The sequence below is a fragment of the Peromyscus californicus genome, unplaced genomic scaffold (genome assembly GCF_007827085.1).
Source record: "Peromyscus californicus insignis strain IS unplaced genomic scaffold, ASM782708v3 Scaffold_5__1_contigs__length_169319896, whole genome shotgun sequence".
NCBI lineage: Eukaryota > Metazoa > Chordata > Mammalia > Rodentia > Cricetidae > Peromyscus > Peromyscus californicus.
In genome coordinates, this window is record NW_026294573.1 from 75,654,739 (window position 1) to 75,726,827 (window position 72,089).

A 72,089-nucleotide genomic window follows, 5' to 3' on the forward strand; every position below is an offset into this window, starting at 1 on the left:
ACATCCTGCATAAACATCCTACACAAACATCCTGTTAGCTTGCCCCACCCTATACAGATAGCAGCTTCTTGCTCCCCCCAACCTGCAGGAACTATATAAACCATCCTGGAGAAAAATAAAGTGGCACCTTGATCAGAATCTTGACTTGGTGTATTTCCTTTGTGTCTCCTGTCCCTATCATTCCATCCTTAGGGTGGTCGATAACCCATTGAAGCCCTGCTGGCCGGGGCACCACTGCTTGTTCCTGACTTCAAGTTTGTTTTGTTTTGTTTTCTGTGTATGGGTATTTTGCCTGAATATATGTGTGTTCACCATTTGTGTACCCACTATCTATTAAAGCCAGAAGATCCAATCTACATTTCTGGGATAAATGCCTTAATCCCCCTTTTTACAAAATATTGTTAGGATTATTTTTGCTAAATGGTGGTTAAATTTTTGGCATTTGTTTCTAAAAGATATTGGCCTGAAATTTATACTGTCTTCTGCATTTTTATTGAGGGGCAGGCAGTAGTAATGGCACTAGGTATCAAAATGATGATGGCCTTATAGAGTAAGATGAAAAATCAGTCCTCTTCATAATTTTTCCATAAAAGGCTGTATATAAAAGCAAAACTTCTTCTTCATGCACTTGGTAAAGATCTCTATTAAAGTCATCAGAGCTGTTTATTACTCATGTGGTGCTTATAACAAGGAATGATCCTTAACAGAATTATGCTGGCCATAATTTTCCTGTTTACTTGAAAAAATTTTGGTAGGTTATGTCTTTCAGAAAAATTTCTACTCAGACTTGTTTCCCCCTATTACTGTAGAAAACCTCTGAAGACTTATTTGTCATGAGCATAGTACTCTGACTTTTGGGAACAGTAACTATGAAGTTCTTTCCTGAGCTTTGAGGATATTTCTTCCAGTCTTGTTCATGGGATTATTCACGTGGCTTTCATTAGTTTCTTCATGCATATGTGCTGCCTGGAATTCAGCTGAAGGCTCTGCCTCAGTTCATTAAGACTTCCCACTTACATAGTTACCTAATCTGTGCTCTTTACCCTGAAATCTCATTCTCCACAATGAGATTGAGAGATTTAGTCCATAGGACTCACCTTGTTTCTCTTCCCTCAAAGTGTTTTTACTCCTTGAGATTTAAAGACTTGAAATATTTGACTTTGGAACTTTCATTTTTTTTAATCTTTCCACCTGAAGGAGTAAATAGGATTTCTTTTGCTTCATCATGTTTAGAAGTATATGTTCAAGGCTAAATACATTTAGTACAGAAGTGTCATTTGTATTACTTCAATAGAAAAATACTCTCTCAAGCCTGGCAGTGGTGGCACATAACTTGAATCCCAGCACTCAGGAGGTAGAGCCAAGAGAATCTCTGTGAGTTTGAGACCAGCCTGGTCTACAGAGCGAGATCCAGGAAAGATGCAAAACTACACAAAGAAACCCTGTCTGGAAAAAAACCAAAAAAAGAAAAAAGCTGTGATGAAGAGTCACAACCTGGTAAATGATGCCTTCTTTACTGTTAGTATCAAAGTTTTTATTCTGAAAATGACCTGGCAGGCACTGTGAGTCAATTTCTATTACAAAAATCAAATCAAATGATTAATGCAGAGACTAAAGTCTAACTGAAATTGAGCAAGGATTCTCACAGTTTTATAATCTAATGCTTAAGGAAGGATAACTTAGGAATGAATCAAAGACTTTTGGTTGATGTCCTCATATTTAAAGAACTTACACTTGCACAGTTAGTTCAAGATGTTTCTTCCAATTATATGGCCTCTTTTAATGTCTGTGACAGCATAAAGCATTATGAGGTATGCTGTGATCACTTTGTTCAAGAATTGCCAAACATAACATGACAACATCATGGATGAGAGTGTTTTGACATTTCTAATATCAATGGTACAAAGCAATACTAACACATATCAACAATATTTACAGGCTAATGTACTAAATGTCATGATGCAAACAGTTGGCTACTTATTTATTCATCAAATAAAAGCGTTTTGATTTTTTAAACCTTTATTGTGAAGTGTGTGTGTTGACACATTGAGTGTGTGGTGCATGTGGAGGACAGAACACAACTTAGTAGAATCAGTTCTTCCCTTTCAGTTTTATGTGGGTTCCAGGGATCGAACTCATATGGTCAGGCTTGTGCAACAATTGCTTTTACCCACTGAGCTATCTTGCTGGATCAACAAAAATGTTTTAATTGACTCCTATATCCACATACAAGGCACTGGAATATTTAAAAATGTCTCTTATTTTCATTAGAATAGTTTATCCACACTATTCCAAAAAGCAACAGCAGAAATCTTCAATACTTACCTGACATTCAGTAAATGTCTTTGCCATGAAGCAAAGTCCTTAATCACCCGAATTAGAAACAAGCACCTATTGATTTTGTATTTTATTACATTTACTTTCATATCATCCTTCAGTTTTGTCCAAATCTTCTAAAGAATTGAGCCCTTGACTCCATTTTCTCAATCAAAAACTTAAAAACTTGGCCATGAATTATGTAAACTATAGAGAAAAGTAAGATATAACTGCCATCACCAGTTTGATTATGGTATACTTAGTAAAATAAGATATCTAATTACCTTTACAAGTTATTTTTTATAGTTTTATACATGTAGAAATGTGTGAACTTAAGCAAAAGGTTTTCTAAGCATTCTGGGCATGGTTTCATTAAACCACATATAATTTAACATGATGCCAAGAATGATGTAGGGGTCAATGAACATGTATTGAATGAAAATTTTCTGATTTCAATGTTAGGCCTACAAAAATTGTCCTTCCCCCCTTATCTCTGTTATCTTCTCAATGATATAATAAAAAATGTTGACAAAAGTTTAAAGGAGGAAATGTTTATTGTGGCTTGCAGAAAAAAATATGGCAGCAGACAGGGAAGACAGGGCTCCAATAGAGGATGGTAGGTTACACGGTATCCACATTCAGGATGCAAAACATGAACTGAAAATCCTGCCAGGCTGTAGAGCCTCAAGGACCAAGCCCAAGTGAACCACTCCCTCCAGTGGTATTCCTTCCACATCCTTGCTCAACAGTATTATCATCTGGGGACCAAGTGTTCAAACATGTGATTCCATGAGCTTGCAGTTCACTTTCCAAATACAGCATCCCTGCATTTCTTAACGCTGCCCCCTATGACTTTCTACTGCATTTGCATTTTCAAATTTTGGTGGTTCATAGCTGGCAGACATGAACTAAAATCTTAACAAAAATGTGAGGCAGTGATGTGGAATGAAAGCACATCAAGTTTCAAGTCAGAGAATCTATTCGTGACTGGCTCCTCTTACTCCTAGTAGGATGAACCAAATTATTTACTCAACATGGCTTCTCATCTTTTTCTGCAAAATGGAAAATAATAGCCACATTTGTAGCAAGGCACAAATGAATGTGCATGAAATCATTTGATAACTTCAAAGGCAGATCTGAAGATGCAGCTTTGGTGTAGAGCACTTGTCTCACATAGGTGAAGCCCTGGGTTCAATCTTCAGCAAATCGTTAAATAAGTCAAAACAATCAAAAAACAAACAAAATAAAAATGTGAAGCCTTTAAACATGATTTTACAAGGTGTTTGATCAGTAATAGAGTACCATGTGGGGTCCAACATATTAAGAATGTTCTTTCATGCCTCACCTTGCTAACCTGACCTATGCTGATAACTTATCTATTTAGAAAAGTAACATTTTGTTATTGAACGTTGATCTCTCTAGCTACAACCTGAGAAGACAGCTTTCCTTTCATGTAGAAATGCATAGAGAATTTAACATTTTGATCCTAAAATCAGTGTGAAATACTCTAAAATGTTTGTAATGAAAGGAATATGTCACTATACCATTGCCATTTGCAGCAGCTCACAATTATGGAAGGTTTTCCTGGACCAGGGAGTGTACAAAGCATGTTATAGACATCATTTCAGGACAGTACATGGCCAGAAATTTCATCTTGCAGTCAGAAGATGCCATAGTGAGCTGGGTTATACCACAATGAGTAGATCAAGGAAGACAGGTTCTGAAGTCTGGATTCAAATCAAGGCATCAACCTCTAATCTAAGTAATTCTAACACCTGAATCCTCATATTTTTATTTTTGTAAAATGGGACAAGTGTGGTTTTCAGCTTCATAATGTTTTTATGAGATTTAATTTGCTAATATGCATAAAGCATATTCAGTTTATGGATGAATGGTAGATTGGGTTTTGTTTTCTTGTATTTTGTTCTGTTTTAGTTTCTCCATTATGCTAGCTAAAATTCTGAGCATATTTCCCAACCTTTGTAGACTTTGACCTCCTTATTAAAATGGGGATGATAATGTCTAGTGCCATTCCAGTATTGTATTAAATCAGATAAAGTATAAACTGGAAAACATTACAGGCATTTCATTCATATTGCCATTTCATTTTCTTTCACTTTCTGTTTATTTTTCACTCAAATATCAGTAAATTACTAAGACATGCTCTGAAAGAATATGCTGGAATAAATTACAATTCCAGGAAAACTGTGCATTTTATCACTAAGAGCAGTTATCTCCCTTGGGCTGTTCATGCTTTACATCAGCAGCTTCCCTGGAGTCATCAGACTTGACAGCATGGGGCTATGTGGATTAGTGTCAGCAATCTTGAAGGTGCAGTGGACTGCAAGACACCTGGGGCCCATCTTCTCGTCCTCTCACTCACTAGACAGCAAAGAACAGCATTCCCAGATGTTCAGCCGTGCAATACCCACCAGGCCTTAAAAGATTACAAAAGGGATCAATATAAGTTCCTTCCTCGTGACAGTTAATAAGGAGCAAGGGAATAGAGAGGCATATCCTGTTGAAGTAAGTGGGCATTATGGGAAGACCTGAAATAATTAAACTATTTTTGGCTGAGAGATCCTAAAGCCTATGTTCACTGAAATACCCTTGAACATCTTCTCTTTTTCCTCACCTGTGTATACCTTAGATGTTCCTAAGTTTAAAAGTGTTCAAGGAATTACAAAGTATCATTCCTTGAGGATGAACCCAAACTACTTATTCCAAACTACCATGTTAAATACTCTGATCAATGGGAATATGTTGCTTAGTATGCATACTTAGTATTCCACATACAACTCCTTAAATTTACCCAATGCAAACATTAGTATTTCAGACTTAAGGGTACTTGATTTCACAAGATCTTATTCTACTCACAAACGTATTAAATGATGCTTTTAGTTTTTGGTTATGGTTGAAATGAGATGCTAAAAGGTGTTGCAATTTGTGCACCAAAGTATTGTGACTAGCCAAAGAGTGTCAGTTACTTTACACGGCATAGAAATGCCAGACTAAAAAACTGCAACCATAAGTTGAATGAGACTCAGTTGGCAATGATTGTAAGAATTTTCTTTTTCTTTTTCTTCCAATTGTTTGTTTGTTTTTTCTCTGATTTCTTTTTTAGTAAGAAATTTTTTTCATTCATTTTACACACCAAAGATCCCCCTCTTCCCTCCCCGCCAGCCTCCCCCTACTAACTCACCCCCATCCTCCCCCCACAAGAAGGCAAGGCCTCCCATGGGGAGGCACATCCAGTAGAGGCAAGTCCAAGCCCTTCCCTCTGCCTCAAGACTCCACAAGGTGTCTCATCATAGGTAGTGGGCTCCAAAAAGCCCACTCATGCACCAGGGATGGATTCTTATCCTATCACCAGGGGTCCCCCAAGCAGATCATGCTACACAATTGTCTCCCCATGTAGAGTTCCTAGTCCAGTCCCATGCAGGCTCCACAGCCATTGATCCAAATTTCATGAGTTCCTACTAGTTTGGTTTGGTCATCTCTGCAGGTTTCCCCATCATGGTCCTGATGCACTTGTTCATAGCATCCCTCTTCTTTCTCTTTGACTGGACTCCTGGAGCTCTATCTGGTATTTGGCTGTGGATCTCTGCATCTGCTTCCATCAGTCATTGGAGAAAAGCTCTGCAATGACAGTTAGGGTATTGACTTGTCTTATCACTGGGGTAAGCTAGTTCAGTTCAGGCACCTTCTCCGCTATTTCTAGTAGTCCAAGCTGGGGTCATACTTGGGGATTCCTGGGAACTTCCCTAGCACCAGGTTTCTCTCTATCCCCATGATATCTCCCTCCATCATGGTATCTCTTTCATTGCTTTCCCACTCCATCCTTGTTCCAGCTTGACCATCCCATTCCCTTATGTTCTCATCCCCTACCCCATACCCTCCATTGCCCACCCCTCATCCCCAGTTTACTTATGGAGATCTCATATATTTCCCCTTCCCAGGGCGATCCATGCATCCCTCTTTAGGTCTTCCTTGTTAGCTAGCTTCTCTGGAGTTGTGGGTTGTTGTCTGGTAATCCTTTGCTTTACATCTAGTATCCATTTGTGAGTGAGTATATACCATATTTGTCCTTCTGAGTCTGGGTTACCTCACTCAGGATGATATTTTTCTAATTCCCTCCATTTGCCTGCAAATTTCATGATGTCTTTGTTTTTCTCTGCTGAGTAGTACTCTATTGTGTATATGTACCATATTTTCTTAAGCCATTCTTCAGTTGAGGGGTATCTAGGTCATTTCCAGGTTCTGACTATTATGAACACTGCTGCCGTGAACATAGTTGAGCAAGTGTCCTTGTGGTATGATTGAGCATTCCTTGGGTATATGCCCAAGAGTGGTATCATTGGGTCTTGAGGAAGATTGATTCCCAATTTTCTGAGGAACTGCCACACTGATTTCCAAAGTGGCTGTACAAGTTTGCACTCCCATCAACAGTGGAGGAGTGTTCCTCCTGCTCCACATCCTCTCCCACATAAGCTTTCTACAGTGCTTTTGATCTTAGTCATTCTGACAGATGTAAAATGATATCACAGAGTCATTTTGATTTGTATCTCCCTGATGACTAAGGATGCTGAGCAATTCCTTAAATGTCTTTCAGCCATTTGAGATTCTTCCTTTGAGAATTCTCTGTTTAGCTCTGTAGCCCATTTTTTAATTGGATTGTTCACTATTTTGATGTCTAGTTTCTTGAGTTCTTTATATATTTTGGAGATCAGCCCTCTGTCAAATGTGGAGTTGGTGAAAATCTTTTCCCATTCTGTAGGCTGTCGTTTTGTCTTATTTACCATGTCCTTTGCCTTACAGAAGCTTCTCAGTTTCAGGAGGTCCCATTTGTTAATTATTGTTCTCAGTGTCTGTGCTAATGGCAATATATTTAGGAAGTGGTCTCCTGTGCCAATGTGTTCAAGACTACTTCCTACTTTCTCTTCTATCAGGTTCAGAGTAAGTGGTTTTATATTGAGGTCTTTGATCTACTTGGACTTGAGTTTTGTGCATGGTGATAGATATGGATCTACTTGCAATCCTCTACATGTTGATGTTCAGTTATGCCACCACAATTTGTTGAAGATGCTTTCTTTTTTCCATTGTCCAGTTTTGGCTTCTTTGTCAAAAATCAGGTGTTTGTAGGTGTGTGTATTAATGTCAGGGTCTTCAGTTACATTCCATTGGTCCACATGTCAGTTTTTATGCCAATACCAAGATGTTTTTATTACTATAGATCTATAGTGGAGCTTGATTGTAAGAATTTTCAATATACAAAGATGTTTCAATGGTTCTGATTGCATAAATCATCAATTCATAATAACATTGTCACAAGATTAATGTATCTAGAATGGCTATTTAATTTCAAAACATTTTACCAGTGTTAATTCATTATACTTCTTTCACTTGCCTTAGGATAAGGGGTTCAGTGTCATTTACATATTATTCAGTGGTCCACCATTTCTTTTCTTTTAAACCCCCAAATACTCCTTGTGGTGGTATTGTGTTCCCCAAAATATATCGTGTACCCTAATAAATTTATCTGTGGTCAGAGAACAAAACAGCCACTAGACAGACATAGAGGCCAGAAAATGGTGGCACACATACCTTTAATCCTAGCATTCCAGAGGCGGAGGTCCATCTAGATCTCTGTGAGTTTAAAGCCACACTGGAAACAGCCAGGCATGGAGACTCATGCCTTTAATCCCAGGAAGTGAGCCTTTAATCCCAGGAAGTGATGGCAGAAAGCAGAAAGGTATATAAGGTGTGAGGATCAGGAACTAGAGCAGGTTAACCTTTTAGGCTTCTAGCAACAGTTCAGCTGAGATCCATTTGGATGAGGACTCAGAGGCTTCCAGTCTGAGGGAACAGGATCAGCTGAGGAATTGGCGAGGTGAGGTGGCTGTGGCTTGTTCTGCTTCTCTGATCTTCCAGCATTCACCCCAATACCTGGCTCCGGGTTTGTTCTTGTTAATAAGACTTTTAAGATTTGTGCTACAACTCCTCCTTCCAAATTCAACTCATTAGCTTCCATTCAACTGGGAGTGACATCCGCTTGTTTCCCAATATACTCTGAATTTTCTTGTAGTGTCTATTTCTCTAGATACTGGATGTGCTTATGGATATGCTTAGTTTCCTAGTAAGATGTTGTGAATGAGAATTCCTGGAAAGAAGCTGTATCTGCAATGATTGATGTAAACTATGTCTACAAATGCTGACTGGATGATTAGAGCTTTTGTGATATGGAGAGTATGGGATGTTGCAGATCAAGGGCCTAATTATCTTGGGCTACCACTAGCCCACAATAGATAGCCATTGCTGGCCCACCTCTGTGTTTGAACTGAGACTAACAGATAACAAACCCTTTGGAATATATTAACTTGAGAAACCCTAGTTTCCAGCAACAGAAGAGCCATTGACACTAACAGCATCAGAGACTTATAGATGCACTTTCTCTACTTGGCTATAACTTACTTTTCTGATATTTCTACCAATGTATTTGAAAAGTATAATGATTTATGACTTTGTTGTTGTTGTTTCTGTGATGCTATGAAAACTTCATGAAACCACTTCTACATTTGAACATGGGATTTGGGGGTAACCTGAGTCTGTGTTCCCCAGCCATGATCATTAATGTTTGGCTCCAGAATAAACTATCATCTATTCTCCCTTTTGAAGTGGGAGCTGTGCTTGTGCCTCAACAACGTTAGAGGATTAGAAAGAAAATGTAATCATGCACATTGTGTAATAGCGACCCTACTGCTACACGCTGACATCCAGTTAGACCAGCACCATTTGTTGAAGATGCTTCCTTTTTTCCATTGTATATTTCTGGCTTCTTTATCAAAAATCAGGGGTCCAAAAATGTGTGGAATTATGTCTGGGTCTTTGATTTAATTATATTGGTCTGTCTCTTTTTATGCCAATACTGTGTGCAATGAAAACTCCACGGAATCTATAAGAGTGACCCTAGCAAAGACTCTTAGTATTGGGGGACATGGAGCCTGAAACAGCCATCCTATGTAACCAGGTAAGACCTCAAATGGAGGGATTGTGACACCAACCTAGCTGCAAAACCTTCAGCCTACAATTTGTCCTACCTTCAGAGTGTTCTGGGACCATAGCATAGCAGAATTGTCATCAAAGAGACCAGAGAGACTTCATCCAGCAACTGATGAGAGCGGTTGCTGAGTCCCACAACTAAACATTAGGGAAAACTTGAGAAGTACTGCAGATGAGGAAGGGATCAGTGGAAACAGAGGATTCAGGGACGCTGTAAGAATCAACTGACCAGGTCACGTGGGGGCTCACAGAAATCAAGGAGCTCATAGGCCTCTGAATATATGTTATGGCTGAGTAGCTTGGCATTCTTGTGGGATTCCTAAGAGTGGGAACTGGGGCTGGGGGCAGTGGGCAGATGCTATCTCTCACTCTTTTGCCTACTGGTGGGACAGTTTTCCTTCTACTGAGTTGCCTTATTCAGCCTAGATGTGATGGTATGTGCCTGGTCTTATTATAGCTTGTTATGCTGTGTTTGGTTGCTGTCCCTGGAAGGCCTGCTCTTTTCTGAGTGAAGGCAGAGAGGGAGTGGGTCTGGGGGAGAAGGGAAGGGAGGGGAGAGACGGGGAGGGGATGGAGGGGAAAGTGCAGTTGGGATGTAATATGTGAGAGAAGAATAAAAAAAATGTGGTTATCTACAGCAAGCCAGATTTGTGTCCTTCTTGAAGATGAGCAGGGCATTCCCTCCTGCAGTTTTCAGGGTGATCCTTTTTCTCTGGGCCATCTGTGGTAAGTGGCATGCAGTGCTTTTCCCTAGTGAGAAGGAAGTCAATAGGCTGTATTTTACTGTGACAGCTCAGCCATTTGACTTGAGCCTTATTACACTTGATGGCTACTTTTAGGAATGCCATTTTCAATTGTTTATTTTTCATGCTTCTTGTCAGTTCAAACTACAGAAAGCAAAAGGAGAACCCTGAATTTACTAATGTGTACACAGAATATGGAAAGCACTTTATCAAGCATGGGTTGAAGACTATGTATCAGTAAGGAAGTGAACCGATATTTACTGCATGCCAATTAGGTAAAAAAGCATCCTGACAAACAGTATGAGCATGCTTGTAAAATGAATATAAATGAGCATACACTAAGAGCTCATGCATGAGCATCATCTCCAGAGAATAAGGAACATGTATGAGAATTATATAAATTACTTTTAAAAGGAGACTGTAAAGGATGCCCACATTATACAACAAGGGCACAGGATAAGGATGTCACTCCTTTCAAGAAGACAATACTGGTGTGCTTGTCAAGCACTGGTTGACTTTGTCATCAGAGGTACTCCTAATCATTTATGCAAAGAAATCTGTATTGAGTAGGTATTTTAGTTATTTATATTTCTATAGTTGTGCTATGACATCAAAACCAAGTAAAATTTTATAAGAAATGGCTTATTGAGGGCTTATTATTTCAGAGGTAAGTCCGTGACTATCATGTCAAGGAGCATGGCAGCAGACAGGCAGGCATACCACTGAAGAAGTAGCTGAGAGTTCACATTTTAAGATAACAACCACAAGACAGAGAGAGCTAACTTGGAATGGCATGTGGTTTTGAAACCTAAAGTCTTACCCGCAGTGACACACCTCCTCCAACAAGGCCATACCTCCAAATCTGTCCCCAACAGTTCTATCAACTTTGGACCAAGCATCCTAATACATGAGCCTATGGAGGTTATTCTCATTTACACTACCAAATTCCATTCTCTGGCACTCATCAGCTTATGGCTACCTTATTTCAAAAAAAATTTAGTTTCGGAATCCCCATAGTTTTTCACAATCCCAGTTTCAAAGTCAGAAGTCTCTTTTGAGACTCAGAACAATTTCTTACTTGCAATCTCCTATAAAATATAAGAACAAATTACACACTTCCAACATACAGTGGCAGAGAATATACATCACTATTCCAAAAGGGAGGAATTGGGGGCATAGGGAGGAAATAATGAACCAAAGTAAAACTGAAACCTAGTATGGCAAACCACAAATCTTGTAGGTCTGATACCAAAGGGCTTGCATGAGTCTGTTCTTCCAAATTTGCTGACCGAGACATACTTCTCTCTCTTGGGTTTGTTCTACACCCTGTATTCAGCTCTCTTTCATTGGTATCATACAGTTCTGGCATATCTAACACCTTGGGTTCTCTAACACAATCCAGGCTTTACTTCCATAGCTTCATGTAAGTGGCCTCTCCAGGTACATTCCCCTACCATGCACCTGGTCTAAGTGGCTTAGTTAGAATTTCTATTGCTATGAAGAGAAACCATTACCATGGTAACTCTTATAAATCAGGAAACATTTAATTGGGGCTGGCTTACAGTTCAGAGGTTTAGTCCATTATTGTCATAGTGGGAAGCATGGCAGCATGCAGACAGACATGGTGCTGGAGAGGTAACTGAGATTTTTACATCCAGATCAGCAGGCAGCAGGAAGAAAATAAGACACTGGGTCTATCTTGAGCATTTGAGAGCTCAAACCCCAGCTCCAGTGACACACTTCCTCCAACAAAGCCAAATTTACCCCAACAAAGCCACACCTACTAACAATGCCTCTCCGTATGGGTCTATTGGGGACATTTTTCATTCAAACTACCACAGGGGCTCTCCTTACTTACAGAAGAAGATTCTACAGCTCCATACTAATGCATTCTCCATGACTCTTAAGCCATAATCACATGGCTGATGCTGCCAAGTTCAGTTGTCAGCTTGGAATGGAACTTGGCCCCCATATTGAGTTACATTTGCATGCATTTTCTTTGTTGCTTCATTTTAGGAAAAGACAATTACTTAGATTTTCCTTCTAACATTTTACAAGTTAGAAGCTTACTTGTAAGGGTGAGAACTTTCCCTTAGGATACTACTCTGTTTATTCCATTTCACATCAGATCTTGCATTATCTATTTCAGCACAAGCCTTGGTTTCAACATTAAATTTCCTGGTGCTCTGTTTTCTTTTCAAACTCTACATTTGGTATTTCTTTTTGTCCCATGTGGTGGTTTGAATGAGAATAGCCAAGATAGGCTCATATATTTGAATGTTTGATACCCAGTTGTTGGACTGTTTAGGAAGGATTAGGATGTGTAGATTTGTTGGAGAAGGTATATCACTGGGTGTGGGTTTTGGGGTTTTAAACACCTATGACAGGACCAATGTTGCTTTTTCTGCCTGTGGATCAGGATGTGATTTCTCAGCTCCATGTAATCCTACAGTACTATGACTGCCTGCCTGCCACCACATTCCCTGCCATGGTGACCATGGACTATTCTCTAAAACTATAAGCAAGACCTGAATTAAATGCTTTATTTTATAAATTGCTTTGGTCATGGTGTCTCTTCATAGTAATAGAACAGTAACAAAGGTACCTCATTTGATCTTTCTTATTTTTCTTATATTTATAATTGCTCTCCATCAGTAGAACTTTCAGTTAAAATAGGCTATATTTTTATAAAATATGCAATATTAAATTAATAAATAGCTTTGCATTTCCAAATACAAAAAAATAAACTCATTTCATTCTATGTATATGTCTAAAAGAAGGTCGAGAGGAGTGTCTGATCATTCTAATTAGCAGGAAATGAGATAAAATGATACCATATTGCAAGAAGCATATATGAGATCACCAGTGTTATGGTGACCGCATGAGTCTGGGTTGGGCAGAAGACATATCAGAGGAAGGGCTTCAGTTCAAGTGATAATAAAGAAAATGCAGATTTTGAAGTTGAAGACAGTTCAAGATGAAAAGCTAGATCACAAAATCCAGTTCTGCTCCATGAACGAAGAGAAAATATCAACAGGAAAAATCAAGGAGCCATATGCATAGAAAGCAATCGGTCTCTTGGTAGCATAGTATCAAAGGACTGAATCATGAAGCCTCTTCAAAGTTAGTCATGTCACCCACTGATGAGATAATGAGGTTATGTGAATTCACATACCACTCTCTGCATCCTAGAGATACTTCTAGTTGGCATAGAACTAAAGTCTAACCCTATTCTAATAAATCTGTCTATCTGGTTGCTATAGAAAAAGTATTTTTGAAGATACTTGATTTTAAAAAGAATCAAAAGGAGATAAAGATACAGTAAAAAAAGAGGAAAGAATGAACTAAATTAGAAAAGTAAATGGCTTATTCAAATTAGTCTTCAGAAAAATATTATCAGAAAGCACATAATTCATCATCAAAAATTTCCCTCTTAATTTTAAAAAAATTAGAAAGCAATGAAGCATAATTTCAAAACATAAGTAAGAGAATTTAGGAATGAGATTATTAGACAGCATAAGAAGGTAAAATATCAATTGTCAACTGGAATAGAAGTGAAGGAAGTTCTAGCAATAGGTTACATTTTTTAGAGTTGTTGGTCAACAAGATTCAAAAGACCTCAAATATTACAAGATATTGCCCATGCTCTTGGTTATCCTCCACAATTTGATGATGGCTGTCCCCACCCCACCCCCACTACTGTAGACACCGTATACCTGAATCATAGAATATGGATTAATCAATCTGGTACTGACCTTGAAGATTTAATTTCACTGGCAAGCTTACATAATTTGGAAGGTGCTATGGATGCTATCATAAAAAAAAGTAATCATCAGTCTTACTGAGCTATTAACCCTGTGATCTATAATAATGACTGACAAGGTATACCTACTTGCAATAGTGGCAAAATGTCACAGAAGTAACCAACCACTTTCTGATTGAATTTAGGGCCTGTTCTACAAAATGAACCTATACTTGTCATAATTAATGAGCCAATAATCTATGGCTAGATGGGTCATAGACCCTGGGAGAAAACCTACTATTATTATTCCATTAAATGAATATAGTAATGAGCAAAATTCTCATGACTTATTTTTAGACCCACAGACTCATGGAACTCTCAACACACATCAGAGAAGTTTTTTTTGCAGTAGACAATGATGAACACAGATACCCACAATTGATCAAGATGCAGAGAATAAGAGAATGCAGAACGCTTAGCCCTAATCGGAACATATATATGCCATGCCTCTCCTCTAAAGGCTCAGAGATTCTTTGAGGAAAAGGAATGAAAAAAAAAATCAAAAGAAGAGTTGGAGGATGACTACAAGAGAAAAAAATGTCTTCTGTGCAGGAGTGAAGCAGCACAATAAACTTATAGTGATTGTGACAGCATTCAAAAGATCTGTGCAAGCTCAAGCCAGAGTAAATACTAGCATAGACCAGGGAGTTGGGAACACAATCCCATCCGTAGCTGAAAAGCTAGTGGCAATTGTTAGTTACTGGAAAATGGAAAGATAGTTTTCTTTAAGAGTGTAACGCTTGATAAGTCAGCCATGCTCCAGTTGAAGGCCAAACATCCAAAAATATGTGAGTAGCACAAATGGGCTTTGAGAGGAGAAAACAAAGGATACAAAAGTGGATGCATAGGAAATGGAAGAAATGGGGGTGAATCTTGGTAAAATTGAAAGAGGGAGAGTGAATATGATCAAAATACATTGTAAAAAATTTTCAAAGAACTAAATATACATATATGTATATACGTATCTATGTATGTACATATGCACATATAGATATTTCTTTTTTTGTTTTTGTTTTGTTTTCATAAGAAACAAGCTGATGTAGCCAGTTTAATATTTATCAAAATAGACTTCAGACCAAAAATAAGCAAAAGAGATCAGGATGGACACTACATACTCATCAAGGGAAAATCTAGCAAGGTGATATTTCAATTCTTTTTTAATTAATTTTTTTTTATTCTTTGGGAATTTCACATCATGCACCCCAATACCCCTTATTTCTCTGTATCTGCCCTTCATCCTTCTAGAGTCTCCCTGCAAAGGAATACTTAAAAAGAAACATAATAACAATAATAATGATGATGATGATAAATAAATATAAATAAGAATATTAATTAAAAATGAACAAAAAAGCAAAACAAAATCAAACAAACAAAAAATACTTTACCCCTTCCTCTTCCTCATCTCTCCGTTGCTTCTTCATTCATCTTAGTGGCATGGGAGCTGCTGTGTATCATTCAATATACCCTTTTGTCCAGACAGCTTTACTTACAAATGTTCATTGTGTGATATGTCGTTGGGCAGGTTCAGGGCCTCTGGTTTCTGTTACACCATCAATATTAGACCTTCACCAAAACCCTTTTTTGATATCCTGCTGTTACCCCCATCATGGAGAGCCTGTGGCTATGGTTCCGTAACACCAGTCCCTTCATGCACTCCAGCAGGTCATGGATGAGGTAGAGTTAAGGAGTGCCTACTCAAAGAAAGCCTTGGATGTGTGTTTGACTGGTAGTTGAGTCCATCAGCTGGGACCAACCCGCTCAGATGACTGAGAGAGCCACCGCTCCCACGCTTATGATGAGGGTCCAACTTTTTCGAGTGTGTGTATGTGGGGCTGGCTCTCATATGAGTGGCAGGGCCAGCTCTCCTGTAATTGGGGTAATTGGGATCTGCTATCTCAGGGCCAGCAAGGGGATTGTGCATCTCAGGGCCACTGGAGTCAGATCTGTGGTGAAAAGGGGTGGCTCTCTCCAGGCTAGTGAGTGGCAGGACCAGTTCAGCACAGCCCTCATACTTCAACACATGGTTCACATGGGCCCCTGTGATAACGGGGGCAATGGACCTCAACACAGACCCTAGCTGCAGTAAGACCCAGACAGGGTCATTGGCCACAGCTCAAACCTGGACATCACCATGGCCACAGGGACAGCACAGGTCACCCTGATCTCTATGGCCCTGGCAACAGTATGACTCTCAGACACTGATCTCCCCTCAGGTGCCAGCCCAGAAGCTGGGTACTTTTGTGGCCTTTGGTGGCAACACAGGCTGTGGACATCAATGCCGATCCCAGCTGTGGTAGTGCCACAGACTCAGACATGCTCCTCTACAGCAGCCCAGGACTGGATGTCACCAATGCTCTGGGAAAAATATATATAATTTCTAAAAGCAATAAGAGAAAAAATGAAGTCACCACATGTATAAGGATAGAAAGAGGATTATGATGAGAACCAACATATACATAAATGCATTAAGAAACACAAAAAAGTTTAAAATGGATTAGTTAAACTGAAGAATGTATATCAGTGAATTATGTTTGGAGAAAAAAACATTGAAAAGGCTTACTTTGGCAACACTACAAGAAGAAACAGCATCCTCATGAGACTATTGTTCCTCTGCATTCATTCCAGGCTCCTAAGTCACAGGAGAGAGGCCCCATCATGTTACACATCTCTGTTATTTCTCTTCAAAGTTGCTGAAGTTACAGGCCACAACCTGGGCTATTGCCCACACCAACATCTATGGGAGTAATGAAGGTTATCTCAAGCATATTCATTAACAATGGAGAAAAAAAAAACATTTGCTTTAGAGTAATATGAATAGCTACTTCTTAAAGTAAAAGGGTAGACATACCTTCATAAACCTATGAGTTGACTCTGTCTGAACAGGTTCACTTATCATTGGAATCACAAGCAGATCCTTACAAGAAGCTGCTACTGAATGGGACAAGAATGCAAGAATGGGACAGGGAAAATCCTTTAGAGAGATGAAAGCCCAAATGAATAGGAGAGAAGTGTCATCTGTGGTGTCTTCTAAACCTCAACCATGAAAGTTAAAAATCCATTTTTCATTTCATCTTCTGTCTTAGATGTGGTTGATATATTACCACAGACACACATGCAGAAACTTCAGATGAGGTATTTTAGAAGAATTTTTCACATACTTCTACGGAAGAAAATTTCCTTTGTCCTCCCAGATCCAATCCCCCAGTTTCATCCCCAGCAATGCAACAGAAACCCATGAAAGTCTTCCCTATCTAGCTGTTTTATCTCCTGTAGAATGCATAGATCTTCCTCTTCTAACCATCACCACACATTGCTTATCCCAGTCCCAAATCCAAACAGGAACCCCAGCTAACCCAAGGGCCACTCCCATCAGGGAAACATGTAGACTGATACACACCTGTTTTTCTGCTCCTCCAGATTCAACCTGCCCCCAGTCTCATCTCCAGTTCAATAGCAGAAAATCTGTTGTGGTCTATATTTCCTCTCTGATAACAGACCACAAAGAACTTCTTCAACTTTCCTTCCTCAATTCTTCCCATTATCTTAGCCCCCAATATTAGCAGGCACACCCTGGGATCACACAAACTTATCATGCCGGGGAATTAGGTCAACAGACAATTTCCTACCAGGCAGCACACAGCTACCACACTCCTGGAAAGTACAGGAAAGAAGCAGAAACTAAGGAACAAAGCACTCATTCAACAGAGACAAAACCAGATATGTCACCCAGGCCTGTAATTATTCCAATCCCAGATATCTAGATGTCAGTTTAAAAAGACAATCAATCACAGCCCAAACAATACGTCTCCAGTGATGCCCAGCAATCCTATCACAGCAGACACTGAATATTCTAACATAGCTGAAAGCCAAGAGAAAGACCTAAAAACAGCCTGTTTGAAGATGATAGAGCTCCAGAAAGAAAACCAGGAAAACACAGTGTGAGAAAATGAATAAATTTCTTAAAGAAACCCGGGAAAACACAGTGTGAAGAAATGAATACATTCCTTAAGGAAACCTAAGAAAACACAAACAAACAATGTGAGAGAATGAAGAAAATCCCTTAAAGATACTAAGAAAAACACAAACAAACAGTCTAAGAAAATGAATGAATCCCATGTTTGTCTTTCTGAGTCTGGGTTACCTCACTCAGGATGATTTTTTCTAGATCCATCCATTTGTCTGCAAACCTCATGATGTCATTGTTTTTCTCTGCTGAGTAGTATTCCATTGTGTATATGGACCACATTTTGTTTATCCATTCTTCAGCTGAAGGGTATCTAGGTTGTTCCCATGTTCTGGCTATTACAAACAATGCTGATATGAACATAGCTGAACAAGTGCTCTTGTGGTGTGGTTGAGCATTCCTTGGGTATATGCCCAAGAGTGGTATAGCTGGATCTTGGGGGAGATGGATTCCCAATTTTCTAAGAAAGCGCCATATTGATTTCCAAAATGGTTGTACAAGCTTGTATTCCCACCAGTAGTGGAGGAGAGTTCCCCTAGCTCCACATCCTCTCCAGCATAAGGTGTCTTCAGTGTTCTTGATCTTAGCCATTCTGACAGGCGTAAGGTGGTATCTCAGAGTTGTTTTGATTTGCATTTCCCTGATGATTAGGGATGTTGAGCAATTCCTTAAATGTCTTTCAGTCATTTGAGTTTCCTCTGTTGAGAATTCTCTCTTTAGTTCTATAGCCCATTTCTTAATTGGACTGTTGGGCATTTTGATGTCTAATTTCTTGAATTCCTTATATATTCTGGATATCAGCCCTCTGTCAGATGTGGGGTTGGTGAAGATCTTTTCCCATTCTGTAGGCTGTCACTGTACTCACTCATAGGAGGATACTAGATGTGGAACAATGATGACTGGACTGATACTCACATCACCAGGGAGGCTACCTGGAAAACAGGACCCCAAGAAAGACACGGGGATCGCCCAATGACGGAGAAATGGAAGAGATCTACATGAACAGCCTGGACATGAGTGGGGGTAATGAAGGGCGAGGGTTGAGGGAAAGAGAGCTTGGGGGAGCAGGAGATCCCAGCTGGATCAACAACAGAGAGGGAGAACAAGGAATAGGAGACCATGGTAAATGAAGACCACATGAGAATAGGAAGAAGCAAAGTGCTAGAGAGGCCCACAGAAATCCACAAAGATACCCCCACAACAGACTGCTGTCAATGGTTGAGATACAGCCTGAACTGACCTACTCTGGTGATGGGATGGCCAAACACCCTAATTGTCGTGCTAGAAACCCCATCCAACTACTGAGGTATCTGGATGCAGAGATCCATGGCTAGGCCCCGGGTGGAGCTCTGGGAGTCCAATTAGCGAGAATGAGGAGGGTTTATATGAGCGAGAATTGTTGAGACCAAGGTTGGATAAAGCACAGGGACAAATAGCCAAACGAATGGAAACACATGAACTATGAACCAATGGCTGAGGGGTCACCAACTGGATCAGGCCCTCTGAATGGGTGAGACAGTTGATTGGCTTGATCTGTTTGGGAGGCATCCAGGCAGTGGGACCGGGTCCTGGGCTCATTGCATGAGTTGGCTGTTTGAAACCTGGGGCCTATGCAGGATTTCTTGGCTCGGCTTGGGAGGAGGGGACTGGACCTACCTGGACTGTGTCTACCAGGTTGATTTCAGTCCGAGGGGGAGGCTTTGCCCTGGAGGTGGTGGGAATGGGGGGTGTGCTGGGGGGAAGGTGAGGGGGCCCAGAGGGGGGAGAACAAGGGAATCCGTGGCTGATATGTAGAACTGAATTGTATTGCAAAATAAAAACAAAAATTTGAAAAAAAGAGTAAATCCCTTAAAGAAACCCAGGAAAACAAAAACAAACAGTGCAAGGCAATGAATAACTGTTTGAGACTTGAAAATGTAAGTATAATCAATGAAGAAAAGTCAAACTAAGGGAATGCTAGAAATGAAAAATTTGGGAATTTGAACAGAAACTACCAACTTTCACTAACAGAATACAAGAGATAGAAGAAAGAATCCCAGGCATTAAAGATATAATAAAGAAAAATGTCAATACAACATTCAAAGAAAATGTGAAATCTAGGAATTTCCTGACACAAAACATCCTAGAAATCTTGGAGACCATGAAAAGCCAAAAATCTAAAAATCATAGGAATAGAGAAAGAAAAGGATCTGAGTTCAAAGGCCCAAAAGATATTTTCAACAAAACCATAGAAGAAAATTGTCCTAATCTAAAGAAGGACATGCCTAGAAAGGTACATGAAGCTTACAGAACATTAAATATATTGGACCACAAATGAAAGTTCCTTAGTCACATAATAACATAATAGTATACATAAGTGACCCCAAAAATTCTACCAGGGAACTCCTACAATTGATAAACATCTTCAGTAATGTGGCAGGATACAAGATATACTCAAAAAAAAATCATTAACCCTCCTATATACAAATGATAAATGGGCCTAGAAAGAAATCAGAAAGACATTCCCCTTTACAATAGCCACAAATAATATAAAATACCTTGGAGTAACTCTAACCAAACAAGTGAAAGACCTGTATGACAAGAACTTTAAATTCTTGAAGAAAGAGATTGTAGAAGATATCAGAAAATGGAAAGATCTCCCATGCTTATAGATAGGTAGAACCAACATAATAAAAGTGGCAATCTTACCAAAAGCAATCTACAGATTCAATGCAATCCCCCATCAAAATCCCAACACAATTTATCACAGATCTTGAAAGAAGAATATTCAACTTCATATGGAAAAACAAAAAACCTAGGATAGCCAAAACAATCTTGTACAATAAAGCAACTTCTAGAGGCATCACCATCCCTGACTTCAAGCTCTACTATAGAACTACGGTAATAAAAACAGCTTGGCATTGGCATAAAAATTGACATGTGGACCAATGGAATAAAACTAAAGACCTTGACATTAATACACATACCTATGAATACCTGATTTTTGACAAAGAAGACAAAACTGGACAATGGAAAAAAGAAAGCATCTTCAACAAATGGTGCTGGCATAACTGGACCTCAACATACAAAAGACTGCAAATAGATCCATTTCTATTGCCATGCACAAAACTCAAAGTCAAAGTGGATCAAAGACTTCAATGTAAATCCAGCTACACCAAACCTGATAGAAGAGAAAGTAGGAAGTACTCTTGAACACATTGGCGCAGGAGACCACTTCCTAAATATAGCACCAGTAGCACAGACACTGAGAGCAACAATCAGTAAATGGGACCTCCTGAAACTGAGAAGCTTCTGTAAGGCAAATAACACAGTAAATGGGACAAAACGACAGCCAACAGAATGGGAAAAGATTTTCGCCAACTCCACATTTGTCAGAGGACTGATCTCTAAAATATATAAAGAACTCAAGGAACTAGACATCAAAATAGTGAACAATCTAATTAAAAATGGGCTACAGAGCTGAACAGAGAATCCTCAACAGAAGAATCTCAAATGGCTGAAAGACATTTAAGGAATTGCTCAACATCTTTAGTCATCAAGGAAATGGAAATCAAAATGACTCAGAAATGCTATCTTACACCTTTCAGAATGGCTACGATTAAAAACACTGATGAAAGTTTATGTTGGAGAGGATGTGGAGCAAAGGGAACACTCCTCTACTGTTGGAGTCAACTTGTACAGCCACTTTGGAAATCAGTATGGTGACTTCTCAGAAAATTGAAAATCAATGTACTTCAAGATCCAATGATACCACTCTTGGGCATATACCCAAGGGATGCTCAATCATACCACAAGGACATTTGCCCAACTATGCATTTTGCTCAGCATTATTTGTAATAGCCAGAACCTGGAAACAACCTAGATGCCCCTCAACTGAAGAATAGATAAAGAAAATGTGGTACATATACATGATGGAGTATTAGTTGTAAAAAAAAATAATAATGGCCTCATGAAATTTGCAGGCAAATGAATGGAACTAGAAAATATCATCCTGAGTGAGATAACCCAGACTCAGAAAGACAAACATGGTATGTATTCACTTATAAGTAGATACTAGAAGTAAAGCAAAGGATAACCACACTACAACTCACAGCTCCAGAGAAGCTAGGTAACAAGGAGGACTCTAAGAGAGATACATGGAACAACCTGGGAAGGGGAAACAGATGAGATCTCCATGAGTAAATGGGGAATGGGGGGCACTAGAGGGGAGGAGATGGGGGATGAGAACATAAGGGAATGGGATGTTTGAGATGGGGGAGGGATAGAATCGGAGAGCAATGAAAGAGATATCTTGATAGAGGGAGACATGAACTAAGGGAGAAACCTGATGCTAGAAGAAGTCCCTGTAATCCACAAGGATGACCCCAGCTTAGACTACTAGCACTGGTGGAGAGGGTGCTTAAAATGGCCCAGTAATCAGTTTAATGAATATCCTGTCATAAGAGAGCCTTCGTCCAGTAACTAATGGAAGCTGAGGCAGAGATCCACAGGGCAAGCACCAGGCCAAGCTTCCGGAGTCCAGTCAGAGAGATGGCAGAGGGATTATACAAGCAAGAGGGATCAAGATCATGATAGGGAAATCTACAGAGACAACTGAACCAAGCTTATTGGAACTCATGAACTTTAGACCAACAACTGTGGAACCTGCATGGGACCAGACTAAACCCTCTGCAAACTGGAGACAGTTGTGTAGCTTGGTCTGTTTCATGGGCTCCTGGCAGTGAGATCAGGATCTATCCCTGGTGCATGAACTGACTTACTGAAATCCATTACCTATTGTCAGATGCCTTGCTCACTCTTGATTCAGTGGGGAGAGGCTTGGTCTTGCTTCAACTGAATGTACCAGGGTTTGCAGATTCCCCATGGGAGGCCTTACCCTTTTGAAGGAGGAGATGGGGCATGGGTTGGGAAGGGAGGCTATGGGGGAGCAGGAGGAGGGATAGGGGGGTGTCTGTGATTGGTTTGTAAAGTGAATAAAAAAATTTTAAATAAAAAGAAATCAAAACACTAAACATACAGAAAAAAGAAGAATATTAAAAGCTGCAAGAGAAAAAGACCAAGTACATTTTGAGGCAGAACTATTAGACTTACACCTGATTTCTCATAGCAACTCTAAAAACTAGAAGGTCCTAGATAGATTGATGCAGATTCTAAGTGGCTGCAGATGCCTGTCCAGACTATATAATGAGCAAAACTTTCAACCACCACAGATGGAAAAAATAAAATATTCCATGATAAAACCAAATGTAAGCACTTTTTATCTAGAAATCCCGCTCTACAGAGGTTGCTAAAAGAAATACTCCAACCTAAGGAGGTTAACTACAGCCATGAAAACAAAGGAAATAAATAGTCTCAGACCAGCAAAATCAAAGGAAGGGAAACAGGCATACATGCACACACACACACACACACACACACACACACACACACACATCACACATACTAAGCCCTAGGGGAGCTTGTTGACATGGCAATAGCTGAACCACCTTCCCTTTAAACAACAGACATAGTCTGTTATACATATTTAGTTCTCTAAAAACATTACAGCTGTTCCTAACAACAGAAAGAACAAATTAATCTAATAGGTTGGACTGAAAGCTTACATTCTATGACAGTTGACAGAGAAGGAACATGTAGGGAAAGCCCCCAATCTTTGAATCCTGATTGATGGAAAAATGTACCTATGACTTGGCACAGATGTTTTTGCATTTGGGACTTAAAAACTTGCTGAAATGAACATTGGGGAATGCAGGCAGCTCTGGAGTCTGTACTATGGCCCCTGATCAATCTGTTTCTGCAGTGCAATAAATCTTTTTTTTTCTTTCTTTCTTTTTTTTTTTTTTTTGAGACAGGTTTTTGTTGTGTAGCCTTGGCTGTCCTGGAACTCACTCTGTAGGTTAGGCTGGCCTCAAACTCTGAGAGATTTGCCTGCCTATGCCTCCTGAGTGCTGGGATAAGAGTCTTACACCATCACCACCTGGCTAATAAATCTTGCTTGTGCAACCTCTTATATTTGTTTGCATTGATTCAGAACCTCAAACCACAACATCCAAACCACAGGAAGACTTAACAAAGAAAGGTAATTGCAGGCCAATTTCTCTCATGAACATAGAAGCAAAAATGCTCGATAAAATGTTTGCAAACAGAATCCAAGAATACATAAAAAAAAATTATTTACCATGATCAAATAGGCTTCATCTTAGAGATGATTCAGCTCTGAAAATCAATAACTATAATCTACCATATAAACAAGCTGAAAGAAAAAAAATCATCTTATTATAAGCTGGAAAGGCATTTGACAAATCTAACACTCCTTTATGATAAAAGTCCTTGAGAGTTTAGGGATACAAGGGACATAACTAAACATAATAAAGGCAGTTTACAGCAAGTCTATAGTTAACATCACAACTGAAATGGAGAGAAACTCAAGGAGAGTCTACTAAAACCAGGTCTCCATACCTATTAAATACAGTACTTGAAGTCTTAGCTAGAACAATAATACAACTGAGGGCGATGAAGGGCATACAAATTAGAAAAGAAGCCAAAGTATCCTTATGTGTAGATGATATGATAGTATACTTAAGTATACTTAAAATTCCTCCAGGGAACTGCTACAGCTCATAAGCAATCTCAGTCAAGTAGCTGAATATAAAATTAACTCACAAAATTATATAGATGCCCTCCCATACATAACTGACCAACATTTAAAAAGAAAACAGGGAAACAACAGCTTTTACATTAGCCTCAAATTATATAAAATATCTTAGATTATCTCTACCCAAACAAGCGAAAGACTTTTATGATAAAAATTTCAAGTCTTTGAAGAAATAAATTGAAGATGATATCAGAAGGTGGAAAGATCTCCCATACTCATGGATTGGCATGATTAACATTGTAAAAATGGCTATCCTTTCAAAAACAATCTACAGATTCAATGCAATTTCCAATCAAAACTCTAACACAATTCTTTATGGATCTTGAAAGGACAATTCTTGACTTCATATGGAAACACACACACACACACACACACACACACACACACACACACACAAACAACAGCAACAACAACAAAAACAGGATAGCTAAAACATTCCTGAACAATAAAAGAATAGTTGGAAGTCTCACCATTTCTGATTTCAACCACACTACAAAGCTATAGTAATAAAAAACAGCATGGTATTGGCATAAAAACAGCCACATTGGTCAATGGAATCAAATTGAAGAACCAGACATAAACACACACTCATTTGGACATTTGATTTTTTTATTAAGAAGCCAGAAATACAAACTAAAAAAGGACAGTATGTTCAACAAATGATGCTTTTCAAACTAACTGGAGAAGAATGCAAATAGACTCATATCACTCTCCACAAAACTCAATTTAAAATCAAAGACTTCATCATAAAAACAGATACATTGAACCTGATAGAAGGGAAAGTGAAAATATCCTTGAAGATGTTGGCACATGAGAAGACTGTCTGAACAGAACACTGTTAATGCAGTCACTAAGATCAACAATGAATAAATGGTGCCTCATAACACTGAAAAGTTTCTCTATGACAAAGGATACCATCATTTGGACAAAGTGGCAGACTACAGAATGGGAAAAGATTATTACTAACTCCACATCTGACATAGGGATAATATCTAGAATATATATGGAATTCAGAAAAATTTATATTAAAAAAAAACCCAAGTCAAAAACGGCATACATATCTAACTACAGAATTCAAAGTAAAGGAAACTCAACTGGCTGAGTAATATATAAAGAAATGTTCAACATCCTTAGCCATCAGGAAAATGAAATTAAAACTACTTTGGGATTACACCTTACACCTGTCATTATCCTTAAAATCAGTAACACAAGTGATGGCTCATGCTGGCAAGAATGTGGAATAAGAGGAATACGCCCCCATTGCTGGTGGGAGTGCGAACTTGTACAGTCTTTGTGGAAATCAGTATGTCCATTCCTCAGAAAGATGGACATCAATCTCAAAACTCATGATTCAAGATCCATCTATGCCATTCTTGGGCATATATCAAAAGGAGCCTCATCTTACCATTGTCGAGGACTGTGAGAGTATACAGCAGGTGATAACTGGTATTCATATGTCAACCCACCAAATGAGTGACTCTTTGATGGAAGCCCCACCTGGCAAGGCCATGAGGTTACTGACTATAATTGACCAGTTGTTCCTTGTCTGTATTTCACTCATGTGCCACTTCATTTCTTCCCTAAAAAAATACATTCCTTCCTTAAGAACAGCTATGTACGGTGGGTGGTGGTGGCGCATGCCTTCAATCCCAGCACTTAGGAGACAGAGTCAGGCGGACCTCTCTGCGTTTGAGGCCAGCCTGGTCTACAGAGCGAGATCCAGGACAGGCGCCAAAACTATACAGAGAAACCCAGTCTCGGAAAACAAACAAGCAAAAAAGAACAGCTATGTTATCCCCTCATTTACCATGCATTTCCATGTAATGTGTACATGTAATCTCATGACTACATCTCAGTCTAATGGGCACCATAACTGTGGATGGTCAAGAAGATGATTTCTCATTTAACTGTATAATTTTGATGAATAGAAATATACTAAAATATGCTTCATAGCTATATCTATTGTTCCATGTGGACTGTAGACACTTAGAGGTCTTATTCTCTATCCTTAGTCACTGACAAGGCAAATTGGCCAAATGAAGTGTCCTCGTGGAACTTTCACAGAGCAGAATTGTAGGTGTCTGGATTTGTTATATCTTAGTCCTTCAAGAGATCAATAGCACCTATGTTGCCATAAGCTTCCTCCACTGGCACCTCCCCACTCTGATTGAAAAAACAGTTAACACTTTGTATTTATTTCTATACCAGCTTTTAATGCAATATTTTAGGCTCAGTAGACTAACTGTGTATAGATCCTGAGATTCAAGTGATTAACAGAAAAAGGCTGTTAACTGATTAACCATGTCTGGATATTATTAATCACATAAAATATTACATGCATTCTTTGCCTTTTCCTTAAATCTTTCATTGGTTTAATTTCTTCCTTTGTACCCTTGTAGCTATCCCTTTAAGAGATGAACCAGAACTTTTCACAATGTGCAGCTGTTGTCAATCACCAATTAAGCTGACCAAGTCTTTGCCAAGTGTGACTCTTAGCAGAATACTTGTCCCTGAGAGCTTGCTTTGTGTTTTTTTTTATTACTAACAAGTTGTTAATGAATGGATATATATATATATACATATATATATATACATATATATATGTATATATATATGCTTGGGAATTTATAATGGGTAGAAGAATAAAGGTGTAGAGAAGAATAAAAATGGAAGAAATAAAGAACACAACAATGAAAAGCACATAGAATGAAGAGCATTTGCCAGTGTGTATGAAATTATTATAGAAATCTTTCACTTCTCCCTTGCTCCTGGAAGCATTTCTCTTAAGGAACCCTGGGTGGGGGTTGAGGGCAGGTACCTCACCTCCACAAGAAACTCTTGCTCAACCATGTTCATTGCTGCTCTATTCATAATGTCCAGAAATTGGAAACACCCTACATGTCCCTCAACAGAAGAATGGATAAAGTGTGGTACATGTACACAGTTGAGTATTACTCAGTTCTTTAAAAAATGATATCCATGGCATGTGCACAGTTAAGTTACTCAGTTCTTTTTAAAAATAACATCATGACATCTACACAGTTGAGTATTACTCATTTCTTTAAAAAAATGACATCATGAAACTTGTAAGCCAATAAATGGAACTAGAAAAAATCATCCTGATTGAGGTAAACAGACCCCAAAAGATAAATATGACGCAGAAATCCAGAAAGGTTAAGCATAGAGGAAGGGATTTGCAGGGACACATAGATCTTCCTGGGAAGGGGAAATAGATCATATGGGTGGGGTGGACTGGAGCTAGGGGTTGGATGGTGGTGGTGTAAGATTGGGAGGATCAAGCAGGAAGAGGGAGGGGGAAGGTGATGTCAGGAAGGAATGAGGGGAGAGATAACTAAAATTGAAGAGCATTTGAATGGCAGTATGGAAACCTAGTGCAGTGGAAACTTCCTGTAATATATGAAGGTGATCCTAGTGAAGTCTCCAAATAATAATCCAATCAGATAGTGATTAGTTACTCCCACAATTTTTTTCGATACTATTACACCAGCTTATCATGCAGGCAGGTCACGATTGTAGAACAAAGGGTCTTTACCTCTATATGTTTACCTTTCTCCTCTGCTAGCATGCAGAGTAACTTCCAGTAGCTTGAACACTAGTCAGCAGAGTGGAAGACTCTATTTTGGCCCGAGCACAACTTCACCCTTTTCACTGAGACATGTAAGTGTTGAGGTGTTGTCTTCAGCCATAGGGCCTTACCATCAGTTTGTGGAGAGCAACCAATAGCCTTGGAAATAGCCTGCATTGTTTGGGGGAATCGCATGGGGCCCCTTTTGCCAACAATTCAATTATATGTAACCCATTTGTGGCACTGAAAGCTTTACTTTGTGGCAAGAGATGTTTTGTTGGGGCTCTGTCTCCCCCATTACTTGGTGATTCCATTTAAATTTCTTTCATATACATATATGCTTTAAGCAGCTTTTACTGTAGTAGGTTTCCATATAATCTCTCAAATGCACCTTAGTGTTAGCTGTTCCTTCCCAGATTCCCTCCATTACACCTCTGTTCCTGTCCCCTCTCCTTTTAATATTCCCATTACAGAGCCCCCCACCTTCTGTCCCTTCATAACAATATCATTCACTGGGAGATCCTTCTCCCCCAACCCTCAGTTCTCTTACCCCATGCTTAATCTTTGTGGTTATATGGATTGTATCATGACTATCAAAGGCCTAAAAGCTAACATCCACATATAAGAGAATACAAACCATATTTGTCTTTTGGGGTCTGTTTTACATCACTCAGGATGTTTTTTTTTTTAAATACTTCATCTGATTATCAGCAAATTTCAGGATTTTGTAGTTTGTTTCAGTTGAGTAAAATTCATTGTGCAAATATATATTTTCCTTATCCATTCATCTGTTGGTGGACATCTAGGCTATTTCCAATTCCTGGCTATTAAATAGACTACCAGTGAACACAGATGAACAAGCGTCCCTCTAGCAAGATGTGGGTCCTATGGATATATGCCCCAGAGAGTTCTTGAGGTAGACCTATTTCCTGATTTTTGAGGAATTATCGTACTGACTTCCACAGTGACTGTATAAATTTGCACTTCCATCATCATTGGATACGTGTTTCCCTTACCCCACAATTTTGACAGAATGCGCTGTTTTTTGTTTCATTGATCTTGGCCATGCTGACTGATATAAGATGAAAACTAAGAAGAGTTTTGTTTTGCATTTCCCTGAAAATAGAGGAGGTTGAACGTTTAAGTGTTTCCCACCCATTTGTGTTTCATGTTTTGAAAATTCTGTATTTAGGTTTCTACCCCATTTTTTATTTGGACTACTTGTTTTCTTGATATCCAGTTTTTTTTAAATACTTCTTTGTATATTGAAGATACTAGCCTCTACTAGATATGAAATTGGCAAAGGTATTTTGCATTCTATAGGCTGTCAATGTGTCGAGGTGATGGTGTTCTTTGCCATAGAGGAGCTTTTCAGCTTCCTGGGGTCTCGTTTATCTTAGTACTTGTGCTGATGGTTTCCTCCTCAGAAAGTCTTTTCCAATGCCATTGAGTCCAAGACTATTCTTTCACTTTCTCTTCTGGCAGATTCAGTGTATCTGGCCTTATCTTGAGGTCCCTGATTCATTTGAAGTTAAGGGATCAGTGGGAGAGCAGTTGCCTAGAATGAGTAAGGCCCTGAATTTAATATGTGATACCTATAAATGACTAAATAAATAAATATATTCAATAAAATAAGACAAGCAAAGTCAAAAAATATATACCAAATTGGGAGAAAACTATGTGAACTTGTGTCATAGACAGAAGTTCCTTCCTCTATTGGGAAGACAGGACACCTGGAGGAAAACAGCTTAAGAATACGTAAAGTTCACTAAAAGGGGAATATGAGCTGCCCATAAACATATATTAAATTCCAACAACAGAAAGAAAAGATTAAATTTGAATTACTCTCTGTTTGGGGGGCTAGATATTCCTGGACTGGTTACCCACAATATAAATTGGTTTGCACAACTTCTATGCACAGCAATTTGGTGAAGTTTGTCAAGTATATAAATTCCATACCTTAGTATACGTTTGTGATAGATGCATGCCGTTATTTATTGAGCACTATTTGAAACACTAAAACCATAGAAGCATATGAAATGTACTTTAGTATCTACTACTGTGGGGTCAATTAAATGCAGCACAGCACATCCTCATACTGGTACAGGGATAAGTGATATATTTTTGGTGAACTTCTTCCAATGCTGATCAATGTACAATGGCCCTTAAAATTATAGGAGAGTTTAATTGTATGTATATTCCAAATATCCCTAAAACGATATACAAGACACTGGCAACCCTGCTTTGTAGGGAGTAGAGGAACTGGGTAGCAAGTGCACAGGTGTGTGAAGGGCACTATAGAATAGGAACTTTATAATACATTTTAACGTCTTACATTTATTAATAGGAAAAGCCACATGGTTCTGTGACCCATAAGCACCAAATGAAATACAGTGATCAAGCTTAGCAAAAGAAATGAATGTAATGAAAAAACTGAGGTAAAAATCATCCTTCAATTCCCTTTTCCTTTTTCTCAGTAAACACACCCCTCCTTTAGCAACAGCCTCACATGCTTCCATCAGTCTCTGGCCCTGTCCTCAACCCTAATGCTTCATTTCTCTCAAAAGGTATCTTTACCCTTTTAATAATTTCCAGTCAAAATTATGTTGGTCCATTTCATTTCAACATGTTCTGTGTGCAGTTTTAAGACATGGGTTCTGCAGAAGTCACTATTAAATTCTAGAACAATATCAGAGTAAAACAACTCCTAAAAATATTTAAAATCATTCACTTGAGTCAATCACATTGAAAAGTACCTTAAATAAACAGATTAAACAATCTTCTTTCTTCCTGGGGAGTTTTTTTTAAAACATTGATGGATTTTTATTATTTAATTTCAAACATGCATATATTTTGACCATATTCACCCTATCATTACCCTCTCTTGTTTCTCTTCCACTTCCTGTTGGTCCCCATCCTGTTCCAAAATAGTCCCCATTACACTTTTATGCTTATATGTTTTTAGTTTTTTTCTTTATTAAGAAATTTTCTATTCACTCCTCATGCTATCCACAGACCCCTCCCCGCCTCCCATCCCCCAGCTCTCTTTCCCAAGCCACCCCCATCCCCACATCCCCCAAATCAAGGTCTCCCAAGGGGATTCAGCAGAGCCCAGCACACTGAGCCTAGGCAGGTCCAAGCCCCTTCCCACTGCACCAAGGCTGTGCAAGGTGTCACACAACAGACACCGGATTCCCAGAAGCCTGCCCATGCACCAGGGACAGATCCCAATTTCCCTGCCTGGGTGTCCCCCAAACAGTTCGAGCCAAACAACCATCTTCTGTGTCCAGAGGGCCTAGTCCAGTCCCATGGGGGCTCCACAGCCACCAGTCCACAGTTCAAGGGCTTCCACTAGTGTGGCCAGTCATCTCTGCACGTCCTCCCATCATGATCTCGACGTCCCTCACCTGCAGTATCTCTCCTCTCTCTCATCAATTGGATTCATTCCTGGGCAGTTTGAATGTGTGTTACAGCTTATTTTTTTCATTATATTAAAGGTTATTTAGCATAATAGATATTTGTCAATAGATTAATGTGCACATGACTCCTTTGCTCATTTTTTCATTAATTTCTTAAATTTTCATATATGTGAAAATATTTACATAATTCCCCCTCCCTCTTCTTTCCCCAACTTCTCTCATACCACCCACCCTGCTCCCTCCCAAAATCATGGCCTATCTTAATTGTGACAAACACACACCCACACATTTATACACACAAGAAAATGTAAAGGGATTAAGGGTTACTTAGTCCATTTAGTGTTGCTTGCATGTATTTGTTTTTAGGGCTGACCACTTGGTAGTGGAGAACCATGTAGGAGGCTCATCCCTAGGAAAGACTAATTCTCTGTGTGAAATCATAAAAAGAAACCCATTTGATAGCATTACTTCAGAGAATTAAAGATGTGTTCTCCAATGAGTGTACTACAAAAGCTAACATTGAAGATAAAATATGAATAAGGTCATTTCAAATTACACACTATGCAAAAGCCAATGTACTGCAATAATAAGATACAGAAATTTCTATTTCTATTACTTGCTTTATACTTATAAATTAGCATATTTACATAGAATTTATAAATAATAACAATGCACAAAGCTAGTATGTACCTTTTTTTACTTAAGAATGTCTAATCAAAACATTTGTAAGTCACTGCCATGTGAAAAAAGAAATTGCATGCACTCTAAAAAGACACAGTGAAAAGTGGCAGCACCAATCATGAATTTCTAACTGAAATTCTGTTAGATCACCTGGTAAGTTATTTAGCAGGATGTTAATAGACACGAGATTCTTAATAGTAGTATTTTTAAGTCAGGGAAGTTAGCACTTGGTTCCAAACTCATTTTTACACATAAGGAAATCTGAGATAGAGTGAACATAAGAAACAGTCTGTGTTTCATGGCTCCACATAGATATATGCAGCACAAAGGTATAGAACCAAAATTTGTGAATATTTGTTTTTCTATGATATAATACATGGGGACATATGAGCAAATATATATCTAGATATCTACCTACAGAAAATATGCATATATGTATATCTACACACACATATTTATCTTATAATAGAGGGAGTCTTTTAAATTAAACAGCCAGTCAGTCCAGTTTTCTCACAATTTTGTTTTGATCTAATTATCCATGTTGTTCAGTTGGAACCCCTACTTCCCCTTTCGTAAGCTAGAAAACCCCAACTACCCTACTTCCCAACCCCACCCACACTGAAAAACTGAACAAAGGAAAGGCATCCAAGTGTGCACCCAGGGATCTAGCTTTTGACCATACTTGGGCACAGTTCCAGCTCCTGGCTGGCACACCATCAACCCTCCCTTAAGATCTATAAAATCTCCCTGCCTTAGTTTGGGTGTGCGACTTCTCTGGCCCTGACTTTTGGGACTGGTGAATCAGCCCAGGAGCCATGCTAACATATTTATCTGTTTTCAATCTGGTCTGATCTGGCCTTTTGCATTGGCAGAAACATACCAGGACTTTATTTTATTTTTTTCCATTTTCAGCCTTTTTAAACATCACATTTCATTTTAGGAAGCAAAGTAGTAAATTCCTTTTCAACACATACATTTTAAATGCTAATCAGAATGAGAAAATCATTTTAAATCTGTTGCTCTATTTTTACCCATTTTCTCTAAAAGAAAGCACCTGAAGTCTAAAATGCATTTTTCTCATGTGACTTTTCCTGGGAGATAAGAACAAAAATGTATTCATCCCAGACAAAGCACTGATGGACAAACCACTACTACTGAAATGACTCTAAGCTTAGTTTAGTGAACCAGTAAATTTACTGAGTTGCTTCCAGAAGTACAGGTGACTCGAAGGCAACTGTATTGCTGAAAGGTACACCCAGTATGGGGCCATTTATAAAAGCTGTGCCTCTGGAACTCTGCTCAATTCGTAGGTGTTATGCCCAGATCTTGGGGACCCCCAAAAGACCACCATGGAGACCAAAACCCTCATGTAAAAGCAAAGAGCCTTTATTTTCAAGTTCTCAAGCTCTGGGGATTGATCTGTCTGTCCCATGCATTGGTGAGAGCAGAGAGCCCTGAGCCCTGACAGGGTAGGGTTTTCATCATAGCAGAAGTTGGGGTGAGGGGATTTCCAGGGTTCAGGACCCTGATTGGCTGACAATTGTCTACGGGTATCTGTAAAACAAAAATAGGTGTGTGCTAGACTCTAGGACATCTGGCCACCTTATCTAATGGTTAGAATGTTTGGGATGTTAGGTACTTCCTCATCCCTGGGTAGATCCCTGGGTAGTGTCAGCTTCTAGCTTTTCCTGGATCTGAGTGTTGCCTGCCAGTAAGCCTGTCACAGAAGCTGTGTCTGGATCCCTAAGCTGGTCATGGCAGCTGTGTGTGGTCAAGCTGTTTTGGGCCCCTCCACAGTAGGCCAACTCTGTGGGTCACAGTCTCCTCTCCCACGCAATTTTTACTACATATATAACCTTAGGGCTGGCGTTGTGAATCTTGTTTCAGGAAATGACCAGTGTGTTTCCTGAGCCTTGTATATTTTGTTTAGTTCCTGAGTCTTTATGATTCTCCCTTCAGGTTAGAAGGTGTCAATTCAGAGGGAACTGCAACTTAAGAATTTATTTTTTACTAATAACCCGTGAGATCAACTAGGACAAGAAATGTATAGCCAATTGTAAGCAGAGAAAAGGAAAAGGGGGCTGAGACAGGAGTGGTGAAATCTGTTGATTTGCAAAGATGCAATCAGAATGAAACAATCATTTTTGTGTGTGTGTATGTGTGGTATGCGTGTATGTGTGTTCACATGTGTGGGTGCAGATTTTTATGTGGGCCCAGGTGAATGTGGAGGCCTGAGATTGGTGTCGAGGGTCTCCCTCGATTGCTTTCCATCTTATGTTTTTAAGGCAAGGGCTCTCAGCTGAATCCAGACCTCAAAGTCGTGGCTAGTTTAGCTAGACAACTTCTGGGGTTCACCTTCATCTGATTGATAGAATTATAGATGTGCTGCCATGCCCACCCAGCATTATGTTGGCTCTGGGCATCTGAACTTGTCTTACATTTCCTCTCTGCTCTCCAAGCACTTTAACCACAGAGCCATCTCCTCAGTCCTTTCCAATGCATTCTGAGAGGATGATAAAAATGCAAAACTGTGAAAACAATCTCACACCTAATGTCGTTAACTGGAGTTTGCAACGAATTTTCTCTTGAAGAGAACCAAAATCATGAATATGACAAAATTGAGAGCGCATCTTTAATAAACAAAGGGAGATTGAAAGTATCCAGGTAATTCAAACACATTTTTAATATCTTGATCATATTTCTTTCACAGTATGTATAACTTGAAAACTTTGGGTCTGTACTGATCTAAAGAGGCTGGTTTGTAACTACAGCTGTGCCATAGTTTGTAACATAGCTGTGCCAGTTTTCCCATAGAGAAAACTAGCATGTTGAGAAACGGCGTAATGCACAGAATTGCCATAGGTAAGCCCTTGGATAAGAACGTATGAAATGTAGTCTTTGATTCTTATACCTCATGTCAAGATCTTAGTTTGTGTTAGTCAGGAAGCTTAAAGATCCATATTTCTCCTCTAAGGAGACTGAAATCTAGACTTTCAGAATGTAGTGTAAAACACAGTTTCTAAAATACCGGGCTGAGGCAGCCTGGGCTTTTAGACTTCTAGGTTACAGGCTCCAAAAGCTTCTGCGGCAGAAGCAGCTCCGCCCTGTTCCGCCAGCCTCCTAGCACGCCGCAACTACATTTCCCAGAAGCCCTCCTGCGGCTTCTACGCCAGCGTACTGCTTTCCGGCAGCGTTTTACGTCAGTTCAAAGCAAAGGTTCGGCGGCTTGTTCACCCTTCTGACATGGGGTCCTCGTGGTCGGGGAATGCCGAGCTTCCTGGGTCTTCATCCATAGCTGCCCCCGCGAACCCACCCGCGAAAGCCTCCGCGCCGGCCTCCCTCGCACAGGACTCTGCTTTTAAAAACTGCTGGAGCTGTCGCTTGCTTTCTGGGTCTGCGCTCTTGGGGGCGGGCGCCTACGTCTACCTGCTGGCCAGGAGGCCCATGAAGCAGGGAATGCCGCCCAATCCAGGCGCCATAGCGCAGATGGTCGTCGGCATCAGTGAGCGGGGTGGGGCGGGGGCTATGGAGGAGGGGAAAGGTGGGGGGCGGGGACTAGGGAGGTGGGGAAAGTGGGGGGCGGGGACTAGGGAGGTGAGGAAAGGTGGGGGGCGGGGACTAGGGAGGTGAGGAAAGGTGGGGGGGACAGGGACTAGGGAGGTGAGGAAAGGTGGGGGGCGGGGACTAGGGAGGTGAGGAAAGGTGGGGGGCGGGGACTAGGGAGGTGAGGAAAGGTGGGGGGCGGGGACTAGGGAGGTGAGGAAAGGTGGGGGGCGGGGACTAGGGAGGTGAGGAAAAATGGGGGGCGGGGACTAGGGAAGGTGAGGAAAAGTGGGGGGCGGGGACTAGGGAGGTGAGGAAAGGTGGGGGGCAGGGACTAGGGAGGAGGGCAAAGTGAGGGGCGGGGACTAGCGAGATGGGGGCAGGGACTAGGGAGATGGGGGGCAGGGGCTAGGGAGGTGGGGGCGGGAAGGTGGGGGGACAGGAGCGCCTTTTTGCTCCCTGTCCTGTAAGGAAGGTGCACAAATGATCTGTCTTTCAGCAATGCGGTGGTTAAATAAAATGCTATAGACGGAGCACTGGGTGAACTAAAATGCAATATACCAAAGGCACTTTTTTTTCCTTTTTTTTCAGGTATTGCTTGCTGGGGTGTAGTTGTCCTGGCAGACCCCAGAGGGAAGTCCCACCGAGTTGTTTGAAAGCACCAGCAGTTAACAGCTGCAAGGCAGAAAAAAACCAGCCTTGTGGTGGTGGATATTCTTGGCAGCCGTGGACAAGGATGCACTTCATTATAGGACATACTGAGAAGACTGTGACAACATGAGCTGCCATTCTTTGGCCATGGATGTTTATGGTTTTCTCCCCTCAGGTTATAAAGGGACAAATAAATCCCCTGGAAGTAAATGGTTCCATGTCTTGTCCAGGAAGGTTGTGTGTAATTCGAATTATACTGAAAGATGACAGTTTTAAGAAGTTATTAAAATGGAGTAAATGATAGGCCAATAATGAAATAAATTATTTTATTATTATAGTAAGTAGTTCTTTTTATTTTTCTAATCGTATCAATAGCTGTTGCCAGCCTAAACCCTGGATAGATACGTGGAACTAGATTTGAAAGTTTTTCATGCTTTCCAGAGTTTCTTTATGTCCTTCACTGAGTGAGAGCTGCTGATTTGTTATTTCGTTGGTAAACCTTGAAACCAACCGGTGGGTTTGCGTCCGTGTTTCATCAGAGCAGTGATGGAGTGAAAAGATTTTCTCCCCAGCTCTCTCACAGGTGGAGTAGTTCCAAAGAAGCAGGAGTTACCTTTATCCACCAAATATCAGTACATAATTAAAGATGTAAATATCAAAATATTTGAGAAAAATTCAAAAAGAAAAACTGTTGATGGCTTTGCCTATAGGTATTATAAGTATTCTAGATTGGAATTGGGATGATTTTGGATAAGAGAAATGTGTGCTTGTTGTCAGGGCTTGGTTTTTTAGGTGTTCTCTGAAATACTGAGGTGCCTGTGCAAAGGTATGTTTAGGTGGTTCTTCAAAGTAGAAAGATACTATTCAGTATGAATTAGTGTTGAGTACTATGTTGAGCAAGTATTTTAACTTTTTTGATAATTTTATATATGTATTTAAAATATTTTGATTATACATCCTCTGATATCTTTTCATCTCTTATCTTTTTTTTTTAATGACCCACTGAGTTTAATTAGGATATTAGGATTGCTTGCATAAACATAAGCAGGAGTCTGGACTACAGTAATGAAGTGAATATTTTTTGGTTTGGTTTGGCTTGGTTTGATCTGGTGTCTGGGTGCATTTGAAAATTATGTTTATAGTAACAGTGCAAGGGTGTCCTGGTTTATTTATTAGTGTTTTGTTTTTCTCAACCTGACACAAGCTAGACTTACATCAGTAGAGAAACCTCAATTTAAAAGAATTCCCTTATAAGGTTGCCTGTGGGCAAATTTGTGGGGCATTTTCTTGAATAATGATTATATGGGAGGGCCCAGCCCACTGTAGGTAGTATCACCCCTGGGCAGGTAGTCCTGGAGAGGGTAAGATGAGCAAGCTAGGGGGAGCAAACCAGTAAGCAGCACTCCTCCAAAGTCTCTGCTTCATTTCCCATCTCCAGTTTCCTGCTCTGAGTTCCTGTCTTGGCTTCCCCATGATAGACTGTAACCTGTAAGCCAAATAAACTCTTTCCTCTAAAGCTTTTGGTTGTGATGATTTATCACAGTAATTGAAACCCTAAGACAAATAGTATATTTGAAAATAATGTATATACCTTAGTTTAAAATGTTATTGATAAAAATGTTTCTATTCATCTTAACCTTTAGAACATCATATGTTTTGGGGTTTTGTTTTTTATTTGTTTTCCTGAGGAGGGTCTTGCCTTAGGGTTGATGGCTGTTAACTGCCCTGGTTGGTAGTTACTGAAAGTTATGTGACTATAGTTTTTCAAAATGGAAGTTTACCATATAGATGGTTCTTTATATCAAATATTTTTCTGCTGCTCTGCTGTTTTATAGCTTCATACTCAGAGAAGAACTTGAAGACTGAGAATTAATCTCACAAACCCTGCAGCTGTTTCATCCACTAAGATTGTAAAAGAGTCTCATTTATTGACATTTAAACCAAGTTTATAATTCTTTACCAGTGGTTACCATCTTGAGCAATCTTTTTTGGTCAACCATAAGTAGAGACTCTAGCCATTAAGTTTTATCATGAGATTAAAGCAATTGTGTCACATTTACAAGTTCTACTTTTAATGTTACTTGGTATTTTTTTTAAGATATTTACTATTTACATTTACTATTTCTATTGAAATCTTGACCCCCTTAAAGTAACCAAGAAGGGATGAAATCAGTTTCCTCTACACTCATGTTAATATTGGTATTTTGGTCTTCTCTCATAAGTCACAAAATTCATGATGGTGTTTAGAAATTGTGAATTGTTTTCAGTGTACTTTGCCGAAATCCATCAGAGGAATCCCTCTGGTATCTATAGCATCTCCTAAATAAGATGTGAAAGTCCAAGTAATTTTACATCTCTATCAGAATTTGTGGGTTACCAAGTACATTGTCACTAAAGAGAATCTAGTTTTATACCTGTTTGTGGACTCCCTTTCAGGAGTTGACAACAGTGGACTTAAAATATCCAGTAAGCTATGTTGCAAAGAGATGTGCTATTATCCAGGTGTGTTCCGATTACAGAGGAAGGAGTAGGTGTAGCATGATTCTTAAAGCCCCTACAATACTCTGAATGGTAATTGAGTGTCGCCTTCACTTTAAGGTTGCTAGCTTCGTTTACCCCTAATGAGAATCAGCCTGTACTTTGAAGCTTTCACACTTTGAAGATGGGCATTGTCTTCTCTGCAGCTATGAACATAGTAGGTAGCATCATTTTCCAATATAAGGATATGTATTGAATGTCTTGTTTAATGCAGCCACTGTCGTAGTTACCCTAGCTAGATCTAAGGAGCCTACATTAGCTTCTACAAAGGCACTTGCTATTTCACCTTGCACTTTTATGTCATGGATATGACTTTCACTCACTGTCATGAACCAACTTCTCCTGATTTTAAATTTTTCTTCTGAAGATTCCTCATCCATCAGGGTTCATAGAATTTAAGAGAAGGGTGAGGCCTTGTTCTGGCTTAGGTTTTGTCTTAGACAAATGTAGCTGGCTTGATCATCCTATTCAGACAATAAAACTTTCTAAACATCAGCAACAAGGCTGTTTTCTGTTCTTAAGTTGCAGGAGTAACACTTCTAATTCCCTTCAGGAACTTTATCTTTGCAATCACAATTTGGCTTAAAGTTTGTTGTGTGTTGGTCTGACTTTACCTATTGTGGCTTTCTACGTGCTTTCCTCATAAAGATCTAGCTTTTAATGAAAGTGGGAGTTGTGTGACTCTTACTTTCACATGAACAGTTAGATTCTGAGGGTTATTAAACCAATTTCAATATTGTGTTTCAGAATAAATAGGCTGGGTAGTGGGATAAGGTGCGAAGAGATGTGCAATGACTGATTGGAGCAATCTGTACATCTTTCAGTGAAATTTAAGGTGCCTCAAACAATTATAATACTAAGATCACATCATAAAAAAGTAATAATGAAAACTTTAAGGGGCTGGAGATGAAGCTAGTTGATAGAGTGCTTGCCTGCCATGCAAGGAATGTTGAGTTCTGTCTCTAGGACTACATAACCTGAGTGTAGTATCATACAACTAATCTCAGTAAGGTTCAAAGTCATCCTTGGTTATGTAGAGTTTGTAACCAGCCTGGTAAACATGAACTCTGTATCAAAAATGTAGGGTTGAGGTAAGAGAATCGCCAAATGTGTCACAAACACATTATGTTAGCACATGCTATTGGAAGATAGCATGTATAGACGTCAGAAAAGGACTGTCACAAACTCAGTTTTTACAATGCAGTGTCTAGGCTAAAGCTATTGCTCAGTTGTTAAGAGCATGTGCTGGTGCTCTTGCAAAGGACCTGAGTTTGGGTCCCAGCACCAACATCAGGTTTCGTGGCCTCCTAAAACACCAATTCAAAGGGATCTAAAGCCACTGAGCTCCATGTGTACCTACATATGTGCATGCACACCTACACAACTAAAAACATCCTTTAAAAATGCAATATCTGCAAAGTACAATGAAAAGAAAAAGGGTAGGCCTGGTCATAGTACCATTTAGACACTTTTAATGCCTTTGAGTTTGTATCCTTAAATAAACTTTTTTTCCAATGAACTTTTGGGTTCAACACATGCACTTATTGGAGCAATTTAGTTGGCTATGAAGAAAGCATTGTCCTTAATAAGCCCATTAGAATAAGCAAAAGCAAAACTGTTCAGAATTTGTATTTTAAGTGTTCTTTTAAGTTTTAAAAAATATACTTGAAGTACCAAGCCTGTCATTTCAGTTTGTTTTTGGAATAAGTCTGTGATCTTTACAGAAACATTTCAGGGAGAAAAGAATCCTATATCTGCCCCCCCCCCTTCTTCCAGCTCTCTATCTTTCCTCTTTCCTCCTTTCCCTCTCTCCCTACTCCCCCTTCCTCCCTCTCTTTAAGTTTATCTCTTTTCCTGCCCCCCCCCAACTTTGAGTAAGCAAAACAGACTCTGTGGTAGTTTGAATGTAATTGGCCCCCATAAGCTCATGGTGGGTGACACTCTCAGGAAGTATGGATTTTTTTAGAGTAGGTATGGCCTTGGATGAAGTCTGTCACTGTGGAAGTGGGCTTTGAGGTCTCACATATGCTCAAGCCATGCCCAGTGTCTCAGTGCACTTCCTGATGCTTTTGGATTAAGATGTAGAATTCCCAGCTCCATGTCTGCCTGTATGCCACAATGTCCCACCGTGATAATAATGGGCTAAACTTCTGAAACTGTAAGCCATCCAATTAAATGTTTTCCTTTTTAAGACTTGCTGTGGTCATGGTGTCTTCACAGCCATAGAAACCCTGACTAAAACAGAAGTTGACATTGGAGACTGTGGTATAGCTGTGATAGGCCTGACCATGCTTTTGTTTGGAGGAATTTAGACGTTGGGAGTTTGGGTTAGAAAAGCAGTGGGATGCTTTAAGTTCTACTTAATGGGTCATACTAGTAGGAGCATGGAAGGCAGTGGTGCTGAATGTGATTTGATGAACTATAGGGACCTGGCTCAAGAGGTTTCTGAGGAGAATGTTTGTATGTGGCCTAAAGGCCAATCTTGTGATATTTTCGAGAAGAAGAATGTGGCTACTTTTTGCCCTTGTTTGGAAAATCTGCCTGAAGATAAAGTGAAGAGATTTGGATTAATTCTGTTAGAGGAAATCTCAAAATAGTATTAACTCTGTCATGTAAACTCCAATGAAGATGTATAATTAAAAGGAGCAAGCTGAACAAGGAAAAATAAAAATCTACAATTTGAAGAAAAGAGGAACATCAGGAAGTTAAATGGAGCTAAGTCCTGTGTTCTGGGAGATAAACAGATTAAGAACTGGACTAAAGTGAGTGGTGACCTCAGGGCAAGATCCCACCTAGCTATTTCAACTTGTGAAAAGGATTTAAAGAAAAGTTTAGAGCCTGGTGTGGTGGTGCACACCTTAACCCTGATATTCAGAAGGCAAAAGCTGGCAGACCTCCGAGTTTTAGGCCAGCCTGGTCTACAGAGCAAGTTCTAGAGCAGCCAAACTTTGGCAGTGAAGAAAACCATTGAAAACAAAGCTGATGAAATGTAATTCAAAGATCTCTGAGTTAAGGCCAGCCTAGTCTACGGAGCAATTTCCAAGACAGCCATGATTGGGCAGTGAAGGAAACCATGGAAAACAGAAAGCTGGTGAAGATGTAATTGAACTAGGGGGTCATGTTTCAACTCCAGCAAGCAGCAGAACTTGGCAGCTTTGGCCATGTGGCTTTAGAGTCAAGGAACAACTAAAGAAAGCCACTAAGACCAGGCATGTATCAAGGTTGTCCCTGAATGGAGGCCTAAAGTTGCCAATGCATGAAGCCGTGAAGGTGAATTCTGGGTTGTTTTTTTTGGAGACCTCAATATCTTGGAGATGGTAGAGTCATGGATACCTACCGAGGAAAGCTGCTAACAGGGAATGGAACCAGTCCAAGAAAAAAGTGTGTTACAGTGAACAAAGATGAAAGGAGTTGGAGATCTGAAGAGCATTTTGACATTAGACATGGCGACACAGAGTATGATGTTTGCCCAGTTTGTTTTCTGTCTTGCTTTGTCCAGTATTTCCTCACTATTATCCCTTTCCTATACTTGGGAATAGTAATATATATCCTGTGTCATTATATGTTGGAAGTATGTGACCTGCTTTTTATTTTTTATTTTTTGTTTTGTTTTTTTATTTTGATTTTATAGGGGATTACAGTTAAGAGATTGCATGAATCTCAGAAGATACTTTGAACTTTGGACTTTAAAATGTTGTTGAACCTGTGGTAGACTAAGGGAACTTTTGAAGTTGAACTAAATGAATTTTGCATTATGTTACAAGCTTCTGGGAGCCAGGGAGTAGAATGTGGTAGTTTTAATGTAATTGCTCCCCATAAGCTCATAGGGAGTGGCACAATTAGGAGGTATGGATTATTTTGGAGTAGGTATGACCTTGTTAAAGAAAGTGTGTCACTATGGGGATGGACTTTGAGGTCTCAAATATGCTTAAGCCATGCCCAGTGTCTCAGTGTACTTCCTATTGCTTTTGAATCAAGATGTAGAATTCTCACCTCCTCCAGCACCATCTGCCTGCATGCTGCCATATTCCACCATGATGATTCTGGACTAAACCTCTGAAACTGTAAGCCAGTTTAGATATTTTCCTTTTTAAGAGTTACCATGGTCATGGTAATAGAAGCCAATAAAAGCCCTAAGTAAGGTAGACTTCATAACAAATCTAGTATTACTTAGTAATATAAGAACTCCGACATAATCACAATTGGTGGGTTTTGAATTCCCTTTCAACATAGAAATGAGAGCCTAGAAAAACTCATAATTACATTAATAAGGGGAGATGAGTAAATTAAAAAATCAGCAATCTGAAATATACTTGTTTTTTTCCCCAAAATGCAAACACATGTTAACATGGAACGTTTGGTGGAATGGAGGGATGCATGTGTGTATACATGCAATTAGAGACCAGAGAACAACCTTGTTCAGGCATCATCCACTTTTTTTTTTCTTTTTACAAAAGGCCTCTCATTGGCCTAGAAGTAACCAAGTAAGCTAGATTGACTGGAGACCCTTGTCTGCCAAGTACTTAGATTACAAACATGAGCCACCATCCTTGGCTTTTTTTTTAGAAAAACGTGGCTTCTGAGGTTCAAAGTCAGATCATAATGCATGCAAGGCATGGTCTGCTCCTAAGTTGTTTCTTTTAAACAAATTTCCAAGACTTCTGTTAGTGAAACCTTTACATCCTGGGTATAAAGTTTGTCATGTTAGGATAGTATCCTTTGTTCCTATTATAAATAGTGTTACCTTGTTTAGAATCTTGTGATCAGCTAGCAATGTCCTGTTAAAGGAGCCAAGTATAGAGAAACCCTCAAGAATCCTGGAAATGTAGAGGTGCTGAGTTTGAGGTGTACTTCTGTTCTCAACCAGTTGCTGAGACAGATGTTGATGGCATCACTACTCAGGTCACCTGGATGAGTCTCCTTGTAAAGGCAGCTATTTTGGTAACCTGGAAGCTGAAGCTGAGCATCTCAATCAAGTTTGTTTTTCACCCCCCCCCCCCAATGTTTAGCTTTTCCTCCCTTCTTTAAGATCATTTGTACCTGAAGTGGGAGCCTCAGGTACACTGCCAGTTGATTTGACAACATAAAATATGCTGCTCTTAAATTAAATCTATTTTCAGGGCAGTTCTCTGCACAAATATCTCTCAAACTAGGCTTGGTTCCAAATGATCTGTTGGTACCACTGCATTAATCAATTCACTACTTCTCCAATCGATGGAATGAATGGAAAGCTAATGTGAGTTGAAAAGCTGCTTTTTTTTTGGACAGATAAATCATTGCCTTGACCTAATGATCCCATAGGTAACTGGGTCAAAGAATCAGAGGTGAGACCCATCATTACACATCTTTCTAAGTTATTCTGAGCAGCAGGCTTATGCTCTTCACTCTTCTAAAAGACATGTCTCTTAGTTTTATTCAACAATTCTTCATTTTGGTGTGAATAAAGTATAGAGGAAGAGCCAAAGTCACAGATGTTAAAATGCAGCAAAATTACTAAAAATGACTGGTCAGTTCTGTGACAAAATTTGTATTGGTGCCACAGTTTTCTAGTTTCATGGCACACACACACTCTCACAGTTAATTCTACCACATGCCACAGTAGGCACTACAAGGAAGAGATTTTTTTTGCAGTCATAATAAAGGTGTGATCAGTTGACTTAAAAACAAGATTGCCCAGCTCACTAAATCTTGGTTTGACAAAGGAGTCAGAGATTAGAAGGATGAGGGTTACACAAGGTTTCTGCACGTTCTTTGGTAGCCTTGATGAAAGTAAACATACTCATGAAACTGTAGAGACCTCCTATTATGGAACTTAATGTGAAGTTGTTAAGAATAATCTCTAGTTGACACTGGAAATGATAGCTTTATTTCTACAACCCCAAGAACTCAATTTTTATTAGTAGCAATCAGCTTGGAAGAGGACCTTGTGAGATCCAAGAACCACTCATTAGCCTAAATCCTAGTCTTAATCGTGTGAGACTCAGAGAAGTCTTGCTGTAAAACTGAAACAATAAATTGTTTCTTAAATCTATATGGGTGCTTTGCTTGTGTATACATTTGTGCACCATGTGTGCCTGGTGCCTGCAGAGGCCAAAAGAGGAAATCATATTCCTAGGAATTGGATTTTCAGATGGTTGTGAGCCACCAGGTATGTGCTAGGAATCAAACCTGAGTCCTTTGAAGGAGCATCTAGTGCTTTTAATGGCTGAGCCATCTTTCCAGCACCAATAAGTTGGTTTAATTTGCTAAGTTTGTTACACAACAAAATAAAATGAATACAGGGAATCAAAAGTGATTTGTGTATTGTAAGTCATAATGTTGCATAGAGATCTCTAGTTTCTTCTGGTCTTGACCAGAAGTCCAGGTTCTTTTGCTATCAAAGAACATAAAATTAGGACCCAGCAGTAGATAAAAACAATCAGGGATATAATTAGAACAAGCATCGAAGCAAGAATGTACCTTTTAGGAATAAAGAATGGACCAAGTTGAGAGAAACAGCCCCAATTGTAGCAGGCATGGAGGTTATAATCCTCTCCTCCTCTGTGCCTATCCTAGGGTGGACATTTCTAGGAAAGAGACATATTCTTACTGGAAGGCCATTTTACCCAAAATTCAGTCTGTCATAAGTAGATGTATGAGGTGCAGGAATATATGTGGGAATTAAAGTACTCCTTAAGATTAAAAACTGATGGTCTGAAAGAATAGCACTATTTTGCTCACGTTCCAATGGTGGCACCATCCCTGGAACTGCTCTGATCTCAGTTAGCTGTCTTCAACCACTATCACCTTGTTCTTTATGGCCTGTTCTGGAGACATCAGCTCGTCCCAACCATATTGCTTTCCATGCTTCTCTGGGACTGTAACAAGGTCTACCTATTTTTGTTGTTATATTTTGGAAGGCCTATTAAACAATCCCTCAAGAGTTACCGTCCTACCTAACAGTAATGGATGGCATGCTAGATCAAATCCCCATCCTATTTAAGTATCAGGATGTAGTGATAGTAACAATAGGCTTGGAAAGTGTTGTATTTGTCTTTACAGTCATTTTTCTTCTACTCGTTCTTTCTTGGGTGAAATTTATTTTTTTACTTATTGTATATTGTTGTTTTGATATAGAGTCTTATACTATGTGCCCAGGCTAGCCTGCAACTCATTGTCTCCCATGTTTTGGACTACAGGTGTGTGCAACCATGCCTGCCTCTTAGATAACTGCTTCTTTTTCTGTTTTTTATATTAGTCTTTATAAAGTATAGAATTAAAATTTTAAGTGTTTTTCTCTTTGCAAAGCATTATGCTAATGTTTTCCATCTGCTGATTCATTTTACCCTGTTTACAGATGAGATCACTGAGTCCTGGTGTAGTAAACCATCATCTGTCCAAGAAAGTTCTCAATGATAATTCCTTGGTCACTTGGCTGAGATACTAAGTATCAGCATGATGGTTTTCTTACCATCTAATATAATTTGGATCTCTAATGTCCCCTAAAGGTCTGTGTGCTACAGGATTGGTCTCCAGCAGAGCCTACTGGTTTCAATGCAGAGTGTTCTCTCAAAATGAATGATAGGAAGCCGGGCGGTAGTGGTGCACGCCTTTAATCCCAGCACTCGGGAGGCAGAGCCAGGCGGATCTCTGTGAGTTCGAGGCCAGCCTGGGCTACCAAGTGAGTTCCAGGAAAGGCGCAAAGCTACACAGAGAAACCCTGTCTCAAAAAACCAAAAAAAAAAAAAAAAAAAAAAAATGAATGATAGGATAGGATAAGATTTTTTTTTCTATCATGTTGTTCCTTGGCTGTGAGATAAACAGGCCTTCTTTGCAGCTGCACTCTCACAACATGATACACTAAGCTGCCACAGGCTCAGAAAAACAGAGCAAATTAGACCCCTTACTGAGGATTTATTGGCAGTGGATAATTGCTGGAAGAGGGATAATTATTCTTTATTGAGACAGTGACCACTGGTGGGCTTCTCTTGCTCCAGTGGATGCCCCCATATCCATACACTTATGGGCAATTTTAACCATTCTCAGTGGAGTATCAAAGGAAAAAATCCATAAAGTTGAGAGGGGAACATCAAGGGGAGACATGATAATTGGAAAGGCGAAACAAGGCATAGATATGGTATTTCATTGTACACATCTAAAAAATTATCCAAAATAAAAAGGACTTCAGTATCTGACAGGAACTGGCAAAGTATGAAATGCCTTTCATTTATGGACTCTCTATCTTTTTTTATCTTCAGCTGCTTCTGTTTCCTGACTTCTCTTTTTGATACCTTATCTTCCTGCTACTCTTCTTAGCAAAGAAGGAGCCCTCTGAATGCTTTTGCATGAATAGAATATCCCATTTCACCAAATTAGCCTCTCTTGTCCTTCAACACCTCACCCAAGTATCACCTCTCTCATGAAGCCTTCTATAAAGAGTCTCCTCTCTTACCTTTTAAGAATATTCAACCATTAATTTTGTATTGACTTTTATCATTACATTGAAAAAATTGTCTGGTAACTGCTTGATTATGCATCTGCTCCTCCTTACTTATTGTGAAATCCTGAAGAAGGGGATTTCTTAGAGTTACCTTCATGTTTCCCATTTTTCAGCATGTAAGTAAAGCAGTTGTGTTCAATAAACATTTGAGAGAGCAAACAGAGGACTGAACAAATGAGTGAGAACAAAGAGAAATTATTTTGTTCCTTTTGATCTCTTTAGTATATTTCAGTGGTTCTCGAGCTTGGATGTGACAATGTCAGCACTGCCTGAGACAGAATTCATGGAAATGCAAATTCTGAGACTCTTGTCATATTTATTGCTAAATCAGAAGCCCTTGGAGTAGAACTCAGATATCTGTAGTTCAGTTAGCCTTCACCTGTATCTGAACCTTAGCTACCTTTGAACAGCATATACTCAGTATAATATGTCAGAAGGATCATGTGATTGAAGCCACAGACCCTCCATATTTAATATGTTCTTGGAAAAGTCACATAAAATTTTAGCGCATAAATTTTATCCTATAAAAGTTAGATGGTCAGATGATACAATTGTTTAATTTCCTTTTCATTATTAAGATTCTCTCATAATCTTTGTTTTAAAATGAGGTATGCTTCTTGGTTGCAGAGATAGGTGGTGCAGTGAGAAACCAAGAGGCAAAAATCCCTCAAGTAGCACTCTGCAATTATCATTGAAAACTGCCACCAAAGCCAAGAAACTGTTGACTCATTCATTACCCGCCCTGATTATCCTGCAGCTACAAGCACCAATGTTTCATAGGAACTCAGTAGTGCACTTGGCCAACCAAACAATTCCTTAGGGAAGGGAGCTGGTCTTTTGTGCCCTTTTATTATCTGATCAAGGTCTGAAAATGTAACATGGCTATATGCTCCTGGCCTGAAGAACTTCCCAGGCATTTAACAGTATGATAAGTTAGAATTAGTGAAGTGGTGAAGATGAGTGTGTGAGTATTTGCACATACATGTGTATAGGGTGCTCCTTTTTATTTCCCAAGAACTCTTTCTTCATTTTCAAACTGCATAATACTAGCTTAGTGATGCATATTAATTTAACCATTTTTTGCTATGCAGGCAATGTCTAGAATAACAAGTTTCAATGAAAGAAAATATGCTGTCAGTGAGTGGGCAAAGTTGACCAAAGAAAATTTATAGTCTTCTCTGTGACTAGAGATATTTGATAATACACACATGGATTTTAACAATAATGTGTTGTTGTATGTGAAGGACAAGAGTGACTTCATCACTGTCATGGCCACTAACTAGGAAGCTTCCAAAGCTGGGGGGAAGCCAGCATCATTTCCTTCAAGGGAACACTGTTTTCAGGTATGAAAATATACTATATTACTATTTATTTAATTATATAATCATTAGGAATTATTAAATTCCAGTCCTAAAATGCTTTATTGGGAGGCCATTGGCTGAGACAACATCAACATCTTTGGCTCGTGTATAAACAAACTGAAATGTAAAGCAGTGCAAATGCTCATATCCTAGGAAAGAATTGTTTCCATTAGCTAGTGCCAACCAACCTCTGACTAGGATTGTCCATGTTAATTAAGCATTTTGTTTGTCTTGCTTTCCTGAACAGCTCATGAAGTCCACCCCCACTTCTATACATAAGCTTTGGCACTTCAGTGGGACCCAAGCCAGAAGTAGCTTGTTGCCTGATTCATCAATTGCTGTCTTTGTAAATACACTCATTAAAAATTTGCTGTGGCTGCAGTGCTGTTCTCAGTCTCTCATAGCAGTGAGTGGCAATTGATGTAGAGATTCATTGCTGGTCAAAGAACTGAGAACATGTGATTGTTGAGTGCTCAGTCTTAAACAATTCACCTCTGTCACCACCACCACCACCATCCCACCACATCCTAAGCTTTACAGACCATTGGGAAAGAATCGAAAGTAAGATGGAGAGATTGGGAAGGAGGGCTGTGAAATGTTGGTTTAGGGGAATGGCATGGACATGGCATTCATGTACTCACAGCAGTTCCCCATATAGAGCCTGCATGAGACTGAACCCATAAACATTCAGTTGCTGATGAAGCTACTGGGAATTGAGGGCTGATGGGGAAAAAAGGCATTGTCTGCTGAGATGTAGCCACTGATGAGTTACTCATACTCCTTACTTGTGGCCAAACTATGGTTCTGGTTGAAACCTGTGGTCATAATGATAAAATAAGAACAAAAAGAGGCAAGAAAATAGGATGGAGACTTGATGGCACTGGGTGTCAGATGAAGAAAATATAAGGAAGGATGGAATAATGAGTGGTGACAAGAATATATTATATGCATATGTGTAATTGGCAAAGCATAAGCTACCTTTTAAAAATGTTTATGTGCCTAAATTTGTTTCTAACAATAGATACTCTAATGTATTGGAGTGTCATTTGGTGGCTCTTCTGAGAGGTTAAAAATTAGAGACATAGACACTACAATAGAACAGTGATGTAGGTAAGGATTATTTATATATTTGATTCGTGGGAACAAAGAAGGCAATAATATAGCCCTTAAACGGGGACTAAAACAAAAGATGACACTAAATCAACAGCACAGCCCAGTTACCAGTGGACAAACCTTTGAACTTAATGTCCACCCACCAGAAGAGTGAGTGAAGGGGACATTTGTCAAGGGGGAAAGACTACCAACACCCATGCCATCAAGTAGAAATCCAGAGAGGGCATTCTCAGAGTTCTTTGATTTGGGTTGCTTTAAGTAGTGTACTGTGCAGCCATGCTTAGAAATGTGACAGAGAACTGTAAAATGCCTGTCAAAACCCTTGACAAGTGAAAGACAGGCAAATTGGGAGGGGGAGGCTCACTCTCCATTTTGCCAGCCTGCAAACACCTGTTACCGAGGCAGCAAGCTGAGACACATTGGCACATGTTGGCAGCGCCAGCGGGATCAGTTCCCCTCATATATTAGTGAAAGCAGGAAGCCCTGCAGCTTCTGCTGCAGAGTCTATTTCTTCTTCCTTCCATGGATTGTTTTTAGAAGTGAGAAGGCAAGGTAATGAAACTCTTTACAGAATTTACACCATGGCTGAATTTAGTGTTGCCAAATTTTGGCATTATTCTTTTTTAGATAGTTAAATGCATACCACCAATTGCTTTTACCTCTCTATTTATGTGCTTTACTTTATAATATCCACATTTAAGCATAGTTCTCCTATAACCAGTGAAGACAGGAGAGTAGTTTCAGATGGCTCAGGGACTGCACAGCTACCATAGCAGGCACAGATGTGATCACATGAACTCAAACATCTGGCACCATGTGGCATGTTCTTTTTCACATTGGCTGTCAAAGAATTAAAGAGATGTGTCTGTTCTAAGCAGCAATCAGTTTAGGCTTCCTTTTTCTAAATCTAAATAAAATCCACCCCAAACAAACATAGAAAATGAATTCTCAGGGGAAGTACATCATCTGTTTTCAGAGCTTCAGAAGAACTAGAGCAACAGAGGCAAATAGACGTATGGCTGGAATCTGCCAGTGGAAAGCCACCTTTCCCTAAGCAAATTACTTTTTAAGCCTTGGCTTTCTAACTTGTAAAATGCAAATAGTTGTCCCTACACTGTCTGGAGGACTAATGTGTACTTAGTGACTCTGATATATAAGAAGGCCAGTAGTTCAACTAGGGCACTACATCTGCCTTCACTGGCTGCTTGAAGATTCAGATTCTGGTCATGTGAGGAACTGTGGTTCAAATATCTGTGAACTTCCGACTTTTTATCATACCATGTGTCATAGGTAGATGCCTGGGTAGCAGAAGTTTGAAAAATTTAAAAATCTATAGAATGTCCAAGTCATACTTTGTTAGTAATTTTGTTCATCTCGTTCCAATGATTTACTTAGAAATGCAACTTTAAAATAAACAACAAACGAAAGATTTAAAAAGAGAAATGAAAACTCTGTCTAGAAAAAAGAAGTTTTCTTCTGAGGAGGTTCGAGTTGGCACTGTGAAAGTGCCAGCTGCCAGTTTGTTTCATTATTACTTGGTTTAAATATATCCACAGCTGAGGGGGAGGAGGGCGATTGACAGCAGCTTTGGCTTCCTGCGATGCCTGTGCTTGTTTCTCTAAGTTGATCGCAGGACTGACATGCTTTGCCTTCGCATGAGCTCTAAATAACTCTCTGGGTTGAGTGCTGACTGCACCCATCCTCATCTGAGAAAGAAGAATGGTCTTCTCTCCCCCCAGTCTCACAGCTTTTCTGTTTAGATCAAATCAGAGAGGAGAGAATGGGGATCTAGGAAACTGCATCACACCCTTCCAGTGTTGCTTCCTTCTTGTCCAGTTGCCCTTTTTCAGATGCATGCAATGCAAGTTATAAAATGTATAAACCTTCCTACAGGGGCCACTGGGCAATCCCGAGACAAGATGTTCTGTGCATTTCTAGGTATCCTTTCTCCCTTGCAAGCAGGTTATTGCTCCAAAAATTACCACTATGAAACTAACCCTCAAATAACCATAGTTATCTCCCAGTGCCTTCTTTCTATTAAATATTTTTTTCAGCTTTGAATCCCTTGGCTTATCATAAGGCATGAGTTTGACCTTCCCATTCCTATACTGTTTTACCATGGCTCTATGTCCATTTCCCTTGACCTTTGACTTGAAACACAGCAGCCCTTCCCAAGAGTATTCTACTCTGAGCCCTAGCTGTGCAGTGAAACGATCACCAGCCTTTCTTTTTTTTAATATAACAAGTCATATGGCACACCCCCTTTGGAGGTAGAAGGATATGGTATATTCTAGGTTCAATTTTGTGATATTTTACTCACCATGTAAAGCCATTTTGTGTTCTTGACACCCGTTGATGCTGACATCATTTCTGTAGCACAGTCTTTTCCAGGATGTGGGAAATGTAATAGAAATGTGTTGTCTTTTCTATCAAAGAGTTAGCTAAGGCAAAACTCATTGAAAATGAAATTAGCCAGGCAATGGTGGCACACATCTTTAATGCCATCACTCCAGAGGCAGAGGCAGGAGTAACTCTGTGAGTTGGAGGCCAGTCTGGTCTATAAAGTGAGTTACAGGACTTCCAGAGCTATTATTACACAGAGAAACCCTGTACAAAAAAGAAAGAAAGATTAAAAAAAAAGAAAGAGAGGAAAGACATAACAAAAGGAAGGAAGCAAGGCAGGAAGGAAGGAAAGAAGGAATGAAGAAAAAAATTCAACTGGCTTGGCAGAAATTAAAATTCCTCCAAGGTCAGTATTTCTTGAAATCAAAATATATCTTCAAGATAGCATCCTCTTCTGAATAGTTGTACTTTGCTTATCAGCTGTACTGTTTGGAATTTCCAAACATGTAAGAATGCGAAGCTGAGCTCTCATCACTCGAAGTGAGCCACAGGACCCCTTGTGCCTTTGGGTTAGGAATAAAAACCCAGTGGGTCCTCAGTGTGTTTGCCTGCTTGTTTTGATGTGGCTATTTACCCTTTGCAAAAGTAACTTTTTCCATGTTGAGATACTTTGGATTAATTGGTAATATTTTTGGGACCCCAGACCCATTTCCAACACAGAGTCAACTGCCACCAACATTCTCTTTCTCTGTATTTAAACTTTAATTTGTGACATAATAGCTAGTTGATTTTTTTTTTATTTTACAGTTGAGAAAATTCTGCTGACTTCCAAGTTATTACAAGATGTCTATGCTCAACTTAGAATAATTCCTTCTTATTTATTGCCAGGGTCCAGCCTCGGCTCAGGTTCAGGTCCTGAGGCAGGGAAAGGGACTTAGCACAAGGAAAATATCTGACCACCAAGTGGATTGCACTCAGTGGCCCCAAATAGCTGGAGCCATCTTTATTTATACTTAAACAGAGTTTTTTCTTACTAGGGTTACATGAACAGCTTTATTATTAGCTCCTATTTTTGGCTTTTAAGAAAATAAATCATAATTATATGAAAGCCCCCCTTGTTCTCCCTTATGCTTCCCCAAATACACTTTCCCACCCCCAACATAATCTTATTCTAGACATAGAGTTCAGCATTTTTGCAAGCTTAACTAAATATCGAGCCAGACACATCTTGCTCTTGCAACACTTATGTTAGCTGGCAGAGACTTGCAGTTACAAAGTTAAAAAGTAATAGACATAGATACAATGCTTTAAGGACAACAATATTTAAACACAAACAATTCTTTCATGTCTGCAAGATATGCTTTTGTACAGTTCCGTTTTCTACAAGAAGGTCCTATGTCTCATTGTCTCTGTAAAAGGCAGACATTGAAAAGGCACTCTTTTCCCATCCCACGATACCAGGCTTCTTCCACCAATATAAGCTCCTGTGTGTGGTAAAGATGGATCTCTCCATCCCATATTTTACATTGCATTTTTCTATTGGATCATATTAGATTGGATCATACTAGGTTAGATGTTTCCCATTGGAGCATACTATCATTTATTCTATATACTTGGTGTCCAGGGAACTCACTCTCAACAGTTAGCACTATGTGTATTCCTGAGACTTTTTCCCTATTCTGTATGTGCATGCCTTACTTTCCTTTCCAGAACTGTGAGACATGGTTAATGTTCCAAGTGTTGTTGGTCTCTCATATGTACTTAACTATTTCTATTGAGTGAGAAACGTTTCCAGGATTAGGAGTTGTAGTTATTAATTCCAGATAAGAAATCTGAGAAACATCAGTCCCCTGCTGAAACTTCAGGAAAAATATTAAAAAAAAAAAAAAAAGAGCAGAATTTCCAGGGAAAATTGTAGCTATTGCATGTGTGACTGACAAAATAATACTAAAAAGCTACCAAAAAATTACCAATATAATGTGAGCCTGCAAGCTACACAAATTTTGCAAATTTCTATGCTGTCCTATGGACTACTGGTCCATAGTGAAAGTCCATTTCCATGGAGGCTTTGCCCTGAGGAAACCCATTGATATGCTGATCCAAGGCGAGGCTGCAGGGCTCCTGACAATTAATGAACCAAAAGAGTGGTGTTCATCGCTGGGCGGTGGTGGCTTTTAAACCCAGCATTTGGGAGGCAGAGGCAGGCAGAACTCTATGAGTTCAAGGCCAGCCAGGTCTACAGAGCGAGATCCAGGAAAGGCACAGAGAAACCCTGTCTCAAAAAACCAAAAAAAAAAAAAAAGAGTGTTGCTCATCAAACTGAAACACTTTATAAGCATCTGGACAGTCTAGAGTTTGGGGTAACATCTCACAGCTCTGGGTTGTCCTTGCTTCCATTCTCTTAGACAGTAGGTTTCACACCCCTCTATGACTGTGTCCTCTCTGACTCATTTGTCCTTTTTCTCTAGGAACTTCTTCATTTTCTCTAGTCTCTAGTATACCTTAACAGCTACACAGTAAACTGGGGTGGAGAAAGGACTACTTAGGGTCCTGCCATTGAAGGATTAGTGAGACAATTAAACGCTTTTGTGATAATAGAATGATCTCCTGTTTTCCTAACTTGAGTTTTCATGCCTTTCATCATTTGGGCTACACTACCAAATTTCTCCTCTTGCTGTCCTGATTATAGAACATATCTAATCTCTAGGAAGGAATAAAAGTGGAAGAAAGGTGTAAGTTTACTTAATCACAATTAAAAAAATTAGATTAAAACCTCCCTTGTGAGAGAGTTTTCAGAGATAAGTCAGAGACAGAGGTTACAAACAAAACCCACAGGTTAGAATCCAGACTTCTCTGTCTCCATCACAGACAAACAAAACTTGTATAGATTTAGATTTTGTACATTAGAAGAAAATTTCCCTAGAGGGCATCCCCATATTTCTTGGACAGCTTTAGCAGGGTATAAGCCAAAAAGGACATACAGCAGATAAGAAGCTTATATTAGCCCTTGACTGGCATCTCCATTGCCTAAATTAAAGCTAAGTTCACACCTCATGTTCACGAGATATCCTGTTACAAAACGAAAAATCCGACAGGGTCAAATTGTGCAAGCCATTGTGCCTGGCAAACCAGCTTAGTCCCAAAGCAATGCCAGGCCAGTATGGAGCCATAAACTCTGAAGTCCTTACAGGAAGGCTCATCACTAACTCTGATGTGCTCCTTGGCATTTATCATGGTAATGTGAAGCCACAATATTAACCTGTGGAGAGTTGTGTTTCCTTTGTCTTATGTTTTTAAATGTGGATCTGAGTCGTGCCACTTAACCCAGAAAGAAAGGGACACTTAAACAATTTTAATTGCCTTGACACTTAAATCCCAGAAATAATTTTAGATACATATGACAGATACCTCCAAAAATAAAAATGGAAATTGCTTGTGTTTTATTCCTATATTTGTAATCATAAATGTGTATCATAGTGCTCAGATACTTTCAAATAAGTCTGCACATATACCTTCAAAAAGATTTTATTGAATAATTAAATAAATGTGAAAGATAAATTTTTTCCCCAATACCATTGGGAATTACTAAATTTACAGGAAAAAAAGTGGGTGAGGGGGCTGCTTTTTAAAGCAGAGTAATCCAATGCTCTTTTCTAATTGAGAAGAGTAACAGAGCAAGATCTAAAAGTATATTTGGACTGCTTTTTGACGACGCAGGATATAAATCCTGCTTAGGGAATGATTGCTTGGGCTGATACCAAGTTACCAGGTCATTCAAATCGATGTTATGTTCTATTGCACACTTAAAGTTATTTACAATGTTCTTGCCCTGATGCAGTCTCCACTCATACAGTGGAGAGCAATTTACTAAGAATGCCAAAGCCCTCATTTCTCTTCTGCTCCCACATATGCTACTGTGACTGCAAATCCTAGGTATGAAACCATGCAAAGGGGCCCATGGGAGACTTGGGAAAAGCTAGTTTTAGGAAGAAACCTAAAGGAAATTTTCAAAATTCTGTTTCTCCAACTTTGTTCTAACTGACTCTAATGATTAGTTGTGGTTGTTCTCTTTTCCTCCCTCCTTTCCTTTCATTGTAGATGTGTCCCTGGTCTGGGGATCATGTTGCATACACTAGCAAAGTCTTGAGTTACATGTCAATGCTAAGGGCGTCCTGTTTAATTGGCACAGTGGAAATGTGCCCCAAACTTTCCAGAATATCAGACATAAAACATTCACTTAAATCTCAGTTGTTTTGCTTATCTTACCACATTACTAAAATCCATTTGAAAAGCTATTGAAAGTTCTGGGTTTATTTAATTACCTATAAAACAAAGCAGTACTAGTTAACAACTCAGCCAAGAAAGAGCCACTGTAAATTGTAAGTAACTAGTAGAAAATTTATTAACTCCCCATAACTGAAAGCAAAACTTGGTGATGAAATTTTGATTTCCAGAATTCTAGAAAGGTAATTTGGGGACTTTTATCCCTAAAGAACTTTGATGTTGAAAAACCATTGTAAGAAAAGATCACATTTTCACTGGGCCCTCTTTACAATGTCCTTAATACTATCATGAAGAATACGACCCATTTTATTGAACAGGAAGATGTCAAAATGAGAACCACATCACGTCAGTCTGTGGCAAATAAGCAAGGGTAGAAGGTGGATCTACTTAAAACTTCAAGTACACATAACAAAATTCTTGGTAAAAAACCATATTTCTCAGGTCCATAGGATGGCACATATCTACAATCCCAGAACTCATGAGGTACAGCAGGAAAATTAAGAATACCAGCTTAGGATATGTGATTGTAATGTATTTGTACTGGGAATGGGGTGGAGAGCAGAGACAGACACAGAGAGACAGACAGAAACTGACTTGAAACAAACAGAACTTGAAGTGTAAAAGTGAACCAAATTAAGCTTCCAAGTTTGCGAAAGGTGAACTAGAAAACCACACTGCTTTTTATGTATGTCTCTGTCAGTAGTGGAGCTACAGAAAGGTATGGCAAGCAAGTGATGGTATCAAAACTGTTGTACTATTAAACATGAAGATGAGGCCACAGAGGAACTTTTGGGGAACACACAAACTCTCTGGAGCCTTTGAATTCACCCAGAGAAACCGAGTTTATAGCCAGAATCTATCCTTTGGTTGATTTTATGACAGCCTCTGACTACTGTAACAAGGGAAAACAGGAGGGTTTTCTATCAAGGGAACACTTATTTTGATTTTGGTTAGCACAGTGTACTAGTATATGGTGAAAAACTTATTACTAACTAGAAAGCCCAACGATTTGTTTAATGGTACAGTGGTGAACTGTCTAAGTTTTTCTTTGTTTATCTTATCTCTTTGATAGCTTTTGAAACAGAATTATATGAATCCCCTGCTGGCCTTGAACTGGCTATGTAGTTGAAAATGACCTTAAATTTCTCATCCTGCTGTTTCTACCTTCTAAGTGCCAGGATTATGTGGCTTATGTGGTGGTGAGAATTACACTCATGGCCTCATCCATGCTAGCTATGTAGTCTACCAATAATGCTTTATCCATAGCCTTTGTTTTCAGTTTTTCCCCAATAGAGTTTATTTCTATTGCCTCTTCTTAAAAAGTCAGAAATGTATTGAGATTGACTGCCCACTTACTACTTTGTGTAACTTAAAGTTCTGAAATATAGTGAATGAAAGATTCACACATGATCTCTGAGTTTACAGATTTTCATTTGGTAGGTGTGTGGTGGTATCCAGACCCATGAATTTTAAACAAGTTCTCCATCTTATCTTAACTTAGGTGACCTGTATCTGTACTACACTAAGAAATTCTGCTGTAGGAATTCCATAGTAGGAAGGTTTCTCTGGTCCCATTAGGCTCCTGTAGTCCCATGGCCTGCTTATAAAATAATCACTCAGAAGCTTATATTAATTATAACTACTTGGCTACTAGCTCAGGCTTATTACTGACTAGTTCTTACACTTAAATTAACCCATAATTTTTATCTATGTTTTGCCACATGGCTTGGTACCTTTTTCTCAGTTCTGCATTGACATCTTGCATCCTTTGTGTCTGGCTGGTGACGCCTGACTCAACCCTTCCTCTTCCCAGAACTCTCCTTATCTGCTCACCCCACCTATACTTCCTGCCTGGCTACTTGCCAATCAGTGTTTTATTTATCAACCAATCAGAATAACACGTATTCACAGCATACAGAACGACATCCCATAGCAGAATTCTTTATTTAAGTACACATGTTACAAATGAGAGGACATAGCTTTTTCCTCCAAGAAAGCTTTCCTCTTGGGACACTGTTCTACTGCTGGGGATGGGGATAATTTTGGGTAGTCCTTTTGGTACTAGCAATGACCTAGATACCTAACATCTATAGCATTACTGTCATAGTTTTTCAGCAAAGAACTTTAAACCTTATGGAAGGATTTTGTTGTATTTTAGAAAGGATGGGATAATGAAAAATATAGTAGGCAGGTTTCATTTTGTATTTACCTTCTCACTACAAATATTAGAGAAATTCACCATAATTTTACTATCTTTGAGACTAAGAATCCAAGTCATGATTTGTGATTTTCTGAGTACAGAAGTTTCTATAAGTCTTTGCACTTACAATGCCCACTTTTGACATTGTTTTACTCACTACCCTGGACATTGTAAGCTTTTGCTATACTATTGTTAGCAGATTTGGGGCAGTTTATTTTTGATACTTATAATATACCTAAAAATTTTACAGTTTGCTCTAGATTATTAGCTCTGAGAAGATTAAGAACTTTGCTTATTATTTATTTAACCCATGATTTTGTGTATTAGGCACCAAATATTTGTTTAATGAATGTGTGGATATACACAAATATATACATATCAAACACACAGATTACAATAATTTTTCCTGGTATTAATTTTCTAAGATAGTCATTTGTTAACAGATATTCCCCTTGAAGTAGGGATAATGAAGGATCTCTCTAGATAAGATAAATTAAATCAAAGTTAAGAGATCATGTCTGAGATGCCTACCATCATCTTCTCCACTATAGCTCTTGAACCAACTTCTCTGAATCTATTTTAAATCCATTGGTCTACAGGACCTTTGCAGGGTTCTGGGAAACTAATATCTTGTGTTCTTATGAAAATTAATATTTTTACTATCAATCTTCTGGTAATAATAAAAAATAGAATTTTTTGCAAGTGACATCCGTTTGAATCTTCCATTTGCAGAATGTACATGACCTGTCTGTCCTTTATAATGTCACAATTAAAACACTGTGTACATATAATTACACCATTATTCTAAATATTAAACATTACTTTTAAATTTATTTTACAGAATATTTTCTATTAAATCTTCTAGTTATTTATAGCAAACTGTGGTGGCTTTAATATTTCTTCTCCCTGCATATTTATTTCCAAATTTCTTTAACTTCTTTATGTGAGTTGGTAGGAATAAAACAAGTACATATCAACCCCTATGAAATTTGTCATCACTATTGTTGTCTTAATGGACTTGCCAATGAGTCTGCCAATTAAAAGTATTTGTCACTCCAGCAGCAGTAACCTAGAATGACTATAGCTGGGGGCTAGAAGGGAAAGTTTCTTACAACTATGCTACAAATGCAGGAACTGGAGATTTAAATGACAATGTTGCTTACCAAATAGGAAAAAGCATACATGGAGATTCAAGTCCAGAGAAAGATATTATATCATGAAATGTCAAAAGAGACTGAAAGATGTAAAGTTTTGGGGTGAAGGAGTCTAATCTATTGCCTCTAGTCCTTTTATACTGCAATAATCAATTCATGTGGCCAGAAAGTTCTTTGGGCTTAATCATTTCCCCAAAGGTCTATGTCTTAAATAAGCTTTAATAAGAACTATGTTTTAACATGAAAATTTGAAGTGATATTTTCTCATTGTAGTATTTTATCATTTTGGTTACACTTTTAACAAATAATTTATGAATTAAGAATTAGACATCTTGTGGTCCTACAACAGCTGGGGTCTATGTTGACATCCATGGCCCATGTTGCCACCAAAGGCCACATGGATGCATGGGGTCTGGGCCTGGGCCACACATGGCCATGCTGCTTTCTGAGGGCCATGCTGTCCCCAGGGCCATGCCAAACTGAGTGGCCTGAACTGCTACCCAGGGCCATGATGACATCTGTGCTTGAGTTGCTGCAAAGGGCAATTCTGGGTGCATGACCCTATAGCAGCCAGGGTCTATGTTGGTATTCATGGCTTCAGTTACAGCTGAAGACTGAGCAGATACCTGGGCTCTAAAGAGCTACCTGAGTCCATGTTGGTGTCTGAGAACCATGCTGCTCCTGGGGCTAAGCTGGTATGAGTAGCCTGTGCTGTCACCTGGAGTTGTGGTGACCTTTAGGCCTGAGCTGGAGCTTGGGGTCATATTTGTGTCTGTGGCCCTACCACAGCTAGGGCCTTTGCTGATGTCCATGGCTCCTGTTACCATCAAAGTCTGTGTGGAAGCCCTTGGTCTGGGCCACCACATGGGGCCATATTGATGTCCAAGGGCCATGCTGCCACTGAGGTCACACCAACCTGAGTGGCCTAAACTACCACCTAGGACCACGATGACATCCAGGCCCAGACTGCTGCCTAGGACAATGTCTGGGTCAATGGTCCTACTGAAGCCCGGATCTGCACTGATGTCCGTGGCTTGTGTTGCCACCAAAAGGCCACATGGATGCCTGGGGTCTGTTCAATCACCTGAGACCATGTGGGTGTCCAAGAGCCATGCTACCATCATGGCCATACTGATCTGGGTGGCCTGTGCTACCATGATGATGTCTAGGCCTGAGCTGGAGCTAAGAGCCATGTCTGGGTCTGTGGCCTTACCGTAACCAAGGTCTGTGTTGATTTCCATGGCTCCTGTCACCACCAAAGGCTAATACAGATGCCCAGGGGCTGGAATACCACCTAAGGCCATGTTGGTGTCTGAGGGCCACACTGCCATTGGGGTCATGCTGGTTTGAGTGGCCTGTGCTGCCACCTGGAGCCCTGCTGACATACAGGCCCAAGCTTCTGTTGAGAAGCATGTCTGGGTCTGTGGTCCTACTGCAGCTGGAGTCTGTGTTGCAGCAGGAGACTGTGTTGATATCTGTTGCTGATGTTGACACCAAAGGCCACACAGATGTCTGAGATCTGGTCCCACCACCTGTGGTCATGATGGTGTCCAGGCCTGATCTGCTGCCAAGGGCCATGTCTAGGTCCAAGGTCCTGCTGCAGTTGGGGTCTGTGTTGACGTCTGTGGCCCATGTTACCACAGGCGGGAATTGGAACCATGTGTGTTGAAATCTGAGGGTAGGGCTGAGTCTGTACCACCCTTTGTTGTCTCTGGTAGAGCTGGCCCTACCCCTTACTGGCCACTGCAACAGAAGAGCTAGCTGGCTGCACCCCTCGCCTGAAGGGTTGGGTGGTCCCAACAGAGGACTGACCAAATCAGCTACCACCGAGGCCCATATGTAGGGCTTTGAGTTGGCCCACCCGAACATCTACCCCATCTATGACCTACAGGAGAGAAGGGTCCTGCAAAACCACAACTACAGGATCTTCATGACTCAGGGAAACAGCAGGATATCCATGAGGAGTTTTGGTGAGGCTCCAGTATTGAGGGTCTACCAGAAGCCAGAGGCCTTGAACCAGACCAACAACTCATTGCAGTGAATGTGTGCAAGTAAAGCAGCTCCTAATGCTGCTAAGATGAATGAAGAAGTGTTGGAGAGGTGAAAAAGATGGAGGGGTGAAGCGGTTCCTTTGATTGTTTTGTTTTGTTTTTAATTTATATATATATATATATATATACATATACATATATATATATATATATATATATATATATATTTTAGGTTTTTCGAGACAGGGTTTCTCTGTGTAGCTTTGTGCCTTTCCTGGAACTCATTCTGTAGCCCAGGCTGGCCTCGAACTCGCAGAGATCCGCCTGCCTCTGCCTCCCGAGTGCTGGGATTAAAGGCCTGCGCCACCACCACCTGGCTTTAATTAATATTTTCAAATTTTCTTTTGGTGCTATGGGGGTGAGGGGTGGATGTAGAGGGACTAGGAAAGGACTGGGATTGGGGTTCATGATGTGAAATTCCCAAAGAATCAATAAAAAAATTATCCTAATAAAAATGAGTTAGACATCTTGGATAATTTAATAGAAGAAATGTCCTGTCTAAGAGTATAAAAAAATCATAATTTCATAAAATGAAATATCTGATGATAATACTCAAATATCATTTTATAATTCTGCCCATCTTGTGAACTTGATTAATGCAAATCAGCCACTATCTCCTCACTGGTCTTAAATCCATGTCCTATGCTGCTTCCAAAGGGAGAATCAAAAAAAACGTACACACACACACACACATACACACACACACACACACACACACACACACACACACACACATTTTATGGCTTATTATCATAAACACATAGATATAGCACAAAACAACATTTGTATTTATTTTAAATTTGTCTATAAAAGTAAAATGATTACCATCAAAATTATAGCTCACGTTGCAGAGGCTTTGTATTATGGATATAATAAGTTATTTTATATAACTGTCACTATAACCCTTGTAACTAAGAACTATTGTTATCATCTGTTTGCAGTGAAAAACGAAACAGCTTAGGGCAGATAAGTGTTGCCGGAGGTAGCAATACTTAAAGGTGGGGCCAGAATTTGAACCAGGTTATCCAGTTACAACCTCCTCTAGCTAACTGTTTTAGTTTATTTTCTGTTGCTGGGAAAAGACACCATGATCAAAGCAACTTAAAAAGAAAGCATTTAATTTGTAGCTCACTGTTCCAGAGACTTAGTCCACGACCATCATGGTGGGGAGCGTGGCAACAGGCTGTCATGGTGTTGGAGAAGTTGTTGAGAACTTATATCTGATACTCAAGCAAGAGGCAGATAGCAAGAAAACTGAGAATGGTGTGACCTTTTAAAATCTCCAAGACTGCTCCTAGTGATGTACCTCTGGACCAAGCCCACATCTCCTAATCCTTCCCAAACAGTTCTATCAACTATAGAACAAGCATTCAAATATGTGAGACTATAGAGACCAATCTCGTTCAAACTACCACATTGACCCAAGAGAGATTCCAGGTTTCATGGATGTTGCTATCAATTTGAGCTTGTTTTGGAATTGGAGTTAGGAAGCAATCAAAATGTAAGTCGGGGATTCCTAGACAAAGAATACCCTGCTTCTTATTTCCAAGAGTAAGGCCAGGCTCTGTAGTGCAGCTTGGCCTCTATAGGCCAGTCACATTTTAATATTTTTTTACTATGGCTCACAGTAATAAATATATTTTCCATGTATTATTACAAACACAATGATGCAATATCAAGGACAAGTAAAGACCTAGGTCTTGTGAAATGGATCATGCATGGCTAATACCTTCAGGCTCCATCCCCTATAGATTCCAGTAACCACTATTCTACAGTCTCCTTTTATCAATATAAATTTAATTGAAATAGACAATTAAAACCAAAACTTAATAAAATAATGCTTATTAATATGTGTGATAACACTTCTTTTTTTGAAACAATATGACCTTACGTAGCCTAAACTGGTTTGGAACTTATGATCTTCCTGCCTGAGCCTCCTCCACATTACAGGTTTTACCATTGTTTTCCTCATTGCTAAAATTTTTGTGGCTTATTATGAAGAGATGGGATCAATTATTTGGGGATAAATTCTGTAAAAATACCTTATTTCGTTATGATCCAGATAAATGAGCTTGTACAAACAAAATAGAAATGTAAAATGATGCAAAAATAAGCACTGATAAAGTCATCATGTTTATTACTTCTGTTTATTATTCAACATGTAAAAGTACACATATTAATATACATATACAGATGTATATGTAAATTAATTTGCCAATATTATATATAGCCCCTGAAGAGAGTCAGCAATAGTTTTGTTAAGTTAGAAGAGGAAGCTTGGATTTTCTAAAGTGTAGGCTACAGGGGTAATGTAAAATTCAATGTTCTGAGAAGGGAAATAAATATGAAATAAAGTAGCAGTTATACTGAGGCTTAAGGCTCATTCCTTGGTACTGAAAGAGCTTCTACACTGAGATATCATGATTCCAACAGAAACCTAAGAAGAAATGAAACTCTGATGAGTGTATGCTGTGATCACTGAAATACATTCTCTGTGGTACTTCTCCTGTTACTTAAACAGGGCTCTCTTAGTGGATGCTTTAGAGAAAATGGTAGTATGGTCTTATTGGCCATCTTGAGCAATAAGGATGCCATCTAATATTCATGAAGTTATTTTAAGCACTAGAGTTTTTTCCTCTCTAATTCTGAAGAGAAAGTAGTAGATAAGAAATCAAAGTATGGGACTTTGAGATTTAGCCATATGATAGTATCCTAAAGCATTATCTTTCAGAAATAACCTGGTAACATTAAAAATAGGTATGTCTCTAATGACTGATGGAAGCAGATGCAGAAATCCACAGCCAAACACCAGGCAGAGCTCCAGGAGTCCAGTCAAAGAGAGAGAAGAGGGATTCTATGAGCAAGTGCATCAGGATCATGATGGGGAAACCTGCAGAGACGACCAAACCAAACTAGTGGGAACTCATGAAAGTTGGATCAATGGCTGTGGAGCCTGCATGGGGCTGGACTAGGCACTCTGCATGGCGAGACAATTGTGTAGCTTGATCTGCTTGGGAGGCCCCCTGGCGGTAGGATAAGAATCCATCCCTGGTGCATGAGCAGACTTTTTGTAGCCCACTACCTATGATGAGACACCTTGCGCAGCCTTGAGGCTGGGGCAAGGGCTTGGACTTGCCTGCACTGGGTGTGTCTCCCCATGGGAGGCCTTGCCTTCTTGTGGGGGGAGAGTGGGGGATGGGCTGGGTGGGGGAGGCTAGCGGGGGAGGAGGGAAGAGGGAGATCTTTGATTGGTGTGTAAAATGAATGAAAAATTTTTCTTAATAAAAAAATAGGAATGTTCACTTTTTATATTTTTACAATATATAGACAGTTTTGCAAATCTCTTTTTTCCTACGTTTTCTTCTAGACTGACGGTGGCTTCAGACTGCATGATTGTGTGTGTGTGTGTGTGTGTGTGTGTGTGTGTGTGTGTGTGTGTATGTGTGTGTGTATTTCATATTTATTCATTTACTCATTTATTTAAGACAGGGTCCCAGTGATCACAGACTGGCATGTAGCATACTATGTAGCCAAGGGTGTAACTGAACTTCATATTCCCTTGCTTCTCCCTTCTGAGTACTGAGTTGATAGGCGTGTACCACCATGATCAGTCTGTGAAGTACTAAGACTGAACCCAGGGTTTTGTGCATGCTAGGGAAATACTCTCCTCGTTGAGCTATATTGCAAACCCTGTTATTTGTTTATGTTTTTATTTTTAGATTTTAAAAGTTTATTTTTGAGATTATAGTATAATTACAGTGTTTCTCCCTTCTCTTTTATCCTTCAAGACCTTTCCATATACCCCTCACTATTCTTCAAATTCTTGGCCTTTTCTCAATTGTTATTGCATAAATCTATATATATGTACACCCATATATATTTCTAAATATACTATGTTCTGTCCATATAATGCTAATTTTATGTATGTTTTCAGAGATGACCATTTGGCAATGGACAACCAATTTGTGTGCTCTTCTCTGGGAAAGATTACCTATCTTGCTCCCAGTATCCCTCAGTTGCTTCTAGTTCTTTGTGTAGGTTTGAGACGTTGTGGAGTTTTCCCTGTCTACTTTGGCATGTTGATTAGTATCATCCTTCTTCTACTCATGTTTGGGCAGCCATGTTGATGAGACTTTATGGCTAGCTTTTGACATTTCTGGAAGACACCATCTCATAGCAAACCTGATCTTCTGGCTCTTACCAGAGGATCTTACCCACTATTCCATGTTTCCTAGACCTTCATTGTAGGATTGGTTTTGTAGATGCACCCTTTGTTCCACAACTTACATTTTGAGTGGTCATGGTTTTCTGTCCTGGTACTTGAAAGTTAGGTAACTACTCAGTGCTAATCAAGTCATGGTTATTGAAAGAGAATCTTATACCACTAATTTACTAAATCAGCATACTCCATAACAACAATTTATAAACATTCATCCTTATAACCAAAGATAAGTGTAGTCCTCACCCTTCATGAAGAAAACTTCTCTTTGCAGCAGATGGGAACAACTAGGTTGCCTTGAACCACACTGTCATCACTCAGTTGGTGCAAATACCTCTATGCATTGTGCCTTATATTACATCTCTCTAACTAATTTCTCCATCAGTGCTGACATTGTTCTGCCTCTCCACCACAACAATGATTCTGTTCAAGGAATATTAAAATTCCACTCATTATCTAGGGGTAACCTGTTGCTTTTCTTCTACAAACCTTTCTTTACCAAGCAGCCAAAGGGGTCTTTTTAGGTTGCAGATCTGATTATGCATTTCCCTTGAATCAAAGCTACAAAAGGGTTTGCATTAACTTTATAATAAATGCTACATTCTGTACATGGCCAAGTAACCTCTGTTTTTGTCCTTGATTTCATATTCATGCCACTTTCATTATGTACACTTTGTTTCTCAGCCACACTAGCTGGCATTATTTGAGTGACCATAGAATGTTCAGCTTTTTACCTTCCTGAGACTTTGCATATGCTTATGGTCTTGGTGTCTTGATCTTGTTGTTTTACACGGCTAATTTTGATGTCGGTTTTTTTTTCCAAGCCAGGGTTTCTCTGTGCAGCTTTGTGCCTTTCCTGGAATTCACTCTGTAGACCAGGCTGGCCTCGAACTCACAGAGATCCACCTGCCTCTGCTTCCTGAGTGCTGGGATTAAAGGCATGCGCCACCACCGCCCGGCGATGTCATTTTTTTTCTTTTTTTTTGTAGTTTAAGTTTAGTGTGAACTCTACTGAGAGTCTTTTACTATTACACCAGTGCATGTTTCTAATATTTCCCATCCACATAACATTTTTGCTGAATTGTAAATATGTATTTCTTTCTTTATTGACATGCTTACTGGATTCACTAGCTACTGGCTCCATGAGAACAAGAATATTGGAAATCAATCTGTCCTCCAAATCCACACTATTTAGCCTTATGCTTTGCTCATGTTAGACATTCACCAACAATTTGTAGACTAAAGGATGATTTATTGTTAGGGATGATGGCGATCTCCAAATACAGTAGTTATTCTTATTCATCTCATCCATGCTTGTTTGAATAGCTACATTTCCTTTGCTTTCATGTTTTTACTAAAAAATTTGTATGTAGCTCATTATGGAATTTCCAGGAATTGGAAAAGGTATTATGCTACACTTACTAATGGTCACAATTTGGATGATTTGCCCTCTAGTCTTGCAGCCATGCATTATGGGTGGTTCTATTAAATAGAAATTGCTTGGAAAAAAATGAATGAATCAGCAAGAGCTGGAAACGTGCTGTGTCCATACAGACAGCTGTTTCTCCAGCTCTATTCAGTTCTTACTCTATGGGCACCTAATTCAACTAATCATTTTCTGGATAGACTAGAACAGTAGTTGGTTTTAAATAAGACAAGAACTTCTTTCCACTAGAAACAAACAGAATCTGTGTGTCTGAGTTGGATTTTTACTTCCCTCTAGTGGTTTATTCTAAGTCTAGGAGTTAGAAGCTAACACTCCTGCCCAAACTCTATCACTATAGAAGTCTAGAGCAGTTGATAGCCTTGTTTAACAACGTCTGCTGTCTACTTTTACACTATCCTTCAGGAAAGAAGGCAGGTATTTGTTATTTATCACTTAGAAGATTAGCTATCATTTGTGTACCTGGAGATAAAACATTAGATAAATGTTTTACTCAAGGCTTCCTTCATCTTCCAAAAGAAAGTAGGTCATGAGAATATGAGAATTTCTGTTTTATTCTCATCCTGTATTAACAAAGCATAGAGGTTAATTGGTTTACTCAAAACCACATAACTATTCAAAAAATGTTCTGAAATTTATAATCATGCCTGTCTTCTTTGGAAACCTACTATCAAAAGAGCAAAACATGAAATTTAAAATTATTTTTAATTCTCTTACTAGAAACCTGAGTTCAAACTGAAATGACTAGCCTAAGTTGTGTTTTGGGAACATCTCAGAAGCAGTGGGAACCATCAAGGCTTTTCTGTATTTTAGACTAGAGTTCATATAGAAGTCAGTTTGAAACATGTAGGACAGATTTTGCCCATCTGCTTGCTACTCCCTTTACTGCTGTCATGCTGACTTGGATCCAGAGCAGTTTATGATAGGTAGTTGGTCCAGGACAAACAGGGACATAGGTGAAAAAACTGGCACAGGGTAACAAAAGCAGGGGGTTGGATAATAATTTTTAGACTTGGGACAGGTGTCACAATAAATCAGAGTCTGTTTTATGAATTCACAAGTATGTGAAACACTTGTGTGCAATACCCAAGCATCTACCTAAAAAGACAACCTGATTGCCAAATGTATGGTCCTCCCCACCACTTTTTAATTGAAAATGATTTTTTTGCACATGAGATCTTCTCATTTCTCTTCTCCCTCTAAATCCTCCCCACTGCTCCACCCTACAGCTGAGTAATATTCTATTATATAAATGTACCCCATTTTCCATATCCATTTATCTATGGACTTCCATAGTTGTTGTAAGCGTTTGCACTCACATCAGCAATGGATAATTGTTTCCTTTACTTCACATCCTTGCCAGCATGAACTGCCATTTATTTTACTGATCTTGTTCATTCTGACTTCTGTAAGATGAAATATCAAAGGAGTTTTTATTTGAATTTCTCTGATGGCAAAGGATGTTGAATTTTTTTATGTGTTTCTCAACCATTTTTGTTTCATCTTTTGAGAACTATCTGTTTAGATCCCAACCACATTTTTTTGTTTGAGTTATTTGTTCTTGATCTCCATTTTTGCTGTTGTTTGTTTTTACTTAATTTTTACATTTTAGATATTAGCCTTCTATCAGACATGCAATTGGTAAAGATCTTTTCCCATTCTCTAGGCTGCCAAATTGTCTGAGTGATGGCATCTTTTGTATACAGAAGCTTTTCTGTTTCATGAGTTCCCATTTATTAATTGTTGGTCTTAGTGCCTGTGTTATCAGTGTCCTGTTCAGAAAATCTTTTCCTGTGCCAATGGGTTCAAGACTATTCTCTACTTTCTCTTCTATAAGGTTCAGTGTATCGGGTTTTACATTGAGGTTCTTGATGCATTTGTAGTTGAGTTGTTTTGCAGGGTGATAAGCATGAATCTCTGAATTTTTCTATATGCAGCCATCCAGTTTGACTAGCACCATTTGTTGAAGGTGCTGTCTTTGAGTGTGTAACATTCTTGTAGTTGACCATATTCCAGGTATCTGTTTACCTAAAAGGAAGGGAGAAGTGACTTTTCCACAAGAGAAAGTGGGGCCAAACACTAACTCCTGTAGATTCAATACAGAGGATGGTTGCTCAAGTCAGAGAAGATTTGGTTCCGGTTTATTGATTCCCACATATGATAACTTTAATATGGTTTGTGTACTCTGACAAATCATGTTGAAATTTGATCCCATAGTGATATATTGAAGGATAAGACTAGATTGGGCCTAGAAGTAATTAGACCAGAAATGATTATCATTCTGCATTTATAAATAGTATGATAATTCATTTATGAGATTAGTAGAATAATGAGTCTTCTCCTGAGTATATTGTGCACAAAAATCAGCTTGGCTAGGCTTTTTAGGTGTTTCTTGTCTCTTTCCATATAATGTCCTACCACAATATGTTCTACTCACTATTTCATTATGTTCTTTGCACCATAGTTGAGCTGATTAACTTTTTCTCAGTCATTCTTCATCGTTCATGTACTCTGGGTGGTACAGTGTGGAAACAACGCAAAACAAGGTAGGGCCTTAAAGAGGCAGACATTCTAGTCCATCTTCCTATGCTCTTCTTCCTTGGCTCCCCATTAGTAAACCCTCCATAAGCCTGACATTTGTATTAGGGATCCCAGCTCAATTCTTTTTAACTACTGCTTCCTGTGACAAATCTGATTATGTTTTCACATACCTATTGTTGATTCTTTTTCTGTCAATTGTAGCTATCATTGGTTTTGTGGAGTACTATTTTCCAAGATGATTTTCTTTTTTTTTTTTTTTTTAAATAGATGTGTCTTTAATCATTTTGCATTTTACAAGCCCACACAATAAAACCTGTGATCAGTCTTCAGTGAAAGTGCACCCTGGAAAGAAGGACTGCATTAAGATTGAATATCACTGGTTTTATGGGGCTCAACTCCTGTTACAGCCCAGTTCTTTATTTTATTTTATTTACAATACAATTCGGTTCTACATATCAGCCATAGATTCTCTTGTTCTCCCCCCTCCCGCCCCTCTCCCCTTCCCGCAGCCTATACCCCATTCCCACCTCCTCCAGGGCAAAGCCTCCCCCCACGACTGAGATCAACTGGGTAGACTCAGTCCAGGCAGGTCCAGTCCCCTCCTCCCAGGCTGAGCCAAGCGACCCTGCATAAGCCCCAGGTTTCAAACAGCCAACTCATGTAATGAGCACAGGACCCGGTCCCACTGCCTGGATGCCTCCCAAACAGATCAAGCCAATCAACTGTCTCACCCATTCAGAGGGTCTGATCCAGTTGGGGGCCCCTCAGCCATTGGTTCATAGTTCATGTGTTTCCATTCGTTTGGCTATTTGTCCCTGTACTTTATCCAACCTTGGTCTCAACAATTCTCGATCATATAAACCCTCCTCTTTCTCGCTAATTAGACTCCTGGAGCTCCACCTGGGACCTAGCCATGGATGTCTGCATCCATTTCCCTCAGTCATTGGATGGGGTTTCTAGCACGACAATTAGGGTGTTTGGCCATCCCATCACCAGAGTAGGTCAGTTCGGGCTGCCTCTCGACCATTGCCAGCAGTCTGTTGTGGGGGTATCCTTGTGGATTTCTGTGGGCCTCTCTAGCATTTTGCTTCTTCCTATTCTCATGTGGTCTTCATTTACCATGGTGTCCTATTCCTTGTTCTCCCTCTCTGTTGTTGATCCAGCTGGGATCTCCCGTTCCCCTTAGCTCTCTTTCCCTCGACCCTAGCCCTTCATAACCCCCACTCAAGTCCAGGCTGTTCATGTAGATCTCTTCCATTTCCCTGTCATTGGGTGATCCCCGTGTCTTTCTTGGGGTTCTGTTTTCCAGGTAGCCTCCCTGGTGATGTGAGTAGCAGTCCAGTCATCCTTGTTCCACATCTAGTATCCTCCTATCAGTGAGTACATACCATGTTTGTCTTTCTGAGTCTGGGTTACCTCACTCAGGATGATTTTTTCTAGATCCATCCATTTGCCTGCAAACCTCATGATGTCATTGTTTTTCTCTGCTGAGTAGTATTCCATTGTGTATATGTACCACATTTTATTTATCCATTCCTCAGTTGAAGGGCATCTAGGTTGTTTCCAGGTTTTAGCTATTACAAACAATGCTGATATGAACATAGCTGAGCAAGTGCTTTTGTGGTATGATTGAGCATTCCTTGGGTATATGCTCTCCCTGGATCTTGGGAGAGATTGATTCCCAATTTTCTAAGAAAGTGCCATACTGATTTCCAAAGTAGTTGTACAAACTTGCATTCCCACCAGCAGTGGAGGAGAGTTCCCCTAGCTCCCCATCCTCTCCAGCATAAGGTGTCTTCAGTGTTTTTGATCTTAGCCATTCTGACAGGCGTAAGGTGGTATCTCAGAGTTGTTTTGATTTGCATTTCCCTGATGATTAGGGATGTTGAGCAATTCCTTAAGTGTCTTTCAGCCATTTGAGTTTCCTCTGTTGAGAATTCTCT

General features: G+C 39.5%; 1 protein-coding gene across 1 annotated transcript; it reads left to right on the plus strand.

Moving 5' to 3' along the window:
• Positions 1-35,418: 35,418 nt before the first annotated feature.
• On the plus strand, positions 35,419-37,935 carry LOC128097371 (distal membrane-arm assembly complex protein 1-like). The gene is made up of 2 exons (XM_052717828.1): positions 35,419-35,727; positions 36,360-37,935. Exons 1-2 carry the CDS (start codon positions 35,469-35,471, stop codon positions 36,422-36,424), a joined length of 324 nt encoding a protein of 107 aa, XP_052573788.1. The 5' UTR covers positions 35,419-35,468; the 3' UTR covers positions 36,425-37,935.
• The last annotated feature ends 34,154 nt before the right edge of the window (positions 37,936-72,089 follow it).

What these genes read in the sequence shown, in the direction of transcription:
- LOC128097371 (XM_052717828.1), top strand. Translation starts at nt 35,469, where the DNA reads ATGGGGTCCTCGTGGTCGGGGAATGCCGAGCTTCCTGGGTCTTCATCC. An exon ending in GCAGATGGTCGTCGGCATCA is followed by an intron (nt 35,728 to 36,359) that starts GTGAGCGGGGTG and finishes CTTTTTTTTCAG; the next exon opens with GTATTGCTTGCTGGGGTGTA.